Source organism: Brassica rapa, chromosome A09 (genome assembly GCF_000309985.2).
Source record: "Brassica rapa cultivar Chiifu-401-42 chromosome A09, CAAS_Brap_v3.01, whole genome shotgun sequence".
NCBI classification, from domain to species: Eukaryota; Viridiplantae; Streptophyta; class Magnoliopsida; order Brassicales; family Brassicaceae; genus Brassica; species Brassica rapa.
This window is the reverse complement of record NC_024803.2, coordinates 22,863,023-22,928,092: the sequence shown is the minus strand read 5'-3', so window position 1 is coordinate 22,928,092 and position 65,070 is coordinate 22,863,023. Positions and strand designations below refer to the sequence as shown.

The 65,070-nt window shown below is 45.2% G+C and overlaps 1 protein-coding gene, 1 long non-coding RNA gene and 2 other non-coding genes across 4 annotated transcripts; 1 reads left to right on the top strand and 3 right to left on the bottom strand.

Annotated features, from left to right (window-relative positions):
* Positions 1-19,183: 19,183 nt before the first annotated feature.
* Positions 19,184-22,338, bottom strand: LOC117127766. Its single transcript, XM_033278421.1, has 3 exons — positions 22,226-22,338; positions 21,256-22,141; positions 19,184-19,213 (listed from the first exon to the last, which is right to left on the bottom strand). Exons 1-3 carry the CDS (start codon positions 22,336-22,338, stop codon positions 19,184-19,186), a joined length of 1,029 nt encoding a protein of 342 aa, XP_033134312.1.
* Positions 22,339-26,186: 3,848 nt separating this feature from the next.
* LOC117128667 lies at positions 26,187-26,293 on the bottom strand. Its single transcript, XR_004452062.1, has one exon. It is a non-coding gene; the product is annotated as a small nucleolar RNA R71 (small nucleolar RNA).
* Positions 26,294-39,116: 12,823 nt separating this feature from the next.
* On the top strand, positions 39,117-44,816 carry LOC117128418. Its single transcript, XR_004451714.1, has 2 exons — positions 39,117-41,376; positions 41,425-44,816. It is a non-coding gene; the product is annotated as an uncharacterized LOC117128418 (long non-coding RNA).
* A 10,967-nt stretch (positions 44,817-55,783) lies between these two features.
* LOC117128714 lies at positions 55,784-55,889 on the bottom strand. The gene has a single exon (XR_004452108.1). It is a non-coding gene; the product is annotated as a small nucleolar RNA R71 (small nucleolar RNA).
* Between the last annotated feature and the right edge of the window lie 9,181 nt (positions 55,890-65,070).

The following is a 65,070-nucleotide window of genomic DNA, read 5'->3' as shown; positions in this document are numbered from 1 at the left end:
GATAGATTTCCTCAGGTCCAACTGCGACTGCTTCGCTTGGTCCCATGCAGATATGCATGGGATCGATGCGGAAATCATCATGCATAAGCTGCAAGTGGACCCCCCTACATCAACCCGTCAGACAAAAGCGAAGGAAGTTTTCCCCAAAAGAGACGCGATCATCAACGATGAAGTCAAGAGCGTTGTCGGCGCGTAGTTCATTCGTGAGGTGCAGTACCCAGAGTGGCTAGCCAACGTTTTCGTGGTCAAGAAAAAGAGCGGGAAGTGGAGACTCTTCATCGACTTCACAGATCTCAACAAGTCCTCTTCAAAGGATCCCTTCCCACTACCTCATATCGACAAGCTTGTTGACGCCACCGCGGACCACCAGCTGTTGAGCTTCATGGATGTGTTTTCCGGATATAATCAGATACTTATGCATCTAGAAGACCAGGAGAAAACATCCTTCATGACGTCCAGAGGAATCTACTGCTACAAGGTTATGCCCTTAGTTCTAAAGAACGCAATATCAACCTATCAACGGCTGGTGAACATGATGTTTGCGGACCAAATCGGGAGTGTTGGGGAAAAATACTCCGGCATCATTTCCTCCAGCCTCCAGGCAGGACTCGGACCCTCGGGTCCTCGATAAGGGAACGCTCCAGGTCCCCGCTAGAAGGAACCCTGAGTTCGGTCCCTCGAACCGAGTTCCCTTCCAAGAAATGGAAAACTTCCAATAAGGAGAACCTTCCATATTTCCGAATATGGAAGAGTTTAACCTAAGGAAACCGACTCCTAGACGACTTTATGAGGATTACTAAAACCCTAAAGCAAATGATCGACTTCCCCAAGGCTGACAGACTAATATTAGACGGCTAGAACTAGGGTTCTTATTGAATACTTTGTAACCTCTCTTATTCTGGTTTTATCTAGTCAATAATACGTCTCTTCAAGCCTGTCTCTACTATCCTCTCTATATCCTGACGAAATACATAAAAATTATCAGCTTATCCATCGTTCTGTAGTACTCACGAAGAGCCTACACAAAAATCCCCTAACATGGAGAACCATGGAGGTCTCCATCGATGATATGCTGGTCAAATCCCTGGAGGCGGAAGACCACATATCTCACCTGCAGAAAGCCTTCTCCACCCTCAAAAAATATAACATGAAGCTTAACCCGGCTAAATGCTCATTCGGGGTCAGTTCTGGCAAGTTTCTCGGGTACATCGTAACCAACCGGGGCATCGAGGCCAACCCTGAGAAAATCAGGGCCATTCATTCAATCCCTTCCCCGAAGAACGTCGAGGAGGTTCAAAAGCTAACGGGAAGGATGTCAGCCTTGAGCAGGTTCATCTCCAAACTCTCCGACAAGTCTCACGCCTTTTTTCGAAATTCTCAAGAATCCAAAGATTTCCAGTGGACGGGAGAATGCAAATCCGCTCTTCAAAAGCTAAAATCGTATCTCACCCCTCCTCCTCTCCTGTCGAAGCCACTACTCGGTGAAGTCCTGCTGCTATATCTAGTGGTCTCCGAACACGCCGTCAGCGCCTTCTTAGTTCGCGAGGAGGGAAACAAGCAGCTACCAATATATTACGTAAGAAAGGCTCTCCTTGACGGACACCCGCTAAAGCCACCTAGAAAAGCTAGCCTTAGCCCTGATAGTGGCCGCTCGCAAGCTCCGACCCTATTTCCAGGCTCATCCAATCGTGGTTGTTACCTCCTTCCCTGTAAAGTTGGTCTTCCACAAACCAGAAGTCTTCGGATGCCTAGCCAAATGGGCCGTGGAACTAGGGGATTACGACATAATATTTTAACCCGCCACCACTATAAAGTTACAGGTCCTAGCAGACTTCGTGGATGAGTTCTCCCCTGCTTTGCTCCCAGCTTTGGAGCAGGAGGTACGCCTCCGAAGCGAAATTAAAGAAGAGGGAGAATGGATTCTACACGTTGATGGATCCAGCAACGTCAGAGGTGCTGGAAAAGGGATAGTGCTTACCTTGCCAACGGGGAGCACAGCCTCAAGGGCCGTGAGAGGCAACTTTAAAGCAACCAACAACGAAAGTGAGTATGAGGCCTTAATCGCTTCCCCAAAGAATGTCAAGGAGGTTCAAAAGCTGACGGGAAGGATGGCAGCCTTGAGCAGGTTCATCTCCAGACTCTCCGACAAATCTCACGCCTTTTTCGGAACTGTCAAGAATCCAAAGGACTTCCAGTGGACGGGAAAATGTGAATCCGCTCTCCAAGAGCTAAAATCGTATCTCACCACTCCTCCTCTCCTGTCCAAGCCACTACTCAGTGAAGTCGTGCTGCTATATCTAGCGGTCTCCGAACACGCCGTGAGCTCCGTCTTAGTTCACGAGGACGGAAACAAGCAGCTACCAATCTATTACGTAAGCAAGGCTCTCCTGGACGCGGAGACCCGCTATAGCCACCTAGAAAACCTGGCCTTAGCCCTGATAGTCGCCGCTCGCAAGCTCCGAGCCTATTTCCAGGCTCATCCAATCGTGGTTGTTACCTCCTTCCCTATAAAGTTCGTCCTCCGAAAACCAGAAGTCTCCGGACGCACCGTGGAACTAGGGGAGTATGACGTAATATTTTGACCCGCCACGGCTATACAGTCACAGGTCCTAGCAGACTTCGTGGCTGAGTTCTCCCCTGCCTTGCTCCCAAATTTTGAGCAGGAGGTACGCCTCCGGGGAAAAATTAAGGAAGAGGGAGAATGGATCCAGCAACGTCAGAGGAGCTGGACTGGGGAACACAGCCTCAAGGGCCGTGAGATGCAACTTCAACGCAACCAACAACGAAAGCTAGTATGAGGCCCTAATCGCATGCTTAACCCTCGCCCATCAAATGGGGGCAGAGAACATCCAGGTCCCCGTCGACTCCCAGCTGATAATCAACCAGGTACAGGGGGAGTACCAAGAAAAAACGACAGCATGATCCAGTATCTAGCGGTCGCTCAGCGACTAATCAAGAAGTTCATGAGCTGCAAGCTCACTCAAATCCCCCCGGAACAGAATTCACAAGCCGATGCCATGGCTAATCTAGGGTCCACCAGATGAGTATCCCCTTGCTCGTGCTTCAATGGCCACCTACCCTGGAGGAACCCCCGACAGAGGAGGTCTCTGCCGTCGAAAAAGGCGAAACCTGTATGACCCCTTTAACCCGGTACCTGGAGGCAGACACCCTCCCGGAAGGCCGTAGCACGGCCAGAAAGATCAAGAAGAAAGCCGCGAGGTACTGTATCTCTCAGGAGAAGCTGTACCAAAGATCTTTCTCTCGCCCGTACCTGAGGTGTGTTACACCCCGAGAGGCCGCTAGAATCATTGTTGACTTGAGTGCACAGGTTATTCCCCGAGTTCGAGGACGAAATCGAGCAATAAGGGGCAAACTGTTGGGGAAAAATACTCAGGTATTGAATTCCTCAAGACCCCAGGCAGGACACCGGCCTCTGGATCCCCGCTGGAAGGAACCCCGGTTCCCAGGATCCCCGGTTCTCCGCTACGAAGTACTCTGGGTCCGATCCCCAGGACCGCCCCCTCTGATATCACTCAAATTACCCTAAGGAGTGATTTTACTCTCTCAAATAAGAGGTTCAACTGTAGTACTTAGGGATCAAATCCACAGAGAGCTAGGGCACACAATAGACTATTGAAATCAAGATTAAGCTAGGCAAACAGTTTATAAAGTAGTAAATCAATGAAAGCAAGGTGAACAAAGTAGTTGTTCGATTGGTTAATTGAGGTTGTAAACAATTAGGAGAAATAGCTAGACCTAGGGATTTATCAATCAAGAGATTCAAAACTTCAATTCAAGGATGCTAATTGTTAGGGGATTTTTGTGTAGGCTCTTTGTGAGTACCACAGAACGATGAATGAGCTGGTGACCTTGCGGTCTAGTGAATGTTTCAGAATACTTCGTGAGGATTTAAGAATGTTTAAAGAGAATAACAAGAGAATAGGCTTGAAGAGACGTATTATTAGATAAATAGACAAGAACTTGAGAGGTTACAATGATCTTTGAATAAACCCTAGTTCTAGCCGTCTAACTCTAGTCTCTAAGCCTTGGAGAAGTCGATCCCTTGCTTGAGGCTGTTGTAGCTCTTATATAGTCGTCTAAAAGTCGGTTTCATTAGTTAAACTCTTCCATATTCGGAAATATGGAAGGTTTCTCCTTGTCGGAAGTTTTCCATTTCTTGGAAGGAAGCAGGGTCCAAGGACCGAGCTTAAGGTTCCCTCCGGCGGGGACCCGCGATACTCATTTACCATGGATCCGGGGATCTGAGTCCTTCCTGGAGGCTGGGGGAAATAATACCGGCATATTTTTCCCCAACAGTTTGCCCCTTATTTCTCGACTTTGTCATCGAAGTCGGGGAATAACCTGTGCACTTAAGTCAACCGGGGTTGCTCATTCTCAGCAGGCTCCCTTTAGGAAGGACCTTGTTCCGCTAGTCTTGTTAGCCTAGGTTCCACTCAAGTCGGAACTCATTCTGAACCTAGGTAAGGGCTGGTCCCTTCGTGTTCAGTCGATATCTGATAGTAATTTCTTCTATCTTCCTGGAGATGACAAGGCTGGAGCTTTGTCGTGCGGTTCACGCGCGGGTCAAAAAAGATAGGATTCCTTTCCGTTTCCGGATGAATTATTTTTTAATGTTAGGGATTCGGCTGATATTTTTCTTTCTTTCTTTTGCGAAGGAATCTTTTTGAATTTCGAATCCCACGGCCCAAGATCTGGTTAAATACGCCTCTTTCCAAGGAAGACTTTCAACGGCTTCTTCTTTTTAAATATATTCCTGCACGCTCTTCTTTTGTTCATCACCTTTCTTCGTCTTCGGCTCAGGTACTTCTCTCATCCTCTTTTCTTTAGCTTTTCTGGTGTGATTTCCTAGGCTCTTAGTTTGGTTATTCTACTGTGGTCGCCATCTATCGATTAGGAACCGATCAATCATGTCCAAACGATCCGATTCTTTAACGCCCCCGATGACCGATAGAGCTGGCTCGAAGAGAAGAATGGATTCTCCGGCTTCGCGATCCGACAGCTCTCCTGACCCAGGCGCGGGGTCAGAACAAGACGTAGCAGCTCCTACTCCATACGCATACGCATCTCCTTCCCCGATAGGTCCTGCGTCTTCTGTGAGTGAGGATGATCTAGTAGAGTGGCGGCAAAAATATTCTCTTCCCTCCTCTTTTATTCTCCGGGTACCTTCGCCGGAGGATCGAGTCTCTAATTTCATCCCTGGGCAGATTGCTGTTTATGAGGCTTTTTTCGATCATGGCTTTAGAGGAGTGATTCCGTCGCTTATAGAGACCTTATGCGAGTTTTTTGAGATCTCTCCTTCCCAGCTGAATCCTCCATCTTGGAGATTACTCCTAGCCATTCAGAACATAGGCAATCTAGAAAATCTATCCTTCGGAGTTAAGGAGGTTTTGTACTCCTACCATCTGGCCCCTCTTAATGGGAATGAAGGTCGGCTCCATCTTCGTCCTCGTAGTGGATTGCCTATCGTGGAGGAGCTGCCGAGAAGTGATTGTAAGGGGTCTGCTTTTATTAAAAAGTGGCAGGAACGATATGTTTTTATGGCGCTCCCTGGGCACTCCTATCATTGGAATTTTATAGGTAGGTCTAGGGGATACGCATGATTCTGCTTTGTCTGATCTCTGACCCACTTTTTCGTGTTTGCAGCTGGAATGGATCCTTCTATTCCGGGAGAGGATATTGTGGTTCGAGCACGCCAACTTCCTGTGGATCGTCGCCAAGTACTTTTCTTGCTTAGTGATAGCGCCTTGCTACGTAGCAGCCTCTGGGGTAAGCGTTTTGACTTTTGATTGCTTTCTTCTGAATACTCGTGAGGATTGACATTCTTTGGCTCATGAAGTATGTCTGGAGATACTAGCAATGATCCTTTCGTAGCTTATCAAAAGGCAGCGAAGAGTATGTCCGCAAAAAAGGGGTCTGCGAGCAGAACCATATCTGGCGATGATTTGATGATTACTGGAAGTCGTCAGGCGACGGCGGTGAAAGTCGAACCCTCTGTTTTGACTCGTGCCAGGAAGGCCAGGGGTGGAGGTGTGGCGACACGGGCGTCCTACCAGTCGGCTGAAGTTGTGCGTTCTGCGGGGAATCTTGCCGCGGCTCTATCTAACTTAAATCTTCAAGTGTTTCCTCATGATGGTACCAGTCTTCCTTCGGGAGAGCCCCTGGAAGTTATCCAGGTTCTTCAAGGAGGACTTCTTCGGGTATGTTGTTATGAATCTGATTTCTTTCCGTTCCGGCTCTTTGATAGGTTGATGTGGTTTCGTGTAGAACATCTCCCAGCTACATCACCTTGGGGAGCAGCTTTCTCTTGAGAGCTCGTCGATCAGCCAAGAGGAGCTGGAAGAACTGAAGAATCACCTTTCGGAGGAGAAGGCCCAGCGCATAGCCCGTGAACTTGAGATTCATGATCTTAAGGATAAGATCAAGGATGTGGAAAGGTCGGCCGAGATATCCTTGGCGGATGCATTGAGCGTTGGCAAGAAGAACCAGGAGCTAGAAGAGGCCATGGAAACTCTGAGGCTTGAGACGGTGATGGCTGTAAGCGGGGCAAAAATTACCGCTCGGTGGGCGTTGATGAGAGAATGGTTGCAGAGGAAGATCGACCAATGGGATCTGGCCAAGGCTTTGGCGCAATACAAGACAGTTGTCTTGGAGGAGGCCAAGAATAAAGGTGCCCCAGTTCCTATATTTGAGAACGAGCCCACCATTACTCCGGATTCTGGGATGGATATCGATTTGAGGCATGGAGGATCTTCCTCCTGAATTTATGTTCTTTCCTTTGTTGTAGTAGTGGTCTTTCTTGGCTTGCTCTGAATTTGTTTGAATGATGGCCCTATTGTGGCTTTTAATAAGCTTTTCTGGATTTGCTTTTTCCTTCTTTTGAGATCTTTATGCTTCTGTTTGCACGTCTCTTCTTTTGCAAAAATGCAGGTGGTCTGATGATCTTAGGATCTTGGATCGTCTTCGAAGAACTGGAGATTCAAGTGTTGATCCATTCGTTTGCCAACCTTGAGCCTTTCAAGGCTTTTTAGATATGGATTCAGGGGTCCTGAGAGTCTATATTCCTTAGAACCTCTGGATTTTACGATGATCGGAGCTCATAGGTCTCATATGGTTGAATCTCTTTCGAGGCCCCTAGGATCACTTAGAGACTTTAAATGACGTTGGGACCCGGAGGTCCCTTTTTAAGAACCCGTAAATTCTGGACCCTGAGGTCTTGAATTGGACTCATGGTCCTTGGACCATGAGGTTCTTTTTAGGGAATCCGTAGGTTCCTGACCTTTAAAGCCTATCCGAGCCCGGAATTCTCAGAATCTGTAATTAAGTTATAAATAGAACCGATAGGTTCTTGACCCTGAGGTCTTGTTTTAGATTCATGGTCTTTGGACCCTGAGGTCTTCTTAATGATTGATCTAACCCGCGGATTTCATCTTTGTATTGGAGTTGGGCCCGAGCATTATAAAGAACTTGGAGGTTTACCTTTTCCAGGTCTTTAAGAAATTTGTTCAAAACCCGGAGACGTCATGGGGACCCGAAAGTTCTCGATAACCCTGGGGCATTCGGTTTGTATTTTAAAGGGACTGTATGCTGCCACCCTAGGTGTAATAACCATCACGAGCCAGTTAATTTTTGGTCGAGAAAAACTCCGCTCGACCAGTTTGGAGTTGGTCGATCAGATTTAAAAATAAAGTCGACCCTGTGAATTAATACCTCGACGGGAATTTCTTGTGGTCGAAAGGCCTCTCATTGACAGTTCTGGTAGAGTGTTAATAATTTTGGTCGAATTTTATTTAAGCTAGGCAAGCTTAGTTGAAAGCAAGACGAGATTCGAAGGATGAGAAATTTTAGTTGAAAACTGTCCGAAATTGTCGTTAAGTTTCTTAACTAAATTCCGACCAGTCTAATACCTTCACCAGCTATTCTGCTTGCTTTCTCAGTAAATCAGTCACATGAACTGCACCTACCTGCTTGCTTGCTTCACTAAAGTCACATGAAAGTCACAAGCTGGTTGCTTGTTTAATAAAAACAAAATAATATTTCTTCAAAGGAGGGAAATGACAGCAACTTGCTTTGGTTTAAGTAAACCCTCAGCTGAAACAACCCTTCATGCTATAAAATACCTTCTTCTCTGTTCTGGACGTCCTGTTGCACAAGAAAAACCAGAGAAAATTTCAGAGAGAAAGAGAGTAAGAAAAGAGAAAAATCTGTGAGAAAAACTCATGCAAAAATTCAGAAAAAAATCAGAGAAGAGAAGTGAGCATGGACGACCCTTTCTCACCCTTCTGTGAATTTAATCAGTGAGTTTTGGAGAGTTTAAGAGCTGAAGATTTGGCGTCCTGAAGTAGTGAATAACACATGTTCTTCAGCCTTTGATTGATCGGTAAGATGGTTGTGGATCAGTTTCGGTGAGAAGTTTTGTTGGTTTGCCTACACAGGAGATAAATTCTGAATAAATCCAACTGTGGATTCTTGTGGTGTTGATCAGGTTAATTCGTGGTAAGCTTGAACAGAGACAACCAGTATTAATTAGTTGAGTAAAACCGGTAAGCTTCAGCTTCTTGATTCAGCCATGTTTTGATGAGAACCAATTGCTGTATGTTGGTTAACCTGTCAGGATCAGTTGTCTAAGGTCTTGTTCTCTTCAGTCTTGGTTGGTTTATGATTTAATAGCAACCGAGCGTCCGTCTCGCTCGCTACGCGCTCGTTCCGCTCAGTCGCTACGTAGCGACCGGGATCGAGCCAAAGTTTGGTCGCTGCGTAGCGACCGAGCTCTTCCGAACATCGGTACGACACCAGTCCATGCATTCTCGTCAAACCTTCAAATGCTATCTCCCTAAGACCGTAGCGAGCTCAGTCTATGTTTTCCGCTATTCTAAATCATCGATCAAACTTCGCGGATTAGAAACCGCGGAAAGTTCGTTCTTTGTCGAAAGAAATCGTAGTAAACGCTTCGAGTCGGAAGACGGCCCAAAGGGACCTAAAACACGACTCGAGGCCCATCCTGCGATTTCTTAACCAAAAGCCCATAAACCACAGCACGGTTTACTTTTGGGCCACAAGGAAGGATAAATGTTAAGTTTCCGCGGATAAATACGGAAGTTTTGAAGATAATTGTGAAAATCGGGAAAATGGAATATCTCCATTTTTATGCTATGACGGCTTAAGGGCAGAAGAGTAAAAGCTTAAACCGACCTTTGAGCTAGTATATAAGGAGTCCTAGTCGAGAAGCATGGAGGAAAACTTTAGAGACTCGGAATTCTCTGCACTTAGAAACTTTAGGCTTTATTCTCGACAAGTTAGGTTTCTATGACTGGCACTCAATTACTAGACGAACTCGCCCAGGCAGTTCGGTCTCTTGTCCAGCTCTATCAATTGAACTACGTTCGGCTTGATCCTCAAAAAGGGGTACGTAGGCAGACTTTAACAAGGTTCAGTCCGAAATCAATCAAAAACTTTTATGTATATTTTTCGTCTTTTGTTATCAAGCTGCGACTCAACTAGGTTTGAGATTTTAGGCCGCTAGAACTAAGTAACTCGCTGACAGCCTTTGGGGCCAAAGATTTTACGATCTCCTGTAATGATCGCAACGCTCTTATGCGGACTCGAAATAAGATCTACTGTTTTCTCTAAACTCGTTTGTTAACTTTTCATGACTTCCGCATATATTCGGTCACTTGTTGTTGGCTCTCGCAGAGATCCGGGACCTCTGGGAAATTAGGGTTTTCCTAGTTTCCTTATTTAAACGGAAATCGACAGTGCAAATTTCGGTTCCCACAGTTTGGCGCTAGAAGGAGGGGGGGGGGTAACGGATTACTCTTACTCATGGCCACAAAACACTTGATCGAAACGACGTCTGGATATATGAAAGACAAACTCGCAGCACTGACTGCTCCTATGGCCAACGCTTACGCAAACGCCGTAGTTTTCAACAAAATCGAAAACTTAGTCGCGACCTTCCGCCACAGGAAGAGCACTAAAACAAGCTCGCGATTTCTCCCTGTAAACACGAAGGGAAATGATAGATCTTATCAAAACCCCGTAAGTTTGGCTCATTACCGAACAAAAGAAATCTCGATGCGTAAGGGTTTTACCAAAACACGTTTTCCAAAAACCTTTCGGAAGGATAAAACTTGTTCTCCCAAAAAAACCGCTGAAAAACCCCTACGTTAATCTCGGAAAAACGATTACACAGCTCGGTCGCTACGTAGCGACCGAGCACGCACACTGCTCGGTCGCTACGTAGTGACCGAGCACGCACACGGCTCGGTCGCTACGTAGCGACCGAGCACGCACACACTGCTCGGTCGCTACGTAGCGACCGAGCACGCACACGGCTCGGTCGCTACGTAGCGACCAAGCACACACACGGCTCGGTCGCTACGTAGCGACCGAGCATGCACACTGCTCGGTCGCTACGTAGCGACCGAGCACACACAATGCTCGGTCGCTACGTAGCGACCAAGCACGAACACGGCTCGGTCGCTACGTAGCGACCGAGCTCGCACACGGCTCAGTCGCTACGTAGCGACCGAGCACGCACACTGCTCGGTCGCTACATAGCAACCGAGCACACACACGGCTCGGTCGCTACGTAGCGACCAAGCACACACACTGCTCAGTCGCTACGTAGCGACCGAGCATGCACACTGCTCGGTCGCTACGTAGCGACCGACCAAACACACTGCTCGGTCGCTACATAGCGACCGAGCACGCACACCGCTCGGTCGCTACGTAGCGACCGAGCTCAAGCCAACTCTCCACTCGCTACGTAGCGACCTGTAAAGCCTCAGAAACGCTTTTCGTTTCGTCTCAATCGGAGTTTCCGTTGAGATTTTACGACAAAAACAAGTAGGACTCTTCTTGACTTGCTTCCACTCGCTACGTAGCGACCTGTCAGACCGTCAGTCGCTATGTAGCGACCTGTAAAGCCTCAGAAAGGTACTTCTTTTGGGTTCTCTTTTGAATCCCCATCGAAACGCTTTTCGTTTCGTCTCAATCGGAGTTTCCGTTGAGATTTTACGACAAAAACAAGTAGGACTCTTCTTGGCTTGCTTCCACTCGCTACGTAGCGACCTGTCAGACCGTCAGTCGCTACGTAGCGACCTGTAAGGCCTCCGAAAGGTTCTCCTTTGGGTTCTCTTTTGAATCCTCATCGAAACGCTTTTCGTTTCGTCTCAATCGGAGTTTCCATTGAGATTTTACGACGAAAACAAGTGGGACTCGTCTCGGCTCCCTTTCACTCGCTATAGCGACCGAGATGACATCCTCAATCGCTATAGCGACACGTCAGGCCTCAAAGGGGTCCTTCTTTGCGTTCTCCTAGGAATCCTCATCGAAACGCTTTTCGTTTCGTCTCAATCGGAGTTTCCGTTGAGATTTTACGACGAAAACAAGTGGGACTCGTCTCGGCTCCCTTTCACTCGCTAAAGCGACCGAGATGGCACCCTGACTCGCTATAGCGACCCGTCAGGCCTCAAAAGGGTCCTCTTTTACGTTCTCCTTTGAATCCTCATCGAAACGCTTTTCGTTTCGTCTCAATCGGAGTTTCCGTCGAGAATTTACGACGAAAACAAGTTGGACTCGTCTTTGCTCCCTTCCACTCGCTATAGCGACCGAGATGACATTCTCACTCGGTATAGGGACCTGTCAGGCCTCAAAGGGGTCCTCCTTTGCGTTCTCCTTTAAATCTTCATCAAAACGCTTTTCGTTTCGTCTCAATCGGAGTTTTCATTGAGATTTTACGACAAAAACAAGTAAAACTCATCTTAAACTTCTTGGCTTGTTCCTGCTCGCCCTACCTCCATCTTTGCGTTCACTTTCGAATCTCGATCGAAACGTCTCTTGTTTCGCCTCGATTGAAGTTACCATTGAGAATTTATGATATAAAAAAAACCCAAAGACCTGTTTTCTCGCATGGATTCTGATTAATCGTATAAAACGGCAACGGTTAACTTAACATCTTAGCCGCCTTAACTATATGATTACGTTGAACCTTTTTTGACGTCGTATCTAAGGAGAAGATAACAGTCAAGTTCGAAAAATAAATGTCAAGTTTCAAAGGATAAACACCAATATCGGAAATGGCGAACATACACGAGAAGAGGAAAGGGAAATGAGCAAGCAAAACTGAGAAGAAACAAAACTGCATCTTCGAGAGAACTAAGGTATTTCCGACATGAAATTTTTGAAATCAGACTTGGAATTTTCGTAGGAAATTACTTTGAGGCTGCCATAGAACTTTAGGGAACGTAAAACCTAGGCGGCTAGTCTAGCAAACTAAGTTTTAAGCGATTTTTCCTATCTCGATATATTGTTCTATAATTGTTCATCCAGATCTAGCAAACCGATCTAAACTCTCCGAAAGTCGAGAAACGATCGCCACGCATATCAAGCTCGCTTCCGAAAGAGAGAAATAGTTAGAGACATAAACGTCATCTTAAAACCGATTCATTTCTGGCAATTTTCTCGAAACCGACATATCCCAAGTCGTCAACTTGGAAACAACCAAATCACAGTCCAAGCATCGCCTATAAATCGTCCCGAATTTTCGATCATTCCAAACATCAGAAGAAGAAACGTACACAACCCTTCAAAGTATCGGTTCAACCGTTTTCTTTCGTAAAAAAAAGGGGGAGTAGGTACGTATACTATACTCGTATACTCCCAAACTTCAAAAACTTCTGCAAATCGTCAAGAATGGGCAAACGACAATCTTAATATTCGTCTAAACGCTAGCAACATATCCAGACGATCATGAACATAATCTCAAAAACTATACATCATTTCTTGTCGCAATCATGCGTACAGAAAACTTGTACCAATATCAAACTGAAACTCGACGATTAGCCAAAGTATTGAAGCCTTTTCCGGCTTCAGAAAGCTAGTTTCGTTTTAAAAAAATTTTTACGAGAAATCTTCAATCATCAAAGCATTTCTTTCAATATCCGTTGTACCAAGTAAGTCACGGAAAAGCATCAAAAACATTTGCGACGAAGAAAACTCGATAATAGATGTAGCATCGTGCACGTTAAAAGGAGCACTTTCCTCCCGATGGTTAGCTAGATCCACCTCTGGTTGACCAATTCGTTCAAGAAACGAATGTGTCATGAGAATCCTCTCAAAAAACCTATGAAAAACGTTCTGCGACTAGATCGTATTGAAATAAACTTCGGTAACACTCCATGAGTAACTCCAAGCAACTTCCACCTAAGATCAAAACCACAGCAGGAACGTTTCTCGTAAAACCCGCAGAAACAACGCTACTTTGACATATGTATACATATTGAAATTATCGTATAGCCCACAGTCGGAAAGCATATTATAAATTCTTCGTAACAAAACTAAGTCCTAACAATCAAACGGTTAACGGAAAATCTAAACTTTTCGACAATCGACCAAGTTTGATACATTCCACAATTCACTTTAAGCCCGCTATGTTTTTACCCATAATACGCGGCATCTAAGGAAAAATTCGTAAGAAAGCTTCTAGAGCTATACAAAACATCCTCAAAAATGCACGAAATAGATCTCGGAAGGCCAACACTTCACAAAGCACTATGAAGGAAATCGCTTCTCCCATAGACAAATTTACGAGATACCTCAGTCCTAATTCCTCGATCGAAAATCAAATTATTAGCATCTAACCAGGAACAACAATTTTTGCTGCGAACATCCGTAGTCAAACAAGAACATTTCTCAAACGCAGGGCTAAGAGTAAACCCTTGCAACATCAAGAAACATCTTCAAGCCCGCAAACATTTCAAGCACGAAACGCGGCATACGAAAGAATAACAAATCTTCAGCATCGCGAGACGTCGCAGACGCCTGAAGATTCGTTCTTCGACAAAATTTCCTTCCTCGATAAAAACATTTTCTTAGAAGACCAGACAGCATACGCATTAACATCTTCTCAAAACATATCCTTCGCGAAGACTCGAAACGGTATTTTTTACCATTAAGTTTGTTGCTCATCACAACAAACTCTCAACATCCTAAACAGACTTAGCCATCTCGTAGAGATGACTCTCGTACATCCGACACAAGGATAATAGCGCTATAAAAGAAATCCAAAATTTTGGTCCAGCACTTCTGATCTCCGGAGAGGATCTTGATTCCAACCATACAAGTCGTATAAGCCGAGAACCTATCGCGGACTTTAAATCGGTATGGAATCAGGATGAAACTGAAACGGGATACGTAAGTCGAATTAGTCATCGCACCCTCTAAAACCATGAGTAAACCTAGGTCTTGCCCTAAACCCAGCGCACTGGTCTCTAGCATCTCTAGGCATAGTATCAAACACCCTGATACGAGATCCCAAAATTTGTCTCTTTGCCAATATTCGAGAATCTTCAGAAATCCCGCAAGTTTACACACTGCGGAAAACTCTCGAAACAGATTACATATATAGCAGTTCACATAGAGTTAGATTACGAGATGACAACTCGTAGTCTTCCCTCTACACCCATACAAAATGCCATCGGCAGCAATACACTTTATAATCGCTACATAAACACTAGACAAAAAATGTCCCACTGGAAAACTAGTCATAAGAACCTTAACTCCAAGACGAACTACGAAAGGCTTGATCCCTTCAACAAGGGTACGTAGGCAGCCGTCATAAGGCGCAGCCCCAATCTTATCGCGTTTTCTACTTTTAGGAGAGCAAGAAGATCACTTACCACATACCTTTTCAACCATTAATTCCGCCTAACTTGCCTAACTTGCCAAGCCACTCGCTAGAACCTCACGCTAGAAACTCATGGTTCTAACGAGCTGGGGGGCTAACTGTTGGCGTAAAAATCGGTCATGACGGAATCAAAGTCTGAAAGTCCGTAAAAATTAGCATAAACGTTTTTACGAAAAGTTATCTTCGTAAAGATATCTTTACGAAGAGCCTTGCAGTAAAATCTCGTCCAAATCTCAATCGAACCACTAAATACCGATTGTCCGAAGGCAACGGACATGTATCCAAATCGGCCGCGGACAAGCTCGAGTATGGAAATCAGACCGCGGACAAGCCAAGCTCGATCGATACGCGGCGACCAAGCATGCACACCGCTCGGTTGCTACGTAGCGACCGAGCGAGACGGACGCTCGGTCTCTACGTAGCAACCGAGCGGTGTGCATGCTTGGTCGCCGCGTAGCGACCGAGCCCAAGCCAAGCTCGGTCGCTACGTAGCGACCGAGCGCTCGTTCCGCTCGGTCGCTACGTAGCGACCGGGCTCGAGCCAAAGTTTGGTCGCTGCGTAGCGACCGAGCTCTTCCAAACATCGGTACGACACCAGTCCATGCATTCTCGTCAAACCTTCAAATGCTATCTCCCGAAGACCGTTGCGAGCTCAGTCTATGTTTTCCGCTATTCTACATCATCGATCAAACTTTGCGGATTAAAAACCACGGAAAGTTCGTTCTTTATCGAAAGAAATCGTAATAAACGTGTCGAGTCGGAAGACAGCCCATAGGGACCTAAGACACGACTCGAGGCCCATCCTACGATTTCTTAACCAAAAGCCTGTAAACCACAGCACGGTTTACGCTTGGTCCACAAGGAAGGATAAATGTCAAGTTTCCGCGGATAAATACGGAAGTTTTGAAGATAATTGTGAAGATCTGGATAAATGGAATATCTCCATTTTTATGCTATGACGGCTTAACGACAGAAGAGTAAAAGCGTAAACCGACCTTGGAACTAGTATATAAGGAGTCCTAGGCGAGGAGCATGGAAGAGGATTTTTTCCAGAGCAAACTTAGCAGTTAGAGCAATTTAGGCATTTTTCCGTTTTTGTTATTTCGAGCTGCGACTCAATTAGGTTTAGCCGTCTTAGGGTCTCTAGAACTAGGAATCTCGCCGACAGCTCTCGAGCCCAGGCTTATACCTTGTTGTAAACGCTCATACGCAAATTCGGAATAAGATCTTCTTTGTTCTCTTTTTCGATTCCTTATTTTTATCGTTGTTATTCTTGTGTTCTGATTGCTTGACATGTGGTATTAGCAGATATCCGGGTCCTCTGGGAAATTAGGATTTTCCTAGTTTCCTTATTTAAACGGAAATCGACAGTGCAAATTTCGGTTCCCACAGTTTGGCGCTAGAAGGAGGGGGCCTACGGATCAATCTAACCCGCAAAAGCCACTCAACGATCGGGAACGGTATGCAAGATTCGAGGTGCGTGAACGTCATCTCATTCAAGGGGCGAGCAACGATTGATCGAGCCAAACCTCGAAACGATCTCCTTGTTATCGAGTTGACAATTCAAGATATCGATGTCGCTAGGGTGCTAATCGACACCGGAAGTTCGGCCGATATCATCTTCAAAGACACTCTCGAAAAGATGGGGATCAATCAATCCGAAGTCACGAAATGCCCAAGCCCACTGCTGGGACTTTCGGGGGAAACAACCATGGCCTATGGATCGATTAATCTCGCTGTCAAAGCCGGAACCGTGATGAACGTCACAGAGTTTCTAGTCGTTGACCGTCCAGCATGTTACAACGTTATCATGGGGACGCCATGGTTGAATGCCATGCGCGCAATCGCGTCAACGTACCATCTTTGCCTCAAGTTCCCGACCCCTAACGGAGTCGAGGTAATATGGGGAAATCCGAGAGTCTCACAGGTTTGTTTCGCCGCAGAACAAAAACGAAAAAGACCGATCCTCGAGATCACTCCTCGAAAAGTGGAGAAAAAGACCTCCAACAAAGATACGCGAAGTCAAGATTCAGCGGAACTCTTCTGGCAATCTCGCAGCATCGCGGCCCTAGATGAAAAATGCGAGCCAACTTGCGAGCCCGTGGTAACAATCTGTCTCGACGAAGTCTTCCCGAAACGCTGCATCGAGATTGGAGCCAATCTCCGCGAGCCTTTAAGGACAGAACTCGTAACCTGTCTTAAAAAGAACCTCAATACTTTCGCATGGGCTGCGGAAGATATGTCGGGGATCGACATTAACATAACATGTCACGAGCTAAATATCGACCCAACATTCAAACCCGTCAAGCAAAAAAGATGGAAGCTAGGACCCGAACGTGCTGCCGCAGTAAACGATGAGGTCGAAAAATTGCTTAAAGTTGGGTCGATAACAGAAGTAAGATACCCAGACTGGCTCGCCAACCCTGTAGTAGTCAAAAAGAAAAACGGCAAGTGGCGAGTTTGCGTGGATTTTACCGACCTAAACAAAGCGTGTCCAAAGGATAGCTTCCCTCTACCACATATCGATCGATTGGTAAAAGCAACAGCGGGCAACGAACTTTTATCCTTCATGGATGCCTTCTCAGGTTATAATCAAATTAGGATGAATCCCGACGATCGCGAGAAGACTGCATTCATTACCGATCGCGGAACTTATTGCTATAAGGTAATACCCTTCGGCCTCAAAAACGCCGGCGCAACTTACCAACGACTCGTGAACCGAATGTTCTCCAAACAACTCGGAAAAACGATGGAGGTTTATATCGACGACATGCTCGTCAAATCCCTCAACACAAAAGATCACGTGTCACATATTGAAGAATGTTTTGTGCAATTAAATTCCCATAACATGAAGCTCAACCCGACAAAATGTAGATTCGCCGTGGCATCAGGGGAATTCCTCGGCTACTTGGTCACATACCGCGGCATCGAAGCAAATCCAAAACAGATCAACGCACTAATCGAGATGGCTTCTCCAAAGGTTGACCGGCAGGATCGCAGCGCTTAACCAATTTATTTCACGATCAACAGACAAGTGCCTACCCTTCTACGATGTCCTGCGAGGAAATAAAAAATTCGAATGGTCGGAAGAGTGCGAAAACGCCTTCCAACAGCTGAAGCGTTATTTAGCTACTCCTCCAGTCCTCGCAAAACCCGTGGAAGGGGAGCCTTTATTCTTATACATCGCTGTGTTGGCAACGGCCGTAAGTGGAGTCCCGATCAGGGAAGAACGCGGGGAGCAGAAACCTATTTTCTACATAAGCAAAACCTTGCTAGATGCCCGAAAACTAAGACCATATTTCCAATCCCACACAATCGTCATCCTCACGACTTTTCCCCTACGGAAAATTTTGCTCCTCCAAGTCGACGGATCCTCATCCAAGCAGGGATCGGGTATCGGAATCCGTCTCACATCTCCAACGAGCGAGATCTTGGAACAATCGTTCAGGCTGGAATTCCACGCCTCGAACAACGAGGCCGAATATGAAGCACTAATCGCAGGGCTACGTTTGGCTCACGGCTTAAAAATATGTAATCTCCACGCTTACTGCGACTCCCAGTTAGTGGCCAGTCAATTCAGCGGAGAGTATGAAGCCAGAGACGAACGAATGGACGCATACCTCAAACTGGTCCAAGGTCTAGCTCAAGACTTCGACTGTTTTGCCCTTACGCGAATCCCCCGTTCCGCGAATGTCCAGGCAGACGCCCTCGCGGCCCTAGCATCAAGTTCCGACCCAGGACTGAAAAGGGTAATTCCAGTCGAGTTTATCGAACATCCGAGCATCGGACCACCAATCGTCGTCAATCTTATAGAGGGTCAATATGACGAGGAAGAAGAAATTACGATACAACCACCATCGGAGCAATCTGATTACGGCTGCGATACCCCATGGCTTCAGACGATTCGAGACTACATTATCGACGGGCAACTGCCCGCCGATAAATGGGCGGCCCGCAAAGTCCGAACACAGGCCGCACGCTACGTGACAGTGGACGGCAAAATTTACAAATGGAGATTCTCCGGACCACTCATGACGTGCCTGGAAGAGGAAATGCAAAAAAAGTAATGGAGGAAGTACATTCCGGTTCCTGCGACAACCATTCCGGTGGAAGGTCGCTAGCCGTGAAAATCAAACGCCATGGATACTACTGGCCAACAATGATCGGAGATTGCGAGAAGTTCGCACGAAAATGCGAAAAATACCAAAGGCATGCACCAACCATCCGCCAACCGGCCGAAGTTTTTTCCTCCATCACATCGCCCTACCCCTTTATGCGCTGGGCCATGGATATTGTCGGACCTCTGCATAATTCAAAGCAAAAGCGTTTCCTTCTAGTCCTTACCGATTTTTTCTCAAAATGGGTAGAGGCGGAAACGTACGCAAGTATAAAAGATGTCCAAGTCGAAAATTTCGTATGGAAAAACATCATCTGTAGGCATGGAGTTCCTTACGAGATCGTAACCGATAACGGGTCTCAGTTCATCTCCACCCGGTTAGAGGCATTCTGCAAATAATGGAAAATACGACTCAACAAGTCAACTCCCAGATATCCGCAGTGCAACGGAGAGGCTGAAACAATCAACAAGACCATTCCCGACGGACTGAAGAAACGCTTAGAGGCCAAAAAAGGCAGGTGGGCCGACGAACTCGAGGGAGTCCTCTGGTCTCATTGTACCAGCCCAAGGCGAGCAACGGGAGATACTCCCTTCGCTCTGGTATACGGCACGGAATGCATGATTCCCGCAGAAGTAGAGTTCCCCGGCGTTCGAAGAAGGTTACTACCCGAACGAGAGGAACTCAACGATGCCATGCTCTGGATGATCTCGATCTCATTAACGAGTGCCAAAATCGACCGCTCATCCGAATCCAAAATTACCAGCACGCCGCTGCAAAATACTATAATTCCAACGTACGAAATCATAGGTTTAATCAAGGAGATCTGGTCCTTCGCAAAGTCTTCCAAAACACCGCTGAACGAAACGCGGGAAAACTTGGAGCAAACTGGGAAGGTCCCTATAAAATCGAAAAAGTCGTCCGACCAGGTTCTTACGAAATAGCCAACATGCAACGCATAAAAATTCCTAGAACCTGGAACGCGATGCTTCTCAAAAAGTACTATCACTGAACAAACCAACTCGCAATCAGTGAACTACGGGACGGCTTGATCTCCACAAGGAGTACGTAGGCAGTTTGCCGAAAGGCAAATTCAGCTGTCCCCCCTCATTAAAAAAGGGGGGAGTGGGTACATATCCTCGTATACTCCCAAAATCGAAAAAACATCTTACCATGCTCTTGGTGTTTTTGACTTATCAAAACATCCTCACCTGTAAAATCGGTGCGAGGTCTTCGGAAATTAGTCGGCAGTTTAGGAGAAGCAACCTTTAGCATCGCGAGACGTCGCAAAAAATGCCTCAAAGGTTATTTCTTCCGAACAAACGAAACCTCCGTCACAAAAAGACATATATATGCACACATTAACACTTATTTTGCGCAAAAACTAGAAACAACGGCATGCACCACCAAGTCCGATGCTGATCATATCGAACTCACAAACGTCCTAAACAGACATAGCCATCTCACGAAGATGACTCTCTTACATCTGACACAAGGATAATAGCGCTATAAAATAAATCCGAAATTCTGGTCCAGCACTTCCAGTCTCCGGAGAGATGCTCGATTCGTATCAAACAAGTCGTATAAGCCGAGAACCTATCGCGGACTTTAAATCGATACGAATCAGGAAGAAACCGCAACAGGAAAAACGATAGCCGGCTAGTCACCGCACAATCCTTAAACCGAAAGTAAACCTAGGTCTTGCCCTAAACCCAGCGCACTAGTCTCTAACATCTCAAGGCATGATATCGAAAGATAAGAGATTCCTAAACCATGCCTCTATGTTTATATTTGACATCTTCAGCGCCCCCGCAGAGCTCACATCTCGCGGAAGAACTCTCGAAACAGATCTTGAATGAAACATTTCACAATCGAAGAAGGATATGAGACGACAACTCATCAGCTTCCTCCCCACTATACACAAACTCATAAAAGTGCCATTTGATTATCTTATCATAAAAAGCCGCAGAGCGGCAGGGATTCAAAGCCATACACGGCCAGTCCCGAAATACAAAACAAGGCCATTCAAGGCCGAAACATAAAAACATAAAAAAAAAAATCTCTAGCAAGAGATCTAACCCAAGTCATCCTCAGAACTCCCCCCTCTTCACCCAACGCCTCGTCCGAGCCTAGAGCCGCATCACCTCCGTTTTCTCCAACCATCGGGTCTTTTCCCTCTGGGTCTTCTGAACACGTCGGAAGGAAGCATGCGGATTTCAGGTCAGCCAGGATGAGATCGAAATCTCCATCCACCGCCGCCATATCTCCCTTACAACCGGACAGTCGGGCCTCTTCGGCCTCCAAGGTCGGGGGAGTCTCACTTTGGAATGACCAAACCATGGCCATCCCGCCCTCAATCGTCGCCAAAACTAGGTCCCTGCTCCGGATACACTCGAGAGAACCTAGGGAAGCAGAAATCTTCGCCAAGCGAGCCTGAAACTCTGCGCGAAGAGCATCCGTGGCCTCTTGGATCCCGCGGCTCGGCAGTCCAGCATCACCCTCGATGACATGAATCACCCGGTCCTGGCGAGGTGGTGAGCTTGGTGCGTCTCCTTTGGATTTCCCTGATGCTTCTTTTCTAAGATGAGCCTTGGCTTTCTCTGAAAGTAATTCTCGGAGATGCCCCTTTTGGAGTAGTTCGTTGACCTCGATCTTCAGCGCGATGCAGTCTTCCGTTTTGTGGTCGTGGTCGCGATGGAAGTCGTACCAGAGTCCCGGGTTCCGGAACGAGTCAGGTGATTTCATCTTTGGGGGCCACTTGACCTGTTGGCCAATCTGCCTCAGCGTGTTGACCAGCTCTGGTGTGGATATTGAGAGATGGGAGATATCGGGCCAGGTAGACACAGACATCCCCTCTTCTTTTTCTAATGGCCCGTATTGGAACCTGCCCCGGTTCCTGCTTCCGGAGTCCTTGGATTCCTTTTGGGAGGATATTTCTTCGTCTCCCCGGTCTGATCGGGTTAACCTCTGATCATGTTTGGGTTGAGCCTTTGCGCGGCTAGCGACGTCCTCTTCCCACTTCACTTGTGCCCACGCTCGGGATAGCACATCCTCCATGGTTTTGCAAGGGTACATGGTTAGCTCTTTGTAGAGCCCTCCGTCTGGAAGTAGGCCTTTCTTGAAGGCAGAGATTGCGGTAGGGAAACTGTATTCAGGGACCGCTACCTTCTCTTGATTGAAACGGGCTATGTAGTACCGCTGGGGTTCTGTTCGATGCTGAAGGATCTCGTAGAGACCGTCTGAAGTCTTCTCCAGGCTCCTGCTACTCGCGAATTGTTCTACGAACTTGTCTCTCAGGCCGGCAAAGGAAGAGATGAACCTTGTAGGGAGATTGATGTACCATTGCAATGCGGGTCCAATTAGAGTGGAGCCAAACCATTTACACGTGGTAGCTTAACGGGACTCCTTGGGGAGTACAACCGCTAGGATCCTCTGTTTATATTGTGCGATATGATCGTCGGGGTCTCCGCTACCATCGTACATCTTGATGCTGGGGAAGGAGAATTTCCGAGGCATCTCGACTGAGGCGATCTCCTCCGTGAAGGGAGTATCTGCATACGTGATATACCTTGGATTTGACCCATTTTTATCTATGGTATATAAGTATTTTGCTATATATATATCTATGTTTTCTACTCTTCTAGGTATGTTTTCAGGTTCAGGTGCATTTTGGAGTAAAGCTATGACTTTGGAGCATTTTGGAGCTTAAATAACATTACACCCGAGCTGACCACGTAGAGGTCGACGAGAGGAAGAATAATCGATCGATGCGCATCAGTGCTGACGATCGATACCAGGAGATGCCTCGACAAATGAAGATTAATATTGATCGATGTACACAAGTACCATCGATCGATGTCGAGACACCAGACACGCGACATTTTGGATTCAGCAGACTTAAAAACCAAGGCCAAGCCAAATTACCAAAATGCCCTGACGAGTTTTTAACCTAGTAGATTATATACTGCCTAAGTGTTTTGACGGCAGAGGAGAGCTTTTTGGTAGAGACATTTTTGTTACAAGTTTTGGAGAGAAGATCACTTGAGATTGGAACTCCTTGCTATCATTTCTTTTCATCTATACTATGAGTTTCTATTTCTTTATTGTTATGAATTGCTTTGCTATGTCTGAGTAGTTCAATTATTAGATCCAGGGTTCAGATAGGTTTGTGGGATTAGCCCCAAACTATAGATCTGCCTTGTTGTGATATTCATGATAGATTTGTATTCATTGCTTGTTTTAGCCTTGCTAACTAGAACTTGATCATAGGATTGCATATTCAAACAACCTTGTTATCCCATCCTGACATCTATCTATCATATTAGGACTACTAGAGAGGGCTAACCGCCTATTTAGTATCTTAATAGGGCATTTCTTACTCGCGCATAGGCCTGGCTAGAACCCGTCGATCGATGTCCTCAACTGATAATCGATCGACGTTGGCAAAGATGTATCGGTCGACGTCTCAATAGACCATCGATCAACACTCTCTCGTTGTCGACATACTAACCGTTGAGACACGAGATCTAGTCTGTTAACCCGTGAGACATGCGACAGCTGATCACTGAGTTAAGCGATTGAGCTCTAATATATCGTGCATGCAACAAATAGGCATCTATAGGTAATATAATCTCCAACACCTGAATAGTGGCCCTGCATCTAATATCATTTCCAACCAAGTTACATTTACTAGTTACTTCGCTTGTTACTATTGCTATTTCATTTTAACATTTACAACCCTTAGAATTAATAAACAGTAGATTTAATTGTTCCCTAACTCCTTGTGGATGTTCTTCATTGATTTCATCATTTAGAGTTCTGGTGCCAGTTTTGTTAGTGTGAAGGAAGTGGCATGTTCTGGAAGACAGATGTGGCTCTCTTCAAAAAGAGATGCTCTTTCCAGTAATTTCCTGATGCCGTCCTTTGTGACAGGTATCATCTCACCAGCTACGCCTCGTGCGTGTCCACACTCATCTCTGTAGACTCCATACTCGTCCCTTCGTTCCCAAGTGAACTTTCTGGCTCCGTACATGTCAAAAGCACGGTTCCCAAATTCATAACGTCTGTCGATCGACGTCGGGTCATCCCTATCGATTGACGTTGGTGTTACCCTGTCAATCGATGTCTCGGTTGTTCCGTCGATCGATGCTTGCCCTTTTGATTGGCGTGATAGATATGGATTGATTTCTGTTGTGGCGACTTATGCGTGGTTGTTAGGATCTGTTTGAATGACGTCTGGAGTGCCACGTTGCTGTGAGAATATGTTGTCAGGTCCATTGGCTACTTGAAGGATATCTGCTATGTTATCTCTGGATACTTGTAAGATCCTTCCATCCATTGCACGTGCGTTGCCATCTGGGTCCCTGAAAATACCAAATTCATCAGGTGTTAGAAAACCGTAATCAATGTTTGCATTATCATTCAATTTAGAAATAGAAAGATTAGGGTTTAGAGTAGTATCGATCGATGTAGATATAGTTGCATCGATCGATGGCAGAGTAATTTCTGCAGAATTTGTGTTCTTGAGATGATTGCTCTTCATGGATTTTTCTGTTGATGTAGATGGAAGAGTGTTCATCTTTTTTGCTTGTGCGTCTGCTCTGGTGTGTGGAGGTGGTTTCGGGGGGGCAAAACGATTTATATAGGTATCTATAAACCTAGTTGGAGAGGGAATATTCTTCTGCTCCTGAATTTTCGCTGCAGCGCGAATATCGATCGATGTTCCTGTGTGAGTGTCGATCGATAGGAGCGGTTGTTTTGTTGGACGAGGGTGGGTATCGACCGATGTGGAGTGCACTTCGGCGATCAATGTTGGACACTTGTTTGTGCACTTATGTGTTTCGAATCTTTCATCTTGCAAAGACATTTCTATTGCACGTTCTTTCCACTAATCCTCATCGTATTCCTATGTATGTTCCTCGTTAGGTGAAGTAATTACAGTGTCAACTGCAAAACTTTCATGGAAACCACTATCTGCCCAACTGCCTATGGAATAATCATCATGTCCTCTCTTGCTTGGAGGTTGGAAGGCAAAGTGTGGGTAACAATGATTAGGTGGAGCGAAATGGTCAACTGGGTGCATTACGTCGAGTGACGTGTTGTTGTGGTCATCGGTCACCGTTGACTCATTGGATTCGATCGATGGAAAGGTTGGGGTGTCGATCGATTCCGAGTACTCTGTTTTGTACTCCGACTCGTACTCTGCTCCACAATGGCATGCACTAATGAAGCCAAGTTCTTTCCCGTAATCCACATAATTAATGACCTTTTGCTTAGGTCGGATGGGGTCGTAGTGGATGTTGGGGTTTATGAGTGTCAGACACAATTTGTTTTTGTTCATGTCACATACAGCTCCTATTGTAGCTAGGAAAGATCTTCGAAGCAGAAGTGAAGAGTTCCAGTTAAGCTCAATGTCTAGGACATGAAAATCTAGAGGGACAAGGGCATTACCAATCTGTACCTCCAGATCTCTTATGATTCCTCCTGATCGTTTCTCTGAAAGATCCACGAAGGTGAAGGATTCCATTGAAGGTTCAATGGTCAAACCAAGCTGGTCTGCCATGATCCTAGGGAGGATACTAACTGATGCTCCTGTGTCACACTACCATAAGTAACAAGGAGAAAGACTTGCTGTTCTCAGACGATCCTGCTCATTTGGAACGCACCATCCGTAGAGGTCAACGTTCCACATCGCTCAACGCAACAACTTCGTCGTCGATCGATACGCACAACCAACCGTCGACCGACACCAGACCATCATCGTCGATCGATCCCAATCGTTCGACAATGATCGATACTAATCCGCATACGTCGATCGATACCGTGTCGTCAAAAATGGTAAACATTATTATTCTAACACAGGACGAGAACGGAAACCTGTATGACCAGGCCTGTCATCTGCGTAATGCAACAGGTCAGAAAATAGATGCTCAGGGAACTGTAATCCCTGATGCTGATACTACAGGAGCTGCTCAACCTGTAGACGAGGACGCTCGATCGAAACCACTGGCCGACTACAATCGCCCAGATGAGTACTATTCCAACAGATCAGCTATTCAACTTCCGGAGATCCAGAAGCAGAATTTCGAGCTGAAGCCTCAATACTACACTCTCGTGTCGCAGATACCCTACTCTGGTTACCGCACGAGCATCCTATGGACAATTTGGAACGGTTAAAGGATCTAATCGCTGCTATTCGGATGGAAGGAGTCCCCGAATATTACCTGCTGTGCAAGCTCTTCAGATACACATTGAATGGAGAAGCGATGCACTGGCTTAGGCAGCAACCCACATGATCTTTAACATCCTGGACCGACATCAAAAATGCTTTCTTACGAAACTTCTTCGATGAGGCGCGCGCTGAAGAACTCCGGAACAAAATTTCCAAATTCTCGCAGAAGGCTGGAGAGTCCTTCAAAGATGCGTGGATTAGATTTAGGTTCTTCCAGCGAGACTGTCCACACCATGGATTTAACGAAGTGCAGCTGTTAAGCACTTTCTTCCGAGGTCTCGCCTTACAGTATCAAATGGCTCTTAATACGGCAAGTGAAGGAAACTTCACTACTCGGAATTCGTTGGAAGCTGTGAGACTTATCGAAAACCTTGCTAACATCAGCAGCACCAAAAACACTGACTCTGAACGGAAGAAGTCTGTAGCCTCTATCGGGAAGGAACAGATGGACGAAGTAAGAGCTAAGTTAGATGTGGTGCACGAGCTTCTTAGGAAGCAAGTCTGTTCAACGGAAGGAGAAGTAGCAGATACGGAAGGAGAAGAAAATGTGAACTACATCGGAGGTACCGGATTCAAGAAATTTGGAAACCAGGGTGGAAACATAAACTTCTTTGGAAATGGTCAAAGAAGTAACCAAAGTTCACAATTTCAAAAACCCTTCAACAACAGCAAGAGCTACTCAAACTCTTATTACCAAAATTCACCACCCCAGACTCAGGAAAGCAAGATCGAAGAGATGCTTGTTCGAGTACTGTTGGGGCAACAACAAATCACTGTGGATTTCAACGGTAAAATAAACTCCGCCTACAACAATCTGAACACCAAAATCGAGACCTTAGGTACTCAGGTGAGAAAACTTGAAACGCAAGTAGTTCAGACGGGCGAGACTATAAAGAGGCAAGAAGCTTTCGCTAGAGAGGCAGGAGCTGACAAAGGAAAACACCACGTAAGTGCCATCTTAGATGATGATTTCTGGCAGTGGTGAGAATGAAAAGCTTGAGGAAGGAGACTTCGAAATCGAAAGCTCCATGAGTCTCGGCGGATCCCAATGGTGTCGACCGATGTCGACTAACTCACATCGATCGACAGACAATGATGAAGATCGATGGACGGATTACTCCAATCATCGATCGACGTCATCCGCTGAATCGACTGATTGCAATGCGGTTCGAATTCTAACTCATGAAGAATTCGCAGCTAAGCATCCTCACCCACCCTCCCCTTTCTATGATACAATCGATCGATTGGTTGAGCCTACCATCGATCGACAGAGTGAGTCCGACGTCGATCGACATAACCCACCTCCCATCGATCGACGGGCACCTCTGACATACCGAGTGCGGTTACCTTCAATCGATAATGATTACATCAACGCACTCAGACCACCACCTAAACCATTAGCTAGCCCACCCGAACCAAAACCCAACTCTTTAAATAGTTCACCAGAAACAGTTCAAGAAAATCAGGAAACTGAAGGGAGAAGGTTAAGGAGAAGAAAGGAGAACATTCCTAAGAACCTTAAGAGGGAAGCTAACGATAAAGAGATGGATGGTTTCACTAAAAGAGTCCTCAGAATCCCAATCGAAAAACCTTTTGATGAAGCTTACTTCACACACCGGTTGTGGATGTTACTTCACACACATGCCACTTCCTTCACACTCAACAAAGATGAAATCAATGAGATGGTGTTTGGTATTTGTGGACTCAGGAGAAACTGGGAGAGGAGCTCAAATCATTAGTATAAGATACACATCAACCTTTGGATAGAGGCTACAATGAGATTTTCAGAAGTATGGCAGAAATGAAGGCAGAAATTGAGAGTTTACGTCAACAACTTGAGAAGGAAGCCACGACCTCAACATCGATCGACACACCACATGCACCATCGATCGACGTCAGTCTTCCTACAGCCCAGATCTCCGCAGAACCGCAATGTTCAGCACAACACAAGGATGAATGGGAAGTCTCCTACATCGACACAAGGATAAACGACGTATACTGCCCTCTCAACAACAACGTGGACTGGCTAAGCACTAAAATCGAGCTACTACAGCAAGATCTGGACATCCACTCGATTTTCACGGCTAGCGATCTTCCACCGGAATGGTTGCCGCAGGAACCGGAATGTACTTCCTCCATTACTTTTCTTGCTTTTTCCCCTTCCAGACACTTCATAAGTGGTCCAGAGAATCTCCATTTGTAAATTTCACCGTCCACTGTTACGTAGCGTGCGGCCTGTGTTCGGACTTTACGGGCTGCCCATTTTTCGGTGGGCAGTTGCTCGTCAAGAATGTAGTCTTGAATCCTCTGAAGCCATGGGGTATCGCAGCCGTAATCAGATTGCTCCGATTGCGGTTGTATCGGAATTTCTTCTTCCTCGTCATCTTGACCTTCGATGAGATTGACGACGATTGGTGGTCCGATGCTCGGATGTTCGATGAACTCGACTGGAATTACCCTTTTAAGTCATGGGTCGAAACTTGATGCTAGGTCCGCGAGGGCGTCTGCCTGGACGTTCTCGGAACGGGGAATTCGCGTAAGGGCAAAACAGTCATAATCTTGAGCTAGACTTTGGACCAGTTTGAGGTACGCGTCCATCCGTTCGACTATGGCTTCATACTCTCCGCTGAATTGACTGGCCACTAACTGGGAGTCGCAGTAAGCGTGGAGATTACGTATTTTAAGCCGTGAGCCAAATGTAGCCCTGCGATGAGTGCTTCGTATTCGGCCTCGTTGTTTGAGGCGTGGAATTCCAGCCTGAACGATTGTTCCAAGATCTCGCTCGTTGGAGATGTGAGACGGATTCCGATGCCCGATCCCTGCTTTGATGAGGATCCGTCGACGTGGAGGAGTCAGGTGGAATTTGGTTCCTCATTGGTTATGGTCCCCGTTGGAAGTTCGACCAAGAAGTCTGCGAGCAATTGTGATTTTGCGCTCGTCCTTGGTCGGTACTCGATGTCGTACTCGCTCAATTCGACCGCCCACTTGGCCAGTCGGCCTGACTGACTTGGGCTATGCAGAATTGTCCGTAGGGGAAAGGTCGTGAGGATGACGATCGTGTGGGATTGGAAATATGGTCTTAGTTTTTGGGCCGATGTTACGACCGCGCATGCCAATTGTTCCATTAATGGGTACCTGGACTCGGCATCCAGCAAGGTTTTGCTTATGTAGAAAAGAGGTTTTTGCTCCCCGCATTCTTCCCTAATCAGGACTCCACTTACGGCCGTTGCCGACACAGCGATGAATAAGAATAAAAGCTCCCCTTCCACGGGTTTTTCGAGGACTGGAGGAGTAGCTAAATAACGCTTCAGCTGTTGGAAGGCGTTTTCGCATTCTTCCGACCATTCGAATTTTTTATTTCCTCCCAAGACATCGTAGAAGGGCAGGCACTTTTCTGTTGATCGTGAAATAAATCGGTTAAGCGCTGCGATCCTGCCGGTCAGCCTTTGGACTTTCCGCGCGTCACATCTCGAGGAATGTTTTGCTCAGTTAAATTCCCATAACATGAAGCTCAACCCGACAAAATGTAGATTTGCCGTGGCATCAGGGGAATTCCGCTGTCGCTTCTACCAATCGATCGATATGTGGTAGAGGGAAACTATCCTTTGGACATGCTTTGTTTAGGTCGGTAAAGTCCACGCAAACTCGCCATTTTCCGTTTTTCTTTTTGACTACTCAGGGTTGGCGAGCCAGTCTGGGTATCTTACTTCTGTTATCGACCCGACTTTAAGCAATTTTTTGACCTCGTCGGTTACTGCGGAAGCACGTTCGGGTCCTAGCTTCCGTCTTTTTTGTTTGACGGGTTTGAACGTTGGGTCAATATTCAGCTCGTGACATGTTATGTTAATGTCGATCCCTGGCATATCTTCCGCAGCCCATGCGAAAGTATTGAGATTCTTTTTAAGACAAGCTACGAGTTCTGTCCTCAAAGGCTCGCGGAGATTGGCTCCGATCTCGACGCAGCGTTCCGGGAATGCTTCGTCGAGACAGATTGTTACCACGGGTTCGCAAGTTGGCTCGCGTTTTTTGTCTAGGGCCGCAATGTTACAAGATTGTCAGAAGAGTTCCGCTGAATCCTGACTTCGCGTATCTTTGTTGGAGATCTTTTTCTCCACTTTTCTAGGAGTGATCTCGAGAACCGGTCTTTTTCATTTTAGTTCTGCGGCGAAACACACCTGTGATACTCTCGGATTTCCCCATATTACCTCGACTCCGTTAGGGGTCGGAAACTTGAGGAAAAGATGGTACGTCAATGGGATAGCACGCATGGCGTTCAACCATGGCGTGCCCATGATAACGTTGTAAGATGCGGGACGGTCAACGACTAGAAAATCTGTGAGTTTCGTCACGGTTCCGGCTTTGACCGCGAGATTAATTGATCAGTAGGCCATGGTCGTTTCCCCCGAAAGTCCCAGCAGTGGACTAGGGTATTTTGCGACTTCGGATTGATTGATCCCCATCTTTTCGAGAGTATCTTTGAAGATGATATCGGCCGAACTTCCGGTGTCAATTAGCACCCTAGAGACGTCGATATCCCGAATCATCAGCTTGATAACAAGGAGATCGTTTCGAGGTTTGGCTCGATCGACCGTTGCTCCCCCCTTGAATGAGATGACGTTCGTGCATGTCGAGTCTTGCATATCGTTCCTGATCGTTGAGTGGCTTTTGCGGGTTAGATTGATCCGTACCCCCCCCCTTCCTTCTAGCGCCAAACTGTGGGAATCGAAATTCGCACTGTCGATTTCCGTTTAAATAAGGAAACTAGGAAAAAGCCTAATTTCACAGAGCACCCGGATATCTGCTAATTACCACACGTCAAGCAATCAGAACACGAGAATAACAATGATAAAGTATAAGAAATCGAAAAGAGAGCAAAGAAGATCTTATTCCGAATTTGCGTATGAGCGTTTACAACAACGTATAAGCCTGGACTCGAGAGCTGTCGGCTAGATTTCTAGTTCTAGCAAAGCTAAGACGGCTAAACCTAATTGAGTCACAACTCGAAATAACAAAAAATGGAAAATTGCCTAAATTGCTCTAAGTGCTAAGTTTGCTCTGAGAAAGTCTCTCTCATGCCTCTCGCCTAGGACTCCTTATATACTTGCTCCAAAGTCGGTTTACGCTTTTACTCTTCTGCCTTTAAGCCGGCATAGCATAAAATGGAGATATTCCATTTTTCCCGATCTTCATAATTATCGTCAAAATTTCGTATTTATCCGCGGAAACTTGACATTTATCTTTCCTTGCGCGCCAAGCGTAAACCGTGCTATGGTTTACGGGCTTTAGGTTAAGAAATCGTAGAGTGGGCCTCGAGTTGTGTTTTAGGTCCCTTTGGGCCGTATTCCGACTCGAAGCGTTTACTGCGACTTCTTCCGATAAAGAACGAACTTTCTGTGGTTTCAATCCGCAAAGTTTGATCGATGATTTAGAATAGCGGAAAACATGAACTGAGTTCGCTACTGTCTTCGGGAGATGGCATCGAAGGTTTGACGAGAATGCATGGAATGGTGTCGTATCGACGTTTCAGAAGAGCTCGGTCGCTACGTAGCGACCAAGCTTTGGCTCGAGCCCGGTCGCTACGTAGCGACCGAGCTTGGCTGAGCTCGGTCGCTAGCTTTGGCTCGAGCTCGGTCGCTGTGTAGCGACCTTTTTCGAGCTAGGTCACTACGCAGCGACCGAACTTTGGCTCGAGCTCGGTCGCTACGTAGCGACCGAGCTCGGCCAAGCTCGGTCGCTACTTTGCGACCGAGCGCTCGTTCTGCTCGGTCGCTACGTAGCGACCGGGCTAGAGCCAAAGTTCGGTCGCTGCATAGTGACCGAGCTCTTCCAAACATCGGTACGACACCAGTACATGCATTCTCGTCAAACCTTCGAATGTTATCTCCCGAAGACCGTAGTGAGCTCAGTCTATGCTTTCCGCTATTCTAAATCATCATTCAAACTTCGCGGATTAAAAACCGCAGAAAGTTCTTCCTTTGTCGAAAGAAATCGTAGTAAACGCTTCGAGTCGGAAGACGGCCCAAAGGGACCTAAAACACGACTCGAGGCCTATCCTGAAATTTCTTAACCAAAAGCCCGTAAACCACAGCACGGTTTACGCTTGGTCCACAAGGAATGATAAATGTCAAGTTTCCGCGGATAAATACGGAAGTTTTGAAGATAATTGTGAAAATCGGGAAAATGGAATATCTCCATTTTTATGCTATGACGGCTTAAGGGCAGAAGAGTAAAAGCGTAAACCGACCTTGGAGCTAGTATATAAGGAGTCCTAGGCGAGGAGCATGAGAGAGAACTTTTTAGACTCAGAATTCTCTGCACTTAGAAACTTTAGGCTTTATTCTCGACAAGTTCGGTTTCTATGACTGGCACTCAATTACTTGACGAACTCGCCCAGGCAGTTCGATCTCTTGTCCAGCTCTATCAATTGAACTACGTTCGGCTTGATCCTCAAAAGGGGTACGTAGGCAGCCTTTAACAAGGTTCAATCCAAAATCAATCAAAAACCTCTTTTGTATCTTTTTCGTCTTTTGTTATCGAGCTGCGACTTAACTAGGTTTGAGCTTTTAGGCCGCTAGCACTAGGTAACTCGCTGACAGCCTTTGCGGCCAAAGCTTTTATGATCTCTTGTAATGATTGCAACGCTCTTACGCAGATTCGAAATAAGATCTATTGTTTTCTCTAAACTCGTTTGTTATCTTTTCACGATTGCTACATATATTTGGTCACTTGTCGTTGGCTCTCGCAGAGATCCGGGACCTCTGGGAAATTAGGGTTTTCTTAGTTTCCTAATTTAAACGTAAATCGACAGTGCGAATTTCGGTTCCCACAGTTTGGCAATTGAAGGAGGGTGGGGTAACGGATTACTCTTACTCATGGCCACAAAACGCTTGATCGAAACGATGTCTGGATATATGAAAGACAAACTCGCAGCACTGACTGCTCCTATGGCCAACGCTTACGCAAACGCCGTAGTTTTCAACAAAATCGAAAACTTAGTCGCGACCTTCCACCACAGGAAGAGCACTAAAACAAGCTCGCGATTTCTCCCTGTAAACACGAAGGGAAACGATAGATCTTATCAAAACCCCGTAAGTTTGGCTCATTACCAAACAAAAGAAATCTCGATGCGTAAGGGTTTTGCCAAAACACGTTTTCCGAAAACATTTCGGAAGGATAAAAAATGTTCTCCCAAAAAAACCACTGAAAAACCCCTACGTTAATCGCGGAAAAAGGAAACACAACAAAACGATTACACAGTAGCGACCGAGCATACACACTGCTCGGTCGGTACGTAGCGACCGAGCACGCACACGGCTCAGTCGCTACGTAGCGACCGAGCACGCACACGGCTCGGTCGCTACGTAGCGACCGAGCACGCACACACTGCTCGGTCGCTACATAGCGATTGAGCACGCACACCGCTCGGTCGCTACGTAGCGACCGAGCTCAAGCCAACTCTCCACTCGCTACGTAGCCTCAGAAAGGTCCTCCTTTGGGTTCTCTTTTGAATCCTCATCGAAACGCTTTTCGTTTCGTCTCAATCGGAGTTTCCGTTGAGATTTTACAACGAAAACAAGTAGGACTCTTCTTGGCTTGCTTCCACTCGCTACGTAGCGACCTGTCAGACCGTCAGTCGCTACGTAGCGACCTGTAAGGCCTCCGAGAGGTTCTCCTTTGGGTTCTCTTTTGAATGCTCATCGAAACGCTTTTCGTTTCGTCTCAATCGGAGTTTCCATTGAGATTTTACGACGAAAACAAGTGGGACTCGTCTCGGCTCCCTTCCACTCGCTATAGCGACGGAGATGACATCCTCACTCGCTATAGCGACCTGTCAGGCCTCAAAGGGGTCCTCCTTTGCGTTCTCCTTTGAATCCTCATCGAAACGCTTTTCGTTTCGTCTCAATAGGAGTTTCCTTTGAGATTTTACGACAAAAACAAGTGGGACTCGTCTCGGCTCCCTTCCACTCGCTATAGCGACCGAGATGACATCCTCACTCGCTATAGCGACCTGTCAGGCCTCCAAGGGGTCCTCCTTTGCGTTCTCCTTTGAATCCTCATCGAAACGCTTTTCGTTTCGTCTCAATCGGAGTTTCCGCTGAGATTTTACGACGAAAACAAATGTGACTCGTCTCGGCTCCCTTTCACTCGCTATAGCGACCGAGATGACATCCTCCCTCGCTATAGCGACCCATCAGGCCTCAAAGGGGTCCTCCTTTAAGTTCTCCTTTGAAACCTCATCGAAACGCTTTTCGTTTCGTCTCAATCGGAGTTTCTGTTGAGAATTTACGACGAAAACAAGTTGGACTCGTCTCGGCTCCCTTTCACTCGCTATAGCGACCGAGATGACATCCTCACTCGCTATAGTAACCCGTCAGGCCTCAATGGGGTCCTCCTTTACGTTCTCCTTTGAATCCTCATCGAGACGCTTTTCGTTTCGTCTCAATCGGAGTTTCCGTCGAGAATTTACGACAAAAACAAGTTAAACTCATCTTAAACTCCTTGGCTTGTTCCTGCTCGCCCTACCTCCATCTTTGCGTTCACTTTCGAATCTCGATCGAAACGTCTCTTGTTTCGCCTCGATTGAAGTTACCATTGAGACTTTATGATATAAAAAAAAAAACGCAAAGACCTGTTTTCTCGCATGGATTCAGATTAATCGTATAAAACGGCAACGATTAACTTAACACCTTAGCCGCCTTAACTATACGATTACGTTGAACCTTTTTACAAAAAAATCGACGTCTTATCTAAGGAGAAGATAACAGTCAAGTTCGGAAGATAAATGTCCAGTTTCAAAGGATAAACACCAATATCGGAAATGGCGAACATACACGAGAATAGGAAACGAAAATGAGCACGCAAAACTGAGAAGGGACAAAACTGCATCTTCGAGAGAACTAAGGTATTTTCGACTTGAAATTTTTGAAATCAGACTTAGAATTTTCGTAGGAAATTACTTTGAGGCTGCCATAGAACTTTAGGGAACGTAAAACCTAGGCGGATAGTCTAGCGAACAAAGTTTTAAGCGATTTTTCCTCTCTCGATATATTGTTCCATAATTGTTCATCCAGATCTTGCAAACCGATCTAAACTCTCCGAAAGTCGAGAAACGATCGCCACGCATATCAAGCTCGCTTCCTAAAGAGAGAAAAAGTTAGAGACATGAACGTCGTCTTAAAACCGATTCGTTTCTGGCAATTTTCTCGGAACCGACATATCCCAAGTCGTCAACGTGGAAACAACCAAATCACAGTCCAAGCGTCGTCTATAAATCGTCCCGAATTATCAATCATTCCAAACATCAGAAGAGGACACGTACACAACCCTTCAAAGTATCGGTTCAACCGTTTTCTTTCGTAAAAAAAAAAGGAGGAGTAGGTACGTATACTATACTCGTATACTCCCAAACTTCAAAAAACTTCTGCAAATCGTCAAGAATAGGCAAACGACAATCTTAATATTCGTCTAAACGCTAGCAACATATCCAGACGATCATGAACATAATCTCAAAAACTATACATCATTTCTTGTCGCAATCATGCCTACAGAAAACTTGTACCAATATCAAACTGAAACTCGACGATTAGCCAAAGTATTGAAGCCTTTTCCGGCTTCAGAAAGCCAGTTTCGTTTTAAAAATTTCTACGAGAAATCTTCAATCACCAAAGCATTTCTTTCAGTTTCCGTTGTACCAAGTAAGTCACGGAAAAGCATCGAAAACATTTGCGACGAAGAAAACTCGAGAATATATGTAGCATCATGCACATTAAAAGGGGCACTTTCCTCCCGATGGTTAGCTAGATCCACCTCTGGTTGACCAATTCTTTCAAGAAACGAATGTGTCATGAGAATCCTCTTGAAAAACCTATGAAAAACATTCCGCGACTAGATCGTTTTGAAATAAACTTCGTTAATACTCCACGAGTAACTCCAAGCAAATTTCACCTAAGATCAAAATCACAGCGGGAACGTTTCTCGTAAAACCCGCAGAAACAATGCTACTTTGACATATGTATACATATCACTGATTTACGACCTTCGTAAAATCGGTTATATGATATGATAAATTATCGTATAGCGCACAGTCGCAAATCATATGATAAATTCTTCGTAACGAAACTAAGTCCTAACAACCAAATGGTTACCGGAAAATCTAAACTTTTCGAAAAATTGACCAAGTTTAATACGCTCCACAATTCACTTTAAGCCCGCAACGTTTTAACCATAATACGCGGCATGTAAGGAAAAATTCGTAACAAAGCTTCTAGAGCTATACGAAACATCCTAAAAAATGCACGAAATACATCTCGGAAGGCCAACACTTCACAAAGCACTATGAAGGAAAACGCTTGTTCCCATGGACAAATTTACACGACACCTCAGTCATAATTCCTCGATCGCAAATAAAACTATTAGCATCCAAACATGAACAACAATTTTGGCTGCGAACATTCGTAGTCAAACTAGAATGTTTTTCAAACGCATGGCTAAGACTAAACCCTTGCAACATCGCGAAATATCTTCAAGCCCGCGAACATTTCAAGCACGAAACATGGCATACGAAAGAATAACAAATCTTCAGCATCGCGAGACGTCGCAGACGCCTGAAGATTAGTTCTTCGACGAAATTTCCTTCCTCGATAAAAACACCTTCATGGAAGACCAAACAGTCATACGCACTAACATCTTCTCAAAAAATATTCTTCGCGAAGACTCTAAACGGTATTTCTTACCATTAAGTTTGTTGCTGATCACAACAAACTCTCAACGTCCTAAACAGACATAGCCATCTCACGAAGATGACTCTCTTACATCCGACACAAGGATAATAGCGCTATAAAAGAAATCCAAAATTTTGGTCCAGCACTTCCGGTCTCCGGAGAGATGCTCGATTCGTATCAAACAAGTCGTATAAGCCGAGAACCTATCGCGGACTTTAAATCGATACGAATCAGGAAGAAATTGCAACAGGAAAAACGATAGCCGGCCAGTCACCGCACAATCCTTAAACCGAAAGTAAACCTAGGTCTTGCCCTAAACCCAGCGCACTGGTGTCTAACATCTCTAGGCATAGTATCAAACACCCTGATACGAGATCCCAAAATTTGTCTCTTTGCCAATATTCGAACGTCTTCAGAAAATCCCGCAAGTTTACACATTGCGGAAAACTCTCGAAACAGATTATGGATATGGCAATTCACACAGAGTTAGATTACGAGACGACAACTCGTAGTCTTCCCTCTACACCCATACAAAATGCCATCGGCAGCAACACGCCTTATAACCGCTACATAAAAACTAGACCATAAAGGTCCTACTGGAAAACTAGTCATAAAAACCTTAACTCCAAGACGAACTACGAAAGGCTTGATCCCTTCAACAAGGGTACGTAGGCAGCCGTCATAAGGCGCAGCCCCAATCTTATCGCGTTTTCTACTTTTAGGAGAGCGAGAAGATCACTTACCACAGACCTTTTCAACCATTAATTCCGCCTAACTCACCTAACTTGCCTAACTTGCCAAGCCACTCGATAGAACCTCACGCTAGAAGCTCATGGTTCTAACGAGCTGGGGGGCTAACTGTTGGGGTCAAAATCGGTCACGACGGAATCAATGTCTGAAAGTCCGTAAAAATCAGCATAAACGTTTTTACGAAAAGTAATCTTCGTAAAGATATCTTTACGAAGAGCCTTGCAGTAAAATATCGTCCAAATCTCAATCGAACCACTAAATACCGATTGTCCGAAGGCAACGGACATTTATCCAAATCGGCCGCGGACAAGCTCGAGTATGGAAATCAGACCGCGGACAAGCCAAACTCGATCGAGATGCGGCGACCAAGCATGCACACAGCTCGGTCGCTACGTAGCGACCAAGCTCGAGCCAAGCTCGGTCGCTACGTAGCGACCGAGCTCGAGCCAATCTTGGTCGCTACGTAGCGACCGAGCGTCCGTCTCGCTTGGTCGCTACGTAGCGACCGAGCCCGAGCCAAGCTCGGTCGCTACGTAGCGACCGAGCGTGAGCCAAGCTCGGTCGCTACGTAGCGACCGAGCATCCGTCTCGCTCGATCGCTACGTAGCGACCGAGCCCGAGCCAAGCTCGGTCGCTACATAGCGACCGAGCGTCCGTCTCGCTCGGTCGCTACGTAGCGACCGAGTGTCCGTCTCGCTCGGTCGCTACGTAGCGACCGAGCGCTCGTTCCGCTCGGTCGCTACGTAGGGACCGGGCTCGAGCCAAAGTTCGGTCGCTGCATAGTGACCGAGCTCTTCCGAACATCGGTACGACACCCGTACATGCATTCTCGTCAAACCTTCGAATGTTATCTCCCGAAGACCGTAGCAAGCCCAGTCTATGTTTTCCGCTATTCTAAATCATCGATCAAACTTCGCGGATTAAAAACTGCGGAAAGTTCTTCCTTTGTCGAAAGAAATCGTAGTAAACGCTTCGAGTCGGAAGACGGCCCAAAGGGACCTAAACCACGACTCGAGGCCATTCTGCAATTTCTTAACCAAAAGCCCGTAAACCACAGCACGGTTTACGCTTGGTCCACAAGGAAGGATAAATGTCAAGTTTCCGTGGATAAATACGGAAGTTTTGAAGATAATTGTGAAAATCGGGAAAAATGGAATATCTCCATTTTTATGCTATGACGGCTTAAGGGCAGAAGAGTAAAAGCGTAAACCGACCTTGGAGCTAGTATATAAGGAGTCCTAGACGAGGAGCAAGAGAAAGAACTTTTTAGACTCGGAATTTTCTGCACTTAGAAACTTTAGGCTTTATTCTCGACAAGTTCGGTTTCTATGACTGGCACTCAATTACTAGACGAACTCGCCCAGACAGTTCGATCTCTTGTCCAGCTCTATCAATTGAACTACGTTCGGCTTGATCCTCAAAAGGGGTACGTAGGCAGCCTTTAACAAGGTTCAGTCCGAAATCAATCAAAAACCTCTTTTGTATCTTTTTCGTCTTTTGTTATCGAGCTGCGAATTAACTAGGTTTGAGCTTTTAGGCCGCTAGAACTAGGTAACTCACTGACAGCCTTTGCGGCCAAAGCTTTTATGATCTCTTGTAATGATCGCAACGCTCTTACGCAGATTCGAAATAAGATTTATTGTTTTCTCTAAACTCGTTTGTTATCTTTTCACGATTTCTACATATATTTGGTCACTTGTCGTTGGCTCTCGCAGAGATCCGGGACCTCTGGGAAATTAGGGTTTTCTTAGTTTCCTAATTTAAACGTAAATCGACAGTGCGAATTTCGGTTCCCACAATCTCAATGTCTTTATCAGTCTCTCTGCTCTCTCTGAAGAAATTACCAAGTCTATACTTATGATAAGCATCCTCAAAAGACATATCCTTAGGAACCCTTTTCACGCTCTTGTGAAATCCTTCAAGTTCCTCTTTGTTAACTTCTCTCCTAAGGTGTTTGGGAATATAGGGTTTCCTAGATTTCACTCTCTTCTCAACTGGAATGTCTTATTTCGTTGCCTGCCTTTCCATGGCAGGTTCATATCCGTCTGTTTGGTGTCGATCGATACCTGGTAGATGCTGTGGATCGATACCTGGTAGATGTCATCGATCGAAACTCTCAACGAAAGAGGTTTCAGCTAGGGTTGATTGCTCTTGCTCTTGTGCTTCTGCAGATTGTTGACTTGTCTTCTCTGTTGTCTTCAAGCAAATTGATGTGTGAGATGGATTTCGGGTTGCCTTCAAGCGGTGTGCATCAACATCTGGTAAATGTACTCGGTATGGCATTGACGATTGTCGATCGCTGCTCTTTTGTTGTTGTCGATCGACGTTGCCATGTTGATACCGGTTGATTTTTTACCGATTAACGTTATCTAATATAAATCGAGCTAGGGTGGGAGGATGCGGGTGTCGAGTGGAAAAATCTTAGTGGCTCTGAATTCGAACAGTTTTGTCTGATCCCAAAAGTGGTGTCGGCTGATACTCGACTGACGATGTCGATCGGTGCTCAGCTGTTGATGTCGGTCGACAACAGTACGAGCTGCCTACGGACATGCAGCTTTCGACTAGTATATCATCTTCTTTCGGCTTCTCCTTCCTGAGCACTTCCCCAAGGTCATTATCTGCGATGGCATTAACATGGTGCCTCCCACTTTCCACAACTTTCCCTTTGACCAGAGCTTCTTGCTTCTTCACAGCATCTGCAGTCTGAGAAACCTAGGCATTTAGCATCATGACATGGGCATCTAAGGTTTCAAATTTTTCATTCAGATCTTTGTAGAGAACATCCAACCTCAGATTCAAGTATGCACTTGTCTTCTGCTGAATTTTCAGGATCTTCTCTATCATAGATTATATCTTTTCTATATAGCCTTGATCCTCATCCTTCTCTACAGCATGTTCTACCAACGAGACTTCATGTACAGAACCAATCTAAGGCTCAACGATCATGTCACTATCCATTGCAGCTGATTTTATCCTGTGCATATCAAGATTTTTGGAACTCTTGCTAGACATCAAGTTCTCAATCAGCCTCTTAGCTTCTTCTGGGGTTCTTGTCTCAAAGTTTCCTTCGCTTGTAGTATCCAACATCATATGATATCGCACATCAATACTCTTGCAGAAATTCTTCCACAGCTGAATCTCTGTAAAACCATGATGTGGAAAGTCCCTTTGGTATCTCCTAAACCTCTCCCAAGAGCTTTTGAAAGCTTTTGTAGGTCCCTGAGAGAATGTCCAAATTTTATCTCTCATATCTTCAGCCCTTGCATCATCTAAACGTTCAGTCATAAACGCAGTCCTGACATCATTCCATGTAGTGAGAGATCCTGGTGGTAGGCATCTCAGCCACTTTTAGCATTCCCAGAGAGAGAATATTTGAACAGCTTGCAGATGATGTAGTCTTTGGTTGCTTCATCCTTCTGGATGCGAGACACAAAGTCTTCGAGTGTCTCAATATGATCTGAGGGATTTTCATCAGGAAAACCACGATAAGGGTGCTGACCCACATGAGAGAAGTGTGTGGGTTGTATTTGAAATCCCTGGATTTTTAGAGGTTGAATCGCAGACCTGTTGCTGTACAACTGACTAGGCCTGGTCAAATCTGCTAACGATATCTGAAGAGGAACTTTAGCATCCTCGGTGGCAGCAGATGGCTCAAGGATTGCAGTTCCTTGTCCATCTATCTTCTGACCTTCTGCATTACACAGATGACCTCCAGGGTCATGCAGGTCTCCATTCTCATCCCTATGTAGCACAAGTGTCGCCACCATGTCTGCTCGTGGATCGGTATCGATCGATGTTCGAGTTGAACTGTCGATCTTTGCTCTGTCACAAGTGTCGATCGACATAGTAGAGGTGGTGTCGATCGACGTAATAGAGGATGTATCAATCGACGTAGTAGAGGTAGTGTCGATCGATGATGTGCGTTTCTCTTTGCGGATCGAGCGTTCCAAACGTGCTGGGTCTGAGAAGAAAAGTAACTCCTTCTTGCTGCTTCTGGTACTGATAGGCATGTACCTGAAAGACAAGAAAAGTTTTTATGTAAGTAACTATGACAGTAAATAAAACCTAGACTAAACCTATTAATCAAGTCTAATGGCGATCAAAGCTCCCCGGCAACGACGCCAAATTTGATATCACTCAAATTACCTTAAAGAGTGATTTTACTCTCTCAAATAAGAGGTTCAACTATAGTACTTAGGGATAAAATTCTCAGAGAGCTAGGGCACACAACAGACTATAGAAATCAAGATTAAGCTAGGCAAACAGTTTATAAAGAAGTAAATCAATGAAAGCAAGGTGAACAAAGTAGTTGTTCGATTCGTTGATTGAGGTTGTAAATAATTAGGAGAAATAGTTAGACGTGGGATTAATAAATCAAGAGATTCAAAACTTCAATTCAAGGATGCTAATGCTTTATAGATTAATTCTTTAACTCGATTTTAATAAGTAAGCAATCCAGCTTTGGCATGCAATTGCTAATCGAATGTCTAAGTCCAGTCTCAGCTGTTGCTTGTTGACGTGGAGCGAGTGTCGATCGATGCTATGGCCTGAGCGTCGATCGATACTTCCTCAAAGATGCATTAACGACCTAATCGATTAAGTTCAACTAAATTCCTAAACCAACTCTCGTATGAGCCTAGGTATCTAATCCAACAGAGTTTTGGGTTCCGTTAATTGATTGCACTTTCGTGCCTCTCAACTATCCTATGATTCTAGGTTCAAACAATTAGTCACACTATCGTGCTATTCTAACTATTCCAGATCCTAGTATTGCAAATCATCCTGGTGTAGAGATCTATAGATAACCTAGCAATCCTAATTGATTATCAGTTTGACATTAAGCTCATGAAATCCCTAAACCTAACAAGATGAATTACTCAGACATGCAAGCAATAACACAAATCATAGTCTGAATAATATAATAGATATGTAATCAATGATAAAACCAATGGAGTTCTAATCAATTTCCGAAGGAGAACTGATCTTCTCTTCAACCCTAAAACAAGAATAATGAATAATAGAAAGCGTGTTGAATGCGTAGCCATCATCAATGGCTTATAAATAACATAAATAGGGTTTTTGGCCGTCCATGGATATTTTCATAACTTGGTTTGGCTTCTTGATAGATTATGGATTTGACCCATTTTCATCCATAGTTTATAGGTGTTTTACTAATAATTATTATATTATAGAGTCTATTTATTATATTTATAAGATCCGGAGTGTTTTGGAGATAAGTGATGATTTTGGAGGATTTTGGAGAATTTTGGAGCAAGCACTCGAGATGATCATCGAAAATCGACAATCGGTTGATATTGGAGAGGAATAATCGATCAATACGCATGACTTGGTATCGATCGACAGCAAAGCGCGCAGAAAGCCTGTTTGGTCACATCCGACTTGAAGCCTAAGACTTTACCATTTGATAAGATTACCCCTGACGAGTTTTACCCTAATTATACAAGCTTTGCAGCCATGTTCGAGGCAAAGTATGCTTTCATTGTTTTACTATTTTCACAGTGATAGACCATGGATTTTACCCACTTTTAGCCATGGTCTATAAGTGTTTACATATATATATTTACTACTATATAGAGTCTATTTAGAGTATTTACAAGTTCAGAGACGATTTGGAGGAATGTGGTGATTTTGGTGTCTTTTGAAGCCTTTTGAATGCAGAACTGCACAGACGTGTCAGATATCTAGCTATGGATTGAGACCTTCCCACCGTTAGACGTGTCCAGGACCTACAGCTGATTAAAATCTCGAGGCTGCAATACCAGAGTCAGCGTCAGTAGACATTAGAACTTCAGCATCGGTCGACTTCCAATCCTCAAAATCGATCGACAATAAGCCTTCATTATCGGATGACTCACAATCTTCAGAATTGATCGACACGAAGCCTTCCACATCGGTCGATACCATACGACTTTCAGAACAGCCCGAGACTGAAAAGTCTAAGTCTGGGGGAAGGAACAAGAATAGAAAGAAGAAAAAGAAAAGGAAGCAGATGCAGATCCCCTATCAATAGTTCCTTTGCAATGTCAAGAGGGTAGTCTTGAGTATAGAGTGCGCTGCAGAGGAGGTTCTGAATCCTTTCCCAAGGTCAGAGTGCTATGTTATCCAGAACTGAGGGACAAAGGGGAAGCTTCTGCAAGAGCTTTTATCAACTGCATCAAAAAGATGAGAAAGAGAGACACTGTGACTTGTTCTGGAGCAAGTTCACATGCTCATCCAAACTAAATCAGATCTCCTAAAGTCAAGCTAATGACTGAAAATAAGCGCTGAGTGGGAGGCAACCCACTATTAGGTAATTTCTTTCATTTTAGTTTAGATTGTTATTGATTAAAGTTTTTCATTATTGCAGGTCAAAAAAAAAAAGGAGAGAAGATCCATGGTCCATGAGTTCTGCACCAGCATCGAGCGCAGCTGGCCAGCGTATCAATCGACAGAACATCATAAGTATCGATCGCCACTTAACTATGTTGATCGATAATAACATCAATGACAGGTATACTCGCGAAATCTTGTTAAATTTAGTACTTATGGTTTATTTTCCCACCAATCTTAGACTGTATGACACTCGGAAGTGTTGTTTAAGTCTAGGAGAGGTTCTACTGATATTGTGTTTTAGCTAGCTATTATAAAAAAAAAGGGATCCGAGTAGACGATTTCCCAGCATATCGATCGATGAGGGCATGTCAATATCGATCGACAATACATTACCTGCAGCGACTGATGGCAACTCCTTTCCATCGATTGACACTTAATCCGGTCAGGTATATCGTTCTCACTTGTTAAATTGAGTACTTATGATTTATTTATCACCATAACTCCGACTAGATATACACTCGGGACAGTGTAATTTAAGTCTGGGAGATGTTTACTGATATTAGTGTGTTTATGAGTCTTATCAAAGTGTTTTCAAAAGAGTTTTATTGAGTCAAGAAGGGGATAATAAACCTATTAGGTTTTTGCTTGTTATCTAACCATTCTTTAGCACCAATCTAGACTTACTGATTGCAAATAGTACTAAAGATACTAAAGTGGATCAATCTGTCAACTATTCACACTTGCTGAGATTGTTTGAAGGAACCAAAGCTGACCTCCAACACTGAACCTGACACAACTGCTTGTCTTGGGGCTTGGTATACATGGGATTAGATTCTTCAAACAAGTTTGGAAGGTAAAGCCTTGAGTAGATTTATCACTTTTTCTCTCTCTATTTCGAGCCTAGATTTATAGGTAGAGATATTTATTTCCAAAAAAAAAACAAAAAAGAAAGAAAAGAACATGACTTGGTGGAATCCGAACAGGACTTGGTGGCTACAACAATTAAGGCTTGCTTCATAACGATTCCAACAAAAGAATTCGAAGGGGACTTGGTGGCAGCAATCATCAAGGTTTCGATTCACATGAATTCATGCATATATGTCGAAAAGAAGTGAACATGACTTGGTGAAAACCACCATTAAGGCTTGATTTTATGGAAGTCTGTCTAATCATGGCAATAGATTCAAGGATGCTAATGGTTTATAGATTCAATTCTAGAACTCGATTTTAATAAGTAAGCAATCCAGCTTTCGCATGCAATTGCTAATCAGATGTCTAAGTCTAAGTCCAGTCTCCGCTGTTGCTTGTTGACGTGGAGCGAGTGTCGATCGATGCCATGGCCTGAGCGTCGATCGATACTTCCTCAGACATGCATTAACGACCTAATCGATTAAGTTCAACTAAATTCCTAAACCAACTCTCGTATGAGCCTAGGTATCTAATCCAACAGAGTTTTGGGTTCCGTTAATTGATTGCACTTTCGTGCCTCTCAACTATCCTATGATTCTAGGTTCAAACAATTAGTCACACTATCGTGCTATTCTAACTATTCCAGATCCTAGTATTACAAATCATCCTGGTGTAGAAATCTATAGATAACCTAGCAATCCTAATTGATTATCAGTTTGACATTAAGCTCATGAAATCCCTAAACCTAACAAGATGAATTACTCAGACATGCAAGCAATAACACAAATCATAGTCTGAATAATATAATAGATAAATCAATGGTAAAACCAATGGAGTTCCAATCAATCTCTGAAGGAGAATTGATCTTCTCCCCAAACCTAAGAGAAAATAATAGAATAGGATAATAGAAAGCGTGTAGCCGTCAACAACGGCTTAGAAATACATAAATATGGTTTCTGGTCGTCCATGTGTATTTTGGTAACTTTGTGTGGCTCTTGGGCTTCAGTCGGTCATAGATTACGCTCAGCCCATATTCTGGCATCACTGTCGACCGATACCAATGCTGTGTTATTGATCGACAGTCCTTCATCTCCTCGACGGCTTCCTCTTGCGTGGCAGACTGACAACTCTTCAGTAAAACGGGCGTAAGTTCTGCTACAGGATGCTGATTGACCTCAAACCGGTGGCATTGGAAATCTAATGTAAAGCTATATCTGGTGTCCATACGTAGCTAGATATCTTACACGTCTGTGCAGTTCTTCACTCAAAAGGCTACAAAAGATACCAAAATCACTACATTCCTCCAAATTGTCCCTGAACCTGTAAATACTCTAAATAGACTCTATATAGTATTAAATATATATTAAAACACTTATAGACCATGGCTAAAAGTGGGTAAAATTCATGGTCTATCAACTCCCCCAGACTTACCCTTTTGCTTGTCCTCAAGCAAAACAGACGGGCAGTCTCTCTGAAAGAGGTTTGAAAACAGCAGGGACTACCATGATTTAAAAACTTAGAATCATCACCTCTACAATATTGCAATCTACATCTAAAAGTCCTAATCACAAAAGCACATTATACCATATCCTAGCTTAGCAACCAAATTCACCTAGCTAACAGCTTAGAAAATCCGGTCTGAAATTCCCCTCTACCAACCTCATTTCTTAACATAAATAAAAGTGAAGGATTTACCTTGGGAGTATCGATCACAGGATCCAAGGATATTCAAACAAGTATCTGGATCTGCAGGTAAACATTAGTTCCTATCCTCTCTCTCAGCTAATTTCTCTCTTTAGTCAAAGTCTGCTTTTATTGCAAGATCATTGACAAGATTAGACAGGCTTCCGTGAATCAAGCTTTAATGGTGGTTGCCACCAAGTCCTTGTTGGGGTCGAAAACGGTTACGACGAAGTTAACGTCCAAACCTCCGCAAAATACAAGTATGTCTTTCCGCACCAAATCGTGCTCGGTCAAAAAACATCACAACGTATGTTCCCAAGATAAAGCTTCGTTCAATTTCTATTTAGATCAAACATAAGTCATCGGAAACATGCCCAAACGAGCTACGGATAGGTTCGAGTATGACGATCAGAACACGGATAAACCAAGCTCAGTCATTACACAACTACCGCACATGCACGCTGTCCGGTTGCTACGTAGCGATCGAGCGTCCGTCTCGCTCGGTCGCTACGTAGCGATCGAGCTCGAGCCAAGCTCGGTCGCTACGTAGCGACCTAGCGTGCGTTCTGCTTGGTCACTACGTAGTGACCGAGCTCTTCCGAAACGTCGATACGACACTAGTCCATGCATTCTCGTCTATCTTTCGATGCTATCTCCCGAAGACCGTAGCGAATCCATTTCATGTTTTCTGCCATTCTAAGTCATCAATCAAAATTTGCGGTAAAAACCACGGAAAGTTCGTTCTTTATCGAAAAAAGCCGTAATAAATGCTTCGAGTTAGAAGACGGCCCAAAGGGACCTAAGACGTGACTCGAGGCCCAACTTACGGTTTCTTAGTCAACAGCCCCTAAGCCGCATGACGGTTTACGGTTGGTTCGCAAGGAAAGATAAATGTCAAGTTTCCGCGGATAAATACGAAACTTTTAAGATAAATACGAAGATCGGAAAAAATGGAATATCTCCATTTTTATGCTATGACGGCTTAAGGGCAGAAGAGGAAAGCGTAAACAGACCTAGGAGCGAGTATATAAGGAGTCCTAGGCGAGAGGCATGGAGGGAGACTTTTTCAGAGCAAATTTAGCACTTAGAACGATTTAAGCATATTTTCGTTTTTGTTATTCGAGCTGCAACTCAATTAGGTTATTGCCGTCTTAGGGTTTTAGAACTAGGAATCTCGCCGACAGCTCTTGTAGCCCAGGCTCTTACCTTGTTGTAACGCTCAAACGCGAATTCGGAATAAGATCTATTTTGCTCTCTTTTTGATTTCTTTCTTTTCTTGTCTTTTATTTCATGTTCTGATTGCTTAGCGTGTGGTATTAACAGATCTTCGGGACCTCTGGAAAATTAGGGTTTTCCTAGTTTCCTAATTTAGATGGAAATCGACAGTGCAAATTTCGGTTCCCGCAGTTTGGGGCTAGAAGGAGGGGGGGGGGGGTACGGATCAATCTAACTCTCAACCACATCACGCTCAACCAGACATGTCAACTGAAAACGCGGATAACGTGCAGACTCCTCTTAACGGAGGCAGTGGCACCGATCTCCACACTCCAGCAGCGGACGTATCCGCGGCCAACACACCAGCCAACGCCGCGGCGCTCGAGGAGTTTAAAAAGATGTTCGCCACCTACGAAAAAAGGTCGGAAAAACAGGACATGCTCGTGAGCACCTTGACCTAGGTCAAAACCTTAGCGGGAAGGACCAGAGCAATCCGTCCCCGCGGAACCACTAAAGTCCGCGGGAAAAGACTCGACTTCGCCACCCCACTCGATAGGCCTGGAGCTGCGCGGGAACGACCTTCGGGTCAAAACCCTAGCGAAAAATTGCCCATCGAAAAAGGGAACCCTGAAAGTCCTCCGCCTCCCGCGAAGGATTCAGAGGATAACGAAGTCGAGCACGTCGACCTGGATCCTAACGATGTCTCCAACGATACTGATGAGGACGTCGACAGACATCCATGAAGGACCAGAAGCCGATCTGCTAGGGAAAGCTCTCCGTTCGACAAACCGATGACGGAAGAGGAGGAAATCCTCTATTGGAACGAACAAGAAGAGCTGGCTGAAAAGCAAACCGAGCTCACTCGCAGTAAACACCGACAGGCTCGGAAATCTGCTGACGAGGCGTCGAATATCCGCGATCTTTGCGACTACATCACCAAGACTGCGGCAGAAGTAGGAGCCATGAAATCCCAAATCCATCACGCTACCAGCGCTGCCCCCGAGATCGACAGGTTGCTGGAAGGGGCTCGGAAGACCCCCTCAAAGAAACCAATCTGGGGATAAACGCGGAAGAAGGCCGGACGACAAGGGAAACGATTTCGGCCATTAAGGCTTACCAGCGGAAGGCAGAGTCGAGTGCAAACTGGCCTACATGGTCTCCTCCCCGATACGGTCAAAATTGCTCAATCACCTTCACAAAGAAGGAAGCTGGCGGGGTCGATCAACCTCACTGCAATCCGCTCGTCATAGTTGTCGTCATACGAGATCTGGAAGTCGGAAGAGTACTCATGGACACGGGAAGCACGGTCAATGTAATCTTCCGCGACACTCTCAATCGGATGAGCATCGAACTCAGAGAAGTAACTCCAACGCCGAAACCAATCACGGGATTTTCAGGCGAAGTGTCGATGACACTCGGGTCAGTCCTGCTGCCAGTCATGGCCAAGGAGATCATGAAAATCGTCGAGTTCGCGGTGGTCGATCATCCTGCCATCTACAACGTGATCATGGGAACCCCATGGCTCAACGCCATGCAAGCCGTTCCATCGACATACCACCTGGGTATCAAATTCCCGACCCCAAGCAGAGTCACAGCTATCTAGGGATGTCAGAAACAGTCGCGGTTATGCTTCCTCGCAGAACATAAGTTAAGGCAAATCACGACTTCTGCAACGGCAAATCGCAAGCGCACGAAGATAGATCAATCTTCGGCCAAAAACGCTTCAAGGAAAGAAGATTTAACATCGCCTGCCGACGCAAACACTTCGGACGTTGAAACTCAACACAAGTCCGAAGCCGACACTACAACTCAACCGGAACATCCAGAAAAGAGCACTGACACGGCCACGGTCAGCACGACGACAACCGCCGAGTAAAAACGCTCGTGGCATAAAACAGAACTACGAGATGGCTTGATCCTCGAAAGGGGTACGTAGGCAGCTCGTCAAAAAACGAATTCAGCTATCCCCCTCTCTAAAAGGGGGGGGGGAGTCGGTGCATATACTCGTATACTCCCACATAGGAAAAGATGCGTTATTGTAATCGAGTATTTTAGAGATTTCAAAATTTTTTTACTACAATATACATTGCTCCTTTTTATTAAAACGCTTACGCTTCAGTTAACGCAAAAGTCTCGGGACACGCCCAGAAACTCTACAAACGTCAAGATTCTTGTCAGAGGCCTCATCCGGTCCAAAATCATAAAATAATCATTCTTCAACACTTGAGATATACGTATAGTCTTCGTAACAACTGCGAGACGTCGCAAAGTTAAAATTTGAGATGAAACGAACAAATTGTCCGACTGCGACCACCAAAACCTTACATTCCGTTCATCGATTGGCCTCGACGAACACGCCAGCCCTCTTAAACAAACGTAACTATATCACTCTTTTGATCTTCAAATGTCCAACGCAAGGACGAAAGCGCGCTACAACAAAAATCCAAAATTTTGGGTTAGCACTTCTAGTTGACTTAAAAACTGTCTCTGGAACGATGCTCGATTCATACCATACAATTCATATTAGCCGAGAACCTATCGTGGACTTTATATCGGTACGAGTCAGCAAGAAATCGCAACAGGAAAATCGATAGCCGGCTAGTCACCGCACAAACCTTAAACCGAAAGTAAACCTAGGTCTTGCCCTAAACCCATCGCATTGGTCTCAAACATCTCAAGACATGATATCTAAACGATACGAGATCCTAAATCATGTCTCTCCGTTCACATCTCAACGTTCCCGAGAGTAGTAAGAATAAGTAATTTTTACGAAAAGTGACGAACGAACCAACATATTGAACGTCTCAACAGAATTAAATATGAGACGACAACTCATATTTACTTCAAAACCTACTCAAAACAATTCGAAATAAAATACCCATCATATATATAAAAGCCGCATAAAGCGGTAGGGATTCAAAGCCACCAACGGCCAGTCCCAGTAAACGATAAAACGGCCAAAACAGGTCGATACAATCTCTCGAAATAAAGGCCACACTCGGCCACAAACGCAGGACAAATAAACAAACTCCTCCCTCTGGATGATCGCTTCACCTCTCAAGGTTCAAAGCAAAAGTTCCCGGACAACGAAGCTCCAAACGCATCCGCGGGACGATCTACCTCCTTCAAATTACCGGGAAACTCAGTCGTAGTTTCTTCGGTATCAGGAGAAACCAGGATGGGATCCCAGAATCCCTGGATTCTCCCGTTGATCGGGGGAATGAGCCTATCAGCGTGAGCGTGTTCCTTCATGCCGCCCTCCATCAACCTCATCTCCTTCTCGAAAACGTAGTCATCCGCCTGCGTTTTCCAAAGACTCCCAACCGAACCGCGACACTCACGGTAATTGCCCACCAAGGTGAAAGCATTCTTGAGGTTCCCATACTCGATCTGGAATTGAGAGGTGAGAGTCTTCATCACCTCAATGATCTCCCTCTTGCCCTTCCGTTCCGCCTTGCGAACAGCCCTTGCATGATCACGAGCGAGTTGCGCATCTCGCTCCAACATCTCGCCTTGCATACGAGCAAGATCCCTTTCCACTTTCTCCGCTTTAAAGCAATAGACCATGGCTTCTCTATGGCTCGCCACAATGGCCGAGCCAAGCAAGTTCAGGCTCTGCAAGACCGATAGATACGTTATAAGTGGGAAAAGAAATACTTAAGGCAAATCGCGAAAATATTCTTGAAAACTAATTCCATTGATGATGTGAGACCCTTCCGCGACGACTTTTGGCCTCCCCGATTCGTTCGTAGGCAGAGGAGCATCAAAGCCCGAGGGTAGATCAGCAAAGAAATCATCAAAGTCCAGAATAGGAACCTCGCTCGTACCGCTTCCATCGCCGTAAGAAAGGTCTGGATCCCACCCTAGAAGCATAGAGTCATCCACCAAAAACTATATGTCACCAAGGTCAATATCTTTCCCCTTCGAAGAGTTCAACCCCGTCGCAACCGTTGGAGCTGCGTCGGGACCCTGGTCATCGGGTTCGGAGTTGCTTCCTGTTTCTGCGATCAAAGCAGGACCGGGATGCACAAACCTCAACACCTTTCGAACTCTCTTCAGCGTAAAGAAGTCCAGAAAAACTGACCGTTCCTGAGAAGCTCCCCCACTGCGATAATATCCTTAGGGAACGGAGTAAGAGGATTGATGAAGGGACGATCGTTCGGCAACCTCCGGAACAATGGGATACAACTCATTTCGACAGACGCAGCGTCTATACGAACAAAGAAAAAAAACTTCTTCCACGAGTTGAAGTTGGAATTAAACCTTTTAACCACCGACATGAAGCTCCGAGGGACCAGCCTATACTTGTCCGTATCCTTGACGATCTGTAACCTCAAAAGCGCTTCAAAGTGGTCGACGGTAAGGGAGAGACCATGCTCATAGCTCAGGATCAGGACTCCAATGAGGTTCTGAATGGCAAGGGGATTCAGTTGGCTTATCGCCACCTCGAAACAATTCCACACACGGACGATAATTTTGGGAATCGGGAACCACAAGCGACAGCACACTACGAACGCTTTGTAACAAGTAAAGTAACCCTCCGAGGGACTACTAGCGCGCTCTCCTTGACGAGGAACCCGGAATTCCACCGTATCTGGAATTTGGTAGAACGACCGCATGATCCTGAGAAACTCGTTAGTACTCTTGCTTGGAGCCCCTTCCTCGACGAAACGATGGGTCATGACCGGGAACGACTTTTCTTTGGGAGGTGTGATCAAAACATAACACGCAACCCACCATGCCTCATTCTCGGCCGGGTCTACCGAATGAGGCACGAACTCTATCTTCGGCACAAAGAGCTCTTCAGGAACGTTTCCGGACGAGGGCCCTTTCTTCGAACTCCTTTTCTTACTCGACATTTCGTATTTTCCTTTTGAGAATCAAGACGAAAAGGATAGAGAGAAAAAAAAAAATTTTCAAGTGAACTCTCTATGATAATAAGTGAAAAGCTTATGAAGAAGTTACCTCCCTTCTTATAGGCATGAGAAATTACTATTTACTTGCAGATTTTCGGACATGAACTTCGCCCAAATACACCAATCTCGTCCGAACTCGCCATACCGCGCGTTAGAATCTCACTATAAATCCATGAAATCAAGGGGCTGGGGGGCTAACTGTTGGGGTCGAAAACGGTTACGACGATGTTAACGTCCAAACCTCCGCAAAATACAAGTACATCTTTCCGCAACAAATCGTGCTCGGTCAAGAAAACAACACAACGTATGTTCCCAAGATAAAACTTCATTCAAATTCTATTTAGATCACACATAAGTCATCAGAAACATGCCTAAACCCGCTACGGATAGGTTCGAGTATGACGATCGGAATACGAACAAACCAAGCTCGGTCATTACGCAACTACCGCACATGCACGCTGTCCGGTCGCTACGTAGCGAGCCAAGCTCGGTTGCTACGTAGCGACCGAGGTTCCGTCCCACTCGGTCGCTACGTAGCGACCAAGCTCGAGCCAAGCTTGGTCGCTACGTAGAGACCAAGCGTCCGTCTCGCTCGGTCGTTACGTAGGGACCGAGCGTCCGTCCCGCTCGGTCGCTACGTAGCGATCGAGCTCGAGCCAATCTCGGTCGTTACGTAGGGACGGATGCTCGGTCGCTACGTAACGTCCGAGATTGGCTCGAGCTCAATCGCTACGTAGCGACCGAGCGGGACGGACGCTCGGTCCCTACGTAACGACCGAGCGTGCGTTCTGTTCGGTCGCTTCGTCCCTAAGTAATGCCTGCTCCTAGGATCAGACGAGATAAGCTTCACGGCCAAGGAGCAGGAGAAAGTTCTCACTCCGCACCACGATGCCCTGGTTATTTCGCTCACTATAGCGAACTGCATGGTAAAAAGGATACTGGTAGATAATGGAAGCTCCGGCAACATCATCTTCCAGGCCGCGTACAAGGATCTGGGGCAGGAGGAAAGTGCTCAAACTCGGAGGATAACCCCCCATATAGGGTTCAGCGGGGAAGTGATATACCTTGAATTTGATCCGTTTTCATCCATGGTATATAAGTGTTTTACTATATATATATATATATGTTTTCTACTCTTCTAGGTATGTTTTTAGGTTCAGGTGCCATTCAGAGTAAAGCTATAACTTTGGAGCATTTTGGAGCTTAAAAGACGTTTCACCCGAGCTGACCATGTAGAGATCGACGAGAGAAAGAACAATCGATCGATGCGCATCCAGTGCTGACGATCGATAACAAGAGATGCCTCGACAGATGAAGATTAATATCGATCGATGTACACAAGTACCATCGATCGATGTCGAGACATCAGACACGCGACATTTTGGATTCAGCGGACTTAAAACCCAAGGCCAAGCCAAATTTTGGATTATTTACTGCCTAAGTGTTTTGACGGCAGGGAAGCCTTTTGAGTTACAGTTTTACTTTGAGAGAGAAGAGATAGTTTTTGAGAGAAGATCACTTGTGATTGGAACTCCTTGTTTCCATTTTTTTTCATCTATTCTATGAATTCCCATTTCTTCATTGTAATGAATTACTTTGCTATGTCTGAGTAGTTCAATTATTAGATCCAGGGTTCAGATAGGTTTGTGGGATTAGCCCCAAACTATAGATCTGCCTTGTTGTGATATTAATGATGGATTTGTATTCATTGCTTGTTTTAGCCTAGCTAACTAGAACTTGATCATAGGATTGCATACTCAAGCACCCTTGTTATCCCATCCTGACATCTATCTATCATATTAGGACTGCTAGAGAGGGCTAACCGCCAATTTAGTATCTTAATAGGGCATATCATACTCGCGCATAGGCCTGGCTAGAACCCGTCGATCGATGTCCTCAACTGACTATCGGTCGACGTAAGCAAGGTGTATCGGTCGATGTCCCAATAGGACCATCGATCGACACTCTCTCGTTGTCAACATACTAACCGTTGAGACACGAGATTTAGCATGTTAACCAGTGAAACATACGACAGCTGATCACTGAGTTAAGCGATTGAGCTCGAACATATCATTCATGCAATAATTAGGCATCTATAGATATTATAATCTCCAACACCTGAATAGTGGCCCTGCATCTAATATCATTTCCAACTAAGTTACATTTACTATTTACTTTGCTTGTTACTATTGCTATTTCATTTAAACATTTATAACTCTTAGAATTAATAAACACTAGATTTAATTGTTCCCTAGCTCCTTGTGGATTCGATCCCTAAGTACTACATCTGAACCTCTTTTGATGAGAGTAACACTCCTTAGGGTAATTTGAGTGGTATCAAATTTGGCGTCGTTGCCGGGGAGCTTTGATAGCCATTAGATTTAGGTTTATTAATTCTTATTCTTTTCTCTACCCCCTTTCTAACATAATTTTTTTTCTTGTCTTTTCAGGTGCATGCCCAGGGGTACCAGAAGCAACAAGGAGAAAGACTTGCTGTTCTCAGACGATCCTGCTCACTTGGAACGCACCATCCGTAGAGGTCAACGTTCCACATCGCTCGACGACTTCGTCGTCAATCGATACGCACAACCAACCGTCGACCGACACCAGACCTTCATCGTCAATCGATCCCAATGGTTCGACAACGATCGATACTACGCCGCGTATATCGATCGATACCGTGTCGTCAAAAATGGTAAACATTATTACGGAAACCTGTATGACCAGAACGGTCATCTGCGTAATGCAACAGGTCATAAAATAGATGCTCAGGGGACTGTAATCCCTGATGCTGATGCTACAGGAGCTGCTGAACCTGTAGATGAGGACGCTCGATCGAAACCACTGGCCGACTACAATCGCCCAGATGAGTACTATTCCAACAGATCAGCTATTCGACTTCCGGAGATCCAAAAGCAGAATTTCGAGCTGAAGCCTCAATACTACACTCGTGTCGCAGATACCCTACTCTGGGTTACCGCACGAGCATCCTATGGACCATCTGGAACGGTTCGAGGATCTAAACGCTGCTATTCGGATGGAAGGAGTCCCCGAAGATTACCTGTTGTGCAAGCTCTTCAGATACACGCTGAATGGAGAAGCGATGCACTGGCTTAGGCAGCAACCCACAGGATCCTTAACATCCTGGGCCGACATCAAGAATGCTTTCTTACGAAACTTCTTCGATGAGGCGCGCGCTGAAGAACTTCGGAACAAAATTTCCACATTCTCGCAGGAGGCTGGGGAGTCCATCAAAGATGCGTGGATTAGATTTAGGTTCTTCCAGCAAGACAGTCCACACCACGGATTTAACGAAGTGCAGCTGCTAAGCACTTTCTTCCGAGGTCTCGCCTTTCAGTTTCAAATGGCTCTTGATACGGCGAGTGAAGGAAACTTCACTACTCGGAATCCGTTGGAAGCTGTGAGACTTATCGAAAACCTCGCTAACAGTAGCATCACCAAAAACACTGACTCTGAACGGAAGAAGTCTATAGCCTCTATCGGGAAGGAACAGATGGACGACGTAAGAGCTAAGTTAGATGTGGTGCACGAGCTTCTTAGGAAGCAAGTCTGTTCAGCTGAAGGAGAAGTAGCAGATACGGAAGGAGAAGAAAATGTGAACTACATCGGAGGTACTAGATTCCAGAAATTTGGAAACCAGGGCGGAAACATAAACTTCTTTGGAAATGGTCATAGATGTAACCAGAGTTCACAATTTCAAAAACCCTTCAACAACAGCAAAAGCTACTCGAACTCTTACTACCAGAATCCACCACCCCAGACTCAGGAGAGCAAGATCAAAGAAATGCTTGATCGAGTACTGTTGGGAGAACAACAAATCACCATGGATTTCAACGGTAAAATAGACTCCGCCTACAACACTCTGAACACCAAAATTGAGACCTTAGGGACTCAGGTGAGAAAACTTGAAACGCAAGTAATTCAGACTGGCGAGACTATAAAGAGGCAAGAAGCTTTCGCTAGAGAGGCAGGAGCTGATAAAGGAAAACACCATGTACATGCCATCATAGATGATGATTTCTGGCAAGTGGTGAGACATGAAAAGCTTGAGGAAGGAGACTTCGAAGTCGAAAGCTCCATGAGTCTCAGCGGATCCCAATGGTGTCGACCGATGTCGATGAACTCGCATCGATCAACAGACCATGACGAAGATCGATGGATGGATTACTCCAGTCATCGATCGACGTCGTCCGCTGAATCGACTGAATGCAATGCGGTTCGAATTCTAACTCACGAAGAATTCACAGCTAAGAATCCTCACCCACCCTCCCCTTTCTATGATAAAACCGATCGATCGGTTGAGCCAACCATCGATCGACAGAGTGAGTCCGACATCGATCGTCACACCCCACCTCCCATCGATCGACAGGCACCTTTGACATATCGAGTGCGGTTACCCTCAATCGATAATGATTATATCAACGCACTTAGACCACCACCTAAAACCATTAGCTAACCCACCCGAACTAAAACCCAACCCTTTAAATAGTTCACCAGAACCAGTTCAAGAAGATCAGGAAACTAAAGGGAGTAGGTTAAGGAAAAGACAAGAGAAAATTCCTAAGAACCTTAAGAGGGAAGCTAGCGATAAGGAGATGGATGGTTTCACTAAAAGAGTCCTCAGAATCCCAATCGAAAAAGCTTTTGATGAAGCTTACTTCACACACCGGTTGTGGATGTTCTTCAGAGAAACAAAGGTAACTGAGGAGGACATTAGAAGAATGCTTCATCAAGTCAGAGAGACGATGAGACAAAGGATCACATTGACGAAGAAGAGTGATCCTGGGAAGTTTGCAATACCATGCGTAGTCAAGGGTGTTGAATTTCCCCATTCAATGTGTGACACAGGAGCATCAGTTAGTATCCTCCCTAGGATCATGGCAGACCAGCTTGGTTTGACCATCGAACCTTCAACAGAATCCTTCACCTTCGTGGATCTTTAGAAAAACGATCAGGAGGTATCATAAGAGATCTGGAGGTACAGATTGGTAATGCCCTTGTCCCGGTAGATTTTCATGTCCTGGACATCGAGCTTAACTGGAACTCTTCACTTCTGCTTGGAAGATCTTTCCTAGCTACAGTAGGAGCTGTATGTGACATGAACAAAAACAAATTGTGTCTGACGCTGATAGACCCCAACATCCACTACGACCCTATCCAACCTAAGAGAAAGGTTATTAATTCTGTGGATTACGGAAAAGAACTTGGCTTCATTGGCGCATGCCATTGTGAGTAGAGTACGAATCGGAGTACAAAACAGAGTACTCAAATCGATCGACACACCCATTTCCATCGATCGATTCCAATGAGTCAACAGTGACCGATGACCGCAACAACACGCCGCTCGATGTAAAGCAGCCGGTTGACCATTTCGCTCCACCTAATCATTGTTACCCACACTTTGCCTTCCAACCTCCAAGCAAGAGAGGACGTGATGATTATTCCATAGGCAGTTGGGCAGACAGTGGTTTCCATAAAAGTTTTGCAGTTGACACTGTAATTACTTCACCTAACGAGGAACATACAGAGGAATACGATGAGGATTATTGGAAAGAACGTGCAATAGGAATGTCTTTGCAGGATAAAAGATTTGAAACACATAAGTTCACCAACACGTTTCCAACATCGTTCGACGAAGTGCACTCCACATCGGTCGATACCCACTCTCGTCCAGCAAAACAACCGCTCACATCGATCGACACTCATACAGGAACATCGATCGATATTCGCGCCGCAGCAAAAATTCAGGAGCAGGAGAATATTCCCTCTCCAACTAGGTTTATAGATACCTATATAAAACGTTTTGCACCCCCGAAACCACCTCCACACACCAGAGCAGACACACAAGCAAAAAAGATGAACACTCTTCCATCTACATCAACAGGAAAATCCATGAAGAGCAATCATCTAAAGAACACAATTTCTGCAGAAATTACTCTGTCGTCGATCGATGCATCTTTATCTACATCGATCGATACTACTCTAAACCCTAATCTTTCTATTTCTAAATTGAATAATAATGCAAACATTGATTATGGTTTTCTCACACCTGATGAATTTGGTATTTTCAGGGACCCAGATGGCAACGCACGTGCAATAGATGGAAGGATTTTACAAGTGTCCAGAGAGGACATAGCAGATATCCTTCAAGTGGCCAATGGACCTGACAACCTATTCTCACAGCAACGTGGCACTCCAGACGTCATTCAAACAGATCCTAACAACCACGTAGGAGTCGCCACAACATAAATCAATCCATATCTATCACGCCAACCAAAAGGGCAAGCATCGATCGACGGAACAACTCAGACATCGATCGACAGGGTAACACCAACGTCGATCGATAAGGGTGACCCGACGTCGATCGACAGACGGTATGAATTTGGAAACCGCGCTTATGACATGTACGGAGCCAGAAAGTTCACTTGGGAACGAAGGGACGAGTATGGAGTCTACAAAGATGAGTGTGGACACGCACGAGGCGTAGCTGGTGAGATGATAGCTGTCACAAAGGATGACATCAGGAAATTACTGGAAAGAGCATCTCTTTTTGAAGAGAGCCACATCTGTCTTCCAGAACATGCCACTTCCTTCACACTCACAAGACTGGCACCAGAACTCTACACCAAATATGAAATCAACGAGATGGTGACTGGTATTTGTGGAGCTCATGAAAAACTGGGAGAGGAGCTCAAATCATTGGTGGAAGATACACATCAACCTTTGGATAGAGGCTACAATGAGCTTTTCAGAAGTATGGTAGAAATGAGGACAGAAATTGAGAGTTTACGTCAGCAACTTGAGAAGGAAGCCACGACCTCAGCATCGATCGACGCACCACATGCACCATCGATCGACGTCAGTCTTCCTACAGGACAGATCCCTGCAGACCCGCGATGTTCAGCAGAACACAAGGATGAATGGGAATTCTCATACATCGACACGAGGATAAACGACGTGTACTACCCTCTCAACAACAACGTGGACTGGCTGAGCACTAAAATCGAGCTACTGCAGCAAGATCTGGACACCATTCGCAAGAAGGACCAACAACCAGCCACATCGATCGACGTGTGTACCATCACATCGCTCGACGCTAAGATCTCAGCCATGAATGAGAGGCTGAGGACTTACAAGGACATATCGCAGTCATGATAGATTTAAACAAATTGTCTAGTCAATATCATGCCCAAAGGGATATTGATAACATTACTAATCAAATTTTTTGCAGGCAAAATCAGCATCGATCGACAGGCTACGAGGGCCTTGGATCGATGGCAAGAATCCTGTGTAGTTACTTCCTTACACAGCAGCAGAGGTTGACAAGATCAGATCCAAGATCTACACTGAAATAGACACTATGGAGGAACGACTTGACAAACGCTGCGATGACATCTACTTTCCATTCAACAACAAAATCAGTGGACTAGACAGCCACGCAGAATGGCTACAGAAAGAAGTCAAAGCCATTCAGAGCAACTCGCAGCTCAGCACCATATATCAGCATCGATCGACAGGACACAAGCGAAATCGCTCGATGGTAAGTCGCCGAGATCGACCGACGCACATGATCGCATCGGTCGACGCCGAGTTTACACCAGCGGCGAGCATCTGATACACAAGACGATAGAGTCAATGCACAAGGAACTGACAGAACTTTCAGCATACGCCTATGACAACATAGGCTGGCACGAGGGTCAGAATTGACAACGTTCAAGATAGGCTAGAGAACATCTCCAATGTACTTGAGAAGATGGATGACAAATGGACAAGAAATGATGATGAGGCCACAAGAAGTTTCATTGCATCTTGGTCCAGAATGTGTAGAGATGACGTGGATGCTTGTTTTCCAACAAGCAGCTTGCTCTCCACCAAATAGCCAATCACTACCACAGTCAAGCTAAATGACTATAACCAAGCGCTGGTGGGAGGCAACCCACTATTAGGTATTTTATTTTGGTTTTATTAGCTAGCATTTATTTAATTTTGTTTTATTTCTTTCAGATTTAGGAGACCCAAGTAGGAGGACCTGAATATCGACCGCCGACGAGAGGTCGACATCACTCGACATAGACAACCACACGACGATCGATGTAACATTTACCCATCGATCGATATCTAATCCGGTCAGATGTATCTTCTTTACTTGTTACATTTCGTACATCATGAACTATTCTATCATAACTTCGGCTGAGTTACACTGGGACAGTGTAATTTAAGTCTGGGGGAGATTTACTGATATAATTTATTTTATTCTTATATAAAAGGAATTTTTATAAATATGCTTAGCTATTGAAAATAAGGACTAATATCTTATATTGATTTAAGCTTGAATATCTAACCAATCTTTAGCACCATTTTAGATTTACTGATGCAGGATAGATCGCACTATAGATGCTAAAGCAGATCAACCTATCAACTACACACTTTGCCTTGACCGTATGAAGTAACCAAAGCTGATTTCCAACACTAAAACCTGGCATAACCTCTTGTCTTGAGCCTTGGTATACATGGATCGGATTCTTCAGACAAGTCTGAAGGTAACGCCTTGTGTAGATTATTTATCACATTTTCTCTCTCTAATTTTGACCCGTAGAAGAATCGTTAGTGAGTTCAAAAAAAAAAAAAAGAATCTATTGTTTACTTAGGATGAGTCTGAACAGACTTGGTGGCTAAAACCCTTAAGGCTTGATCATAAAAACTCCAATAAAAGAGTTCGAAACGGGACTTGGAGGCGACAATCTCTAAGGCTCGCTTTCGCAAAGAACTCTTGGATATAGGTCAAAAAAGAAGTGAACAGAGCTTGGTGGCAACCACCATTAAGTTTTGATTCATGGAAGCCTGTCCAATCTTTGTCACTGATCCTGCAATGGAAGCAGACTTTGACTCAAGAGAGAAAATTAGTGAGAGAGAAACTAGGAACTAACTATTACCTGCAGCTCTAGATACTTGTCTGAAATCCTTGCATCCTATGATCGATTTCCCAAGGTAAAGCATTCACTTTATATTTATGCTAAGAAATGAAATCAGTAGAGGGGATGTCAGACGTGAATTGATGAGTTGTGTTATGTTAGAGATGGTTGCTAAGCTAGGATATTGCATAGGGTGCTTCTGTGATTAGGACTTTTTAAATGTGGTTGCAAAATTGTTGAGGAAAAGATTTCTATGCTTTAAACATCTTAAGTCCCTAAATTTTCAAACCTCTTTCAGATTGCCTTGGATTTGACCCGTTTTCATCCATGGTATATAAGAGTTTTACTATATATATATCTATTTTTCTACTCTCTAGGTATGTTTTCAGGTTCAGGTGCATTTCGGAGTAAAGCTATGACTGGGGAGCATTTTGGAGCTTAAAGGACGTTTCACCCGAGCTGACCATGTAGAGGTCGGCGAGAGGAAGAACAATCGATCGATGCACATCCAGTGCTGACGATCGATACCAAGAGATGCCTCGACAGATGAAGATTAATATCGATCGATGTACACAAGTACCATCGATCGATGTTGAGACATCAGACACGCGACATTTTGGATCCAGCGGACTTAAAACCCAAGGCCAAGCCAAATTAAGAAAATGCCCTGACGAGTTTTTAACCTAGTAGATTATATACTGCCTAAGTGTTTTGACGGCAGGGGAGCCTTTGAGTTACAGTTTTACTTTTAGAGAGAAGAGATAGTTTTGGAGAGAAGATCACTTGTGATTGGAACTCCTTGTTTCCATTTCTTTTCATCTATTCTATGAATTCTCATTTCTTCATTGTTATGAATTGCTTTGCTATGTCTGAGTAGTTCAATTATTAGATCCAGGGTTCAGATAGGTTTGTGGGATTAGCCCCAAACTATAGATCTGCCTTGTTGTGATATCATCATGATGGATTTGTATTCATTGCTTGTTTTAGCCTAGCTAACTAGAACTTGATCATAGGATTGCATACTCAAGCACCCTTGTTATCCCATCCTGACATCTATCTATCATATTAGGACTGCTAGAGAGGGCTAACCGCCAATTTAGTATCTTAATAGGGCATATCATACTCGCGCATAGGCCTGGCTAGAACCCGTCGATCGATGTCCTCAACTGACTATCGGTCGACGTATGGCAAAGGTGTATCGGTCGATGTCCCAATAGGACCATCGATCGACACTCTCTCGTTGTCAACATACTAACCGTTGAGACACGAGATCTCGCCTGTTAACCAGTGAAACATGCGACAGCTGATCACTGAGTTAAGCGATTGAGCTATAACATATCATGCATGCAACAATTAGGCATCTATAGATATTATAATCTCCAACACCTGAATAGTGGCCCTGCATCTGATATCATTTCCAACCAAGTTACATTTACTATTACTTCGCTTGTTACTATTGCTATTTCATTTAAACATTTACAACTCTTAGAATTAATAAACACTAGATTTAATTGTTCCCTAGCTCCTTGTGGATTCGATCCCTAAGTACTACATCTGAACCTCTTTTGATGAGAGTAACACTCCTTAGGGTAATTTGAGTGGCATCAGGAAGTCAAACAAACCGCCGGGGAGGTAACCCTCCCCGTATATGCCGAAGGAATCAACATGTCAACCAAGTTTCTCGTTGTTGATTGTGACTCATCTTACCACAGATCCAAGGACGGCCCTGGATTCACAGAATGGGGGCCGTCCCCTCGACTCTTCACCAAATGGTTAAATTCCCTACACCCTGAAGGAGATCAGACCCGACATCTCAAGATCGTTTCCAAGCTAACCGAAGGATAAGAAGAAGGCTGATAGACTTCCTCAGGTCTAACTCCGACTGCTATGCTTTGTCCCATGCAGATATGCCTGGGATCGATCCGGAAATCATCATGCACAAGCTGCAGGTGGACCCCCTACATCAACCAGTCAGACAAAAGAGAAGGAAGTTGTCCCCCGAAAGAGACGCGATCATCAACGATGATGTTAAGAGCCTGCAAGGCGCGGGGTTCATTTTGTGAGGTGCAGTAGTACCCAGAGTGGCTAGCCAACATCGTCGTGGTCAAGAAAACGAACGGGAAGTGGAGAGTCTACATCAACTTAACAGACCTCAACAAGTCAAGTCCAAAGGATCCCTTCCCACTACCTCATATCGATAAGCTGGTGGACGCCACCGCGGGGCACCTGCTGTTGAGCTTCATGACGAGTTTTCCGGCAACAATCAGATACTTATGCATCCGGAAGACCAGGAGAAAACATCATTCATCACGTCCAGAGGGATCTACTCCTACAAGGTATGCCCTTCGGCATAAAGGAAGCGGGATCAACCTATCAACGGCTGGTGAACATGATGTTCGAGTACAAATCGGGAGAACCATGGAGATCTACATCGATGACATGCTGGTCAAATCCCTGGAGGTGGGAAGACCACATATCTCACCTGCAGCAAGCCTTCTCCATCCTCAGGAAATATAACATGAAGCTCAACCCGGCTAAAATGCCCATTCGGGGTCAGTTCTGGCAAGTTTCTCGGGTACATCGTAACCATTGGGGCATCGAGGCCAACCCGGAGAAAATCAGAGACATTCATTCAATCCCTTTCTTGAAGAACGTCAAGGAGGTTCAAAAGCTAACGGGAAGGATGGCAGCCTTGAGCAGGTTCATCTCCAAACTCTCCGACAAGTCTCACGCCTTTTCGGAATTCTCAAGAATCCAAAGGATTTCCAGTGGATGGGAAAATGGGAATCCGCTCTTCAAAAGCTAAATCGTATCTCACCACTCCTCCTCTCATGTCGAAGCCACTACTCGGTGAAGTCCTGCTGCTATATTTAGCGGTCTCGAACACACTGTCAGCGCCGTCTTAGTTCGCGAGGAAGGAAACAAGCAGCTACCAATCTATTACGTAAGAAAGGCTCTCCTGGACGGAGACCCGCTATAGCCACCTAGAAAACGCTAGCCTTAGCCCTGATAGTCACCGCTCGCAAGCTCCGACCCTCTTTCCAGGCTCATCCAATCGTGGTTGTTACCTCCTTCCCTATAAAGTTGTCCTCCGCAAACCAGAAGTCTCCGTACGCCTAGCCAAATGGGCGTGGAACAAGGGGTGTACGACATAATATGTCGACCCGCCACGGCTATAAGTCACAGGTCCTAGCAGACTTCTTGGCTGAGTTCTCCCTGCCTTGCTCCCAGCTTTGGAGCAGGAGGTACGCCTCCGAGGCAAATTAAAGAAGAGGGAGAATGGATTCTACACGTTGATGGATCCAGCAACGTCAGAGGAGCTGGAGTAGGGATAGTGCTTACCTTGCCCGGGGAACACAGCCTCAAGCCTTGAGATGCATCTTCAAAGCAACCAACAATGAAAGCGAGTTTGAGGCCCTAATCGCTGGCCAAACCTCGCCCATCAAATGGGGGCAGAAAACATCCAGGTTTCGGCGACTCCTGTTGGGGTAAAAACCGGTACGACGGAATTACCACCCGAAATCCTTGGAGATCGTATTTCCAAAAGAGATAGTAAA

Bases quoted from the DNA above. Each gene is read 5' to 3' on its own strand.
- LOC117127766 (XM_033278421.1), bottom strand. From the start codon at position 22,338: ATGCCTCGGAAATTCTCCTTCCCCAGCATCAAGATGTACGATGGTAGC. The intron at 22,142-22,225 runs GTCCCGTTAAGC...TCTCCCTACAAG, and splicing joins GCGGTTGTACTCCCCAAGGA to GTTCATCTCTTCCTTTGCCG. The intron at 19,214-21,255 runs GCTCGCTTGGCG...CATTATTTGCAG, and splicing joins CTCTTCGCGCAGAGTTTCAG to AATGCCTCTAACCGGGTGGA.